This window comes from Cupressus sempervirens, chromosome 5, assembly GCF_028749045.1.
Source record: "Cupressus sempervirens isolate cs-2001-9-10 chromosome 5, ASM2874904v1, whole genome shotgun sequence".
Taxonomy (NCBI): Eukaryota; Viridiplantae; Streptophyta; class Pinopsida; order Cupressales; family Cupressaceae; genus Cupressus; species Cupressus sempervirens.
Genome location: NC_143122.1, coordinates 68,693,378 through 68,765,466, shown reverse-complemented (window position 1 = coordinate 68,765,466; position 72,089 = coordinate 68,693,378). Strand labels below are relative to the sequence as shown.

General features: G+C 35.0%; 1 protein-coding gene across 1 annotated transcript; it reads left to right on the top strand.

Annotated features, from left to right (window-relative positions):
• Window positions 1-52,013: 52,013 nt before the first annotated feature.
• LOC149554587 (lysine histidine transporter-like 8) lies at window positions 52,014-57,350 on the top strand. Its single transcript, XM_089828646.1, has 5 exons — window positions 52,014-52,645; window positions 54,212-54,345; window positions 54,626-55,053; window positions 55,975-56,106; window positions 56,214-57,350. Exons 1-5 carry the CDS (start codon window positions 52,032-52,034, stop codon window positions 56,697-56,699), a joined length of 1,794 nt encoding a protein of 597 aa, XP_089684772.1. The 5' UTR covers window positions 52,014-52,031; the 3' UTR covers window positions 56,700-57,350.
• The last annotated feature ends 14,739 nt before the right edge of the window (window positions 57,351-72,089 follow it).

Sequence of the window (72,089 nt, the reverse complement as noted above, 5' to 3'; positions counted from 1 at the left end):
TCAATAATGCATAGTTAAGTGTTTTTGATACTCATGTCAAAGGGGGAGATTGTTGGTCTTAGAATAGTTTTGACATTTGAGTGTCAACACACTTAACCACTTCTTACATTGAAACCGACTATACTATGTATGCCATGTCATAGTGTGTGCCGAGCTAGTATTCTAATAGGTGTCAAGCATTATATAAGTGTCAAGTGATATATAGGTTCCGAGTCATAGTTGATGTCGAGCAAGATAGGATGCAATAGGTGCTGAAAAAAGTAGGATGGTATATGTGTTGAACATTAGTAGTCCAGTATGTGCCGAGTAACACAAAATCAACATATGAGTTTGTGCCCTCACAAACTCATATGTAAATCATTTTTGGAGTAGACATAGAAGGATTTCAAAGGTGAACAAGGATAATATTGAATCTTTTGCATTTCCTATGCAATCAACATGCAACCAATTAGAAAAATGGAGAAGGCATGCAACCAATGAGAAAAATGCAAAGAATGAGTGGGAACTTAAGATTCATTATGGATCATAGATCATACCTAACCCTAAGTCTTCACAATCTTTAAAAGGAGGATGAAAACCCCATTGTAAGTGTGGAAGAGAGAAGTGTATGGGAAAACTATGGCAAAATTCAAAGTGAAGTGTGAAAGACTTAGAGGAATAGAGTAGCAATTACATATCCAATTAATTAGAACAAAGCAAGGGATATGAATAGATATCACATCAACCAAGGATCACACCAGAGTGAGCAGATCAAGAGACTGAAATCAGCAATTGAAGATTGTAAGCAATCAGGTCAAAGGTTTTTAATACTCTCTAGCCATTGTATTAGATAGTGGAAATCCTATGTTGATAGGTTAGCCTAATAATTATTTTGTAGATCCTTTGAAGAGGTGACTAAATCCTTTAACAGGGTGACACTTCATGTAAAGTGTTTGTAAATCCTCTAACCAGGTCACTATTGACACAGTGTAAAGCCTTTAACAGGGCAGACCTTTCATAGGGTAGACCATCAGAAGTGGGCAAACAATTATTGTTGTAGTGATATCATCCCCACCCCAGTTTTACCTTCTTATTCCTAGAGGGTTTCTACGTTATCAAATCTGGTGTTATGTGTGTTATTGCATGTGTTTTCTCTATATTCACTTAATATGTTTACATGCATGCATCTTGTTTTCAATTGTTTGATTTAAAGGATTAAAAAAGGTTAAAAGTGTGGTACTTCTAATTCCCCCTCCCCCTCTCAGAAGTACTCTTCCCATTTTGAACATTCCAACATCTTTAATTTTATCGAGCTCAATACAGTTCAAACAAGAACCCATGTTAAATTCTCCAAGCTTAATTATCAAACTCTAAATTTCCACCAACATACCTCTCTTGTAGGATGAAGCCTAAAAATGAAGGAATTTTAAGATTATATCACTAAGAATCAACTCTTTGAAATAATTGATTCTCGTATTATGATCATAAGGTGTCATGCTTTCAAATGTTCATCCTGTCTTTGCACATATGAAGGGCACCTTTCTGATCATGCTTAGGGAATTTCAGATGTAACCCCATCCTATAATTTGATACATAAGGGGATTTCCATTATTATCTTTGAATACACCCATCCTCAGTGACTATAATACTCTAACAAGATCCCCACAGATCGTCCTCTCACTTTCATCGTACATATTATTGGTGGGAATGCCACAAAGGGAAATAATTTCAAAACCCTTTCTTCCTTTAAATTTATTAAAACACTTAAACCAAAGAGTGTCCTTCCCTCTTGGGTCAATGAAATTATGTAACCTATTGTACCTCTTCATACCATGTCACAATGACTTCTTTTTCTATCTATGAGACATTGGGTGGATAGTGGGATCTAGTTGACATCATCCCAATTCTTCCTCCCATCAAAGCTATGTTCCATTTTTGCTAGGTCATCTTCCACAATGTTGCCTTCTTGGTAAATATGGTCTATGTGGATCTCTTGAAGTCCACTCATCAAGGTACACATTTCTTGAATGATTGATTTAATCTTCAAATTGTTACTTCCATCCCCCTTAACATCTTTGATAATTAACAAAGAATCCCCCTTGACAATCAACTTTTCAATTCTCCCAGTTTCCACTATTCTCGTAATCCACAAAATGGCTAAGGCTCCCACTTCATTATTTGATCCCCTTCCAAAATTTATGGCATAATCCACCACCAGCTTTCCTATTTCATCTTGGATAAGCTTGGAAACTGCAATCCTTCCACCAATGATAGAGACATCAAAGTTAAGTTTCATCCATGAAGAAGGGGGAGGTTGCCACACCATTTTGTGTCTAGCATCAATTTTAGACATGTCAAATCTTTCCACCTTCTAACCAAGGTCCAACAAATTAGGCCATTTAGCATCATAGTCACCCAAGGGGTTCTAGGGGGTTTCCAATGCTAGATATCACCACATTCCTTTAAGAGCTTCATCATTTGTATCACAACCACCGAAGGGGGGATGGGGGGCTGATTTATCCCAAAAGATATAGTTATTCCATTCCTTCCAAATTTTCCAACACATGAAAGGGGTGTGATTTTCCTAAATGATCTAAAGAAAAGACGGTTAGATGGGCCTTTCTAGTTAACATACTATTGAAGATCCCTGTTAAAGCACCACTGAACCTCCCATTTAGAGAGAATCTCCCTCCATATTTCTTGAGCATAGAGGCAATGTATGAGGATGTGTTGGATGGATTCAACAACATTATAACATAGAACACAATAATTAGCTAGTTGGAAGCCTTTCTTTTATAGTTTATTAATGGTGAGGATGCTCCCATGCAAGATTGTCCACCAAAAGAAAATGATCTTTAGCAGGATCCACAAAAGCCAAACATGCTTCCAATCACTTAAAGCATCACTATCCCCAATACAATAAGTGTAAGAAGATTTAATAGTGAAGTCTCTTGAGGTGGTCAGACTCCAAACTAAGGAATATTCCATAGGGATAGTGGGGATCCAAGATCTATCGATCATTTCTTGTAGTGCAATGAGAAATATTCTCACCCTAAGATTATCTTGATCTGGAAGTCTTTTCCATCAGCTATTAGGTGTAATCTAGTTCCTTATCAGACCACCAAAATAGCTAAAGCAATATTCTCTAACTAGATGGAACCTATAATAGGTGAGGGGACCTTCCTCAAGCCAATGATCCTCCCAAAAGTCCATGGTTGCCCCATCCCCTAACACCAATTTATGCCCTTCTTCAAAAATTTCTATTGTGTAATATATTATTCCACATTCTGGATCTTGAGGGAAGAAAAATACAATAAACATGACGGTGAAATGAGTCCCCTGTCAAGTACTTAGCATGAATAATATTACACTGATTATTCGAGGAGTTTTCTAGTCTACACCCTACCTTAGAAAGGAGGGTCTTATTTATGTTACTGATCCTTTTGATGTTATATCCACCTAGAGACTTGGGCATGTTGACCTTGTCCCAACTGACCAAGCTTATCCTAGTCTTTCCCTCAATCCCTGACAAAAGAAAGTTTTTTTGTATTTTCTCAATAGATTCCTTGTATCTACTTGGGAGTTTAAAGAGGGAGAGAAAGTACATTGATATAACATGTAAGGAGGTTGAGAGGAGTTGGAGTTCCCCTATGTTTCTCAAGATCTTTCCCTTCCATCCCACAAGCTTTCTCTATATACGTTCCACCAATCCATTCTAGCACTGAGGAGTCACCTCCTTAACTGTAAGTGGGAGGTGTTTGGTAAATCCACCTCCTGGCATTCCATAATTCTAATCACTTTTCACCTTAGGTCCCTCTTTGTGTTAAAAAAATACATCTTACTTTTTTTTTATAGTTCATTCATTTCCCTGAGACTTCCTCATACTACTTAAGAAGGCTTTTCTATGACCTCACTTCATGGATTAAGGAGATACCAAAAAGGATGATATCATCAACAAATTGTTGATGCACCTATGAAGGAATAGAGGAGGCATGTCTTATGCCTTTTATTTTTCCCTAATGCCCTAAATCCTTTAAGTTTCTTCCCATAATCTCTACCACAGTGATGAATAAGTAAGGAGATAGGGGATCACCTTGCCGAAGACCTTGGTAGGAGGTAAACAATCTCCTTGGGGCCCCATTCAACATAATTGAAAACTAGAGCATGTTAATAGTAGCCTGGATTATCTTTAAAAAAATTTCTTTAAATCCTAAATTTTTGAAAACATAAGTCAAAAATTCCATCCTTACCTTATCATAGGCCTTAGAAATATCAAGTTTCCAAGCCATACCTGGCTTCTTGCATTTCTCAATGAAGTGGATCACTTCATGAGTGGTAATAACCGCATCCATAATCTATCTTCTTGGGACAAACCCATTTTGATAAGGGCCAATGAATTTTTATAACATGGGTTTGATATGTTTTACCATCACCTTAGACAAGATCTTGTAAACCATTTTGCAAAGGCTTATAGGCCTAAATCCTCCAGATGTACAAGTTCATCAGTTTTAGATATTAGAACAACAAAGGTCTGGTTAAGTTCCTTGAGAAACTTGTTGGTTCTAACAAAGCAACATGGGAAACATCATACTTAACAATTTCCTAAAACTCCTAGAAAATTGTAGGGGGGAACCCATTAGATCTTGGGGATTTATACAAGCTCATAGAAAAAATAGATTTTCTCGTTTCCTCTTCCATGACCTTTTCAACTAGTTCTTTATTCATTTTGATCATCAATAATAGGGTTCACAATTTGTAAAATAGTATCCTAGGTGTTGGTCTCAGTGTGGGTTGGGGGGGTTTGTAGATATCCTAAAAATATTTAGAAACTCATTCCTCCAATTTATCCTTATTCAAAATCTCATGTCCAATATTCTCTAACAATTTTCTTATGGTGTTCCTCATTTTTCTTTTTGAAGCCGATCTATGAAAGAAATATGTATTTCTATCACCCTTTGCTAGCCACTGAACCCTTGACTATTGTTTCTAAATTTTTTTGTCCCTTTCTAATATCAATTTCCAGTGGGCATGACAAGCCATTTCCTCCTGTTGAGCCTCTTTAGATCAATTCTCATAGGCCAATTATTTTGGAGGGTTTCAAGCTTCTTCTTAGTCTCCTTCTTTTCCTTAAAAATATTTAAAAAAATAATAATTGCTCCATCCTTTGACCTCCTTTCAAATCCTTTCTAACTTCGTAGAAATGCAAAAAAAAAATTAGCTCTGAATGGGGATGTTCCACCATTGAGAGATACAATCTTTGAATTCTGGATGTGAATGCCACATTATTTTGTACCTAAAAGGTCTTCTTTTACAATTTTTATTTTTCCTCCATGTAAAAAAAAGCAACAATGGTCAAAGATGGTCCTCGAATATGCTATCAGGGAGGTATATGGTAGAATTTCCCAATTAGTAGAGATTAAAGCATAGTCAAGTTTAACCTGGATTAGGTTGCTTCCCAATTTGTTGTTTGACCAGGTAAAGGGGGTTCCCTGGAGATCAATATCAAGAAGGTCATTCCCCCCTTTCGATCACACATACATATTTGAATGGTTTGGTGTCTCATAAAGTAGAGGCCTACATCTTATTAGAGTGCTTTCATTATACCCTCGAACACCACTAACCATAGGTGTCATTATAGCATATTAAGTGTTATTATAATACTAATTATAATCCTAACAATTACCCTATCATAACTATGCTCCTAACCATAACTCTACATCTATCCCTAAATCAATGAGTAATCCTTGTCCTAACACTAATCCTACATCTAAACCTATTGTGGCCTCACAATGCATTGCCCATTTTGAGTCACAAAATGGGGACCCCCTAGCTTAAAAATTCCTATGAGGCATCTATTAGATTATGGTGACTGATTAGGAAAGTACCATACATACTTCACGACATATTATGACTGACATGTTGTAACCCTAAAATGGCATAAAATACTTGTATAAAAGGGTTTAGGGTTAGGTATTTTCGTTATGTTGTGATGCAAAATTGCTTCTTGTGGTGGTATTGAGTTGTAAGGGATTATAGATTGTAATTAGGTTGTAATCACTATATTGTAATAATATTGGACTTGCAGTTTGGTGGACGTAGCCCAGGGATTGGGTGAACCACGTGAAATCTTGGTGCCTTGTGTTCATTTCTGTGTGATCTATTTTTTTTTTTATTGGTTATATTTGCATGTAGTTTTTATTTCTGTCCGTGGTTTATCCTAACAAGTGGTATCAAAGCCTAGTTATTTTTAGTTATCCTCTGCAGGAAAGTTTCACAGTTGAGTGGGAGTCTCATGGTTGAGTGGGAGCAATGGAAGATGAGGGTAAACTGAGGGTTGATAGGTTTAATGGGTAGAACTTCCAATTATGGAAGATGCAAATGGAATACTATATGTATTAGAAGGATTTATGAAAATTGTTGGAAGGCAAAGCCAAGAATTAGGGATCTATGTATGTGGCTAAATGGGATCTTTTGGACAAAAAGGCACTGGGAAGCATTCGATTATGCTTGGCACCATCGGTGGCATTTAATATTACAAAAGCAAAGATGACAGAAGAGTTGATGAAAACCCTAGCGACACTATATGAAAAGCCCTCCGATTCAAACAAGGTATTTCTCATGAAATATTTATTTAATATGAAAATGGCAGAAGGTGGATCTGTTGTAGATCATTTAAATGAATTTAATACTATTACTAGTCAGTTATCTTCTATGGGTATAAATTTTGATGAAGAAATTAGGGCTCTCTTGATTTTGTGTTCTTTGCCTGAAAGCTGGAATGGCTTGGTAATGGTGGTGAGTAATTCTGTTCCTAGATCTAGTACCCTAAAATATGATGATGTGATCGGTGTTGTTTTGAGTGAGGAAACTCGTAGGAAATCCTCTGGTGGATCTACATCATGAAGTGCTTTGAATGCACAAAGCAGGGGCAGAACAACTGAGAGAGGAAGTAACTCTGGAAATCATGGGAAATCAAGAGGAAAGTCAAAGCGGAAGAGGTCTCAATCAAGAGGACCAAACGATTGTTGGTATTGTGGGAAACTAGGGCACAAAAGGAAAGATTGTTGGAATCAAAAGAAAAATGAAGGAGATAAATTAGATGGAGACAATGAGGCAAATGTGGGAAGTAAAAAATTTGAAGAGAATGCTTTGCTTCTGTCTTTAGAAAGTGTTGATGATTCATGAGTTTTAGATTCTGGTGCTTCATTTCATGCTACACCTCATAAAGGTTATTTCATTGATTATGTCCAAGGGGATTTTGGGCTTGTTTATTTGGGGGATAATGAACCCTGTCAGATTGTTGGAAAGGGAAAAATTAAGATTAAGTTGCAGAATGGGAATCATTGGCTACTACATGAGGTAAGACATGTTCCAAGGCTAAGTAGGAATTTAATTTCAGCAAGGCAACTCGGTGATGAGGGTTGTGTAGTTACTTTTAATGATAAAAATTGGAAGGTTTCAAAATGTTCCCTTGTAGTAGCAAAAGGTGTGAAAGTAGGCACCTTATATCTTTGTACAGGTCATATTATTCCTTCTACTTTGATTGTTTCAGAGAAAAATGAATGTTCAGGAACAATTGCTGCAGTTGAGCAGGGACAACAAATAGTTGTTGTAGATTCTGATACAACATTGCGGCACAATAGACTTGGGCATATGAGTGAGAAAGATATGAAAGTACTTCATTCAAAGAAAGTTTTACCATGTCTGAAATGTGTTAATATGGATTTCTGTGAAAGTTGTGTGTATGGAAAAGAAAAGTGAGTGAGTTTTGTAAAGATTGGGAAGGAAAACAAAAAGGAGAAATTAGAGCTTGTGCATATAGATGTATGAGGACCAGCTCAGGTATCTTTCCTAGTGGCTCTCATTATTATGTTACATTTATTGATGACGCGACTAGAAAAGTATGGGTTTATTTCCTTAAACAAAAATATGATGTATTTCAAACTTTTAAGAAATGGAAATGCTTGTTTGAAAATGAGACTGGTAAGAAATTAAAATTTCTCAAATTTGATAATGGTGGTGAGTATTGCAGTCATGAATTTGAAGATTATTGCTCCACTAATGGTAATTGTAGACAGAAAACTATTCCAAGGACTCCGCAGGAAAATGGAGTGGTTGAACGCATGAACAGGACTATAATCGAGTGCACAAGGAGCATGAGGTTGCATGCTGGGTTGCCCTTACACATGTGGGCAGAGGATGTCAATACTACAGTATATTTGATTAATAGAGGTCCCTCTACTCCTTTGGGTTGTGGTATTCTAGAGGAGGCATGGACTAGTAAGAAGGTGAGTTATTCTTTTCTCAAGACCTTCGGTTGTGAAGCTTTTGCTCATATAGACTCTGAAAAATAGAACCAAGCTAGAAGCTAAATCAAAGAAATGTTTCTTTGTTGGATATGGCATTAATGAATTTGGTTATAGGCTTTGGGATTTTGAAAATCTTAAAATTGTTAAAAGTCAGGATGTCATATTCAATGAGAAAGTGTTGTACAAAGATCTATTGTAGCAACATGAGAAGAAAGAAGATGATTATGTAGTGCTGGATGATACTCCAAAAGCTGATGTTCCAGCCATTCCTCATGATGTGCAACAACTGCAACAAAAAATACCACACACACCGGTGAATGTTAGATGGTCAACGAGGCAAATTAGACCTCCACAAAGATTTTCTCCCTCTTTGTATTCTATTTTACTTACTAATGCTGGTGAACCTGAAAGCTATGATGAAGTTGTGCAGGTGAATACTATGATTTAGTGGGAGTCTGCAATGAAAGATGAAATGAACTCTTTGCTGAAGAATAAGACATGGGATCTATGCAAGTTGCTTGTAGGTAAAAAGACTTTACAAAATAAGTGGGTTTATAAGTTGAAAGAAGAGGAAGGAGGTCAGAAAAGATTTAAGGCTAGGTTAGTTGTAAAAGGATTTGCACAGAAAAAGGGAATTGATTTTGATGAGATATTTTCTCCTATTGTTAAAATGACTTCTATTTGTACTATTTTAAGTCTTGTGGCTATTGAAGATTTGCATTTAGAGTAGTTGGATGTTAAAACAACCTTTCTTCATGGTGATTTGGATGAAAAAATATATATGGCTCAGCCACAGGGTTTTGAGGTCAAAGGTAAGGAGAACTTAGTGTGCAAATTGAAGAAAAGTTTATATGGCTTGAAGCAAGCACCTCAGCAATGGTATCTGAAATTTGATAGTTTTATGCATGAGCATGGATATAATAGGTGTCATTTAGATTACTGTGTTTATTTTAAGAGGTTGGATGATGATAGCTACATTATTTTATGTTTATATGTTGATGATATGCTTGTAGCTGGGTCTAACATGGATCATATTAAGGGGCTAAAATGCCAGTTAGCACATGCATTTGCTATGAAGGATTTGGGGGCAGCAAAACAAATCCTTGGTATGCAGATTTTTAGAGATAGGAAGAAAAAAACATTAACGCTATCTCAGGATGATTATGTTGAGAAGGTGTTGCAATGTTTCTCTATGGAGAATGCTAAAGCTGTCAGCACACCTTTACCTGGTCATTTGAAGTTGACTAAGGAGATGTGTCCTAAGACATAGGAAGAGGAGGATACGATAACCAAGGTACCCTATGCTTCAGTTGTAGTAAGCTTGATGTATGCTATGGTATGCACTAGGCCCGATATTGCACATGCAGTGGGAGTCGTTAGCAAGTATATGAGTCACCCAGTTTTTGAGCATTGGAATGTTGTCAAGTGGATTCTTAGATATTTGAGACAAACATCTAATAAGTTTTTACACTTTGGGGGCTCTACTACTGATTTACAGGGCTATGTTGACTTGGATTTGGTAGGGGATATTAATACCAGGTGGAGTACTACAAGTTATGTCTTTACTATTGGTGGGGCAGCTGTGAGCTGGGTTTCTAGGTTACAGAAGATTAATGCTCTATCCACTACAAAGGCAGAGTATGTTGCTACTACAGAGGCAACCAAGGAGATGATATGGCTTCAGTTCTTCTTTGAAGAATTAGGACATCCTTAGAAGGATAATTATTTGTTCATAGATAGTCAGAGTGCCATTCATCTTGCAAAGAATTCAGCTCTGCATTCTAAGACCAAACACATACAGTTGCGGTACCATTTCATTCGGTCATTTTTGGAGGATGGATAGTTAAAGCTGGAGAAGATCCATACAAATGACAATCCAATAGATATGTTGACAAAGGTTGTAACAAGGGAGAAGTTGAACTCCTCTTCAACTTCGGTTGGTCTTTTAGACTAAACTTGAATCAAAGAACAATAGAGTCTAGGGTGGTTTGATCCAGTGGGAGCCCCATGTGGTAGTGGTATTGCTACAAGATTAGTCTCCAAGTGGGAGATTGTTTTTTAGTGTGGAGCCTGATCAGTCCCCAAGTGGGAGATTGTTAGATTATAAAATACTTGTATAAAAGGGTATAGGGTTAGGTATTTTCATTATGTTGTGATGTGAAATTGCTTCTTGCGGCGGTATTGAGCTGTAAGGGATTTTGAATTGTAATCAAGTTGTAATCATTGGATTGTAATAATATTCGACTTGCAGTTTGGTGGACATAGCCCAGGGATTGGGTGAACCACGTTAAATCTTGGTGCCTTGTGTTCATTTCTATGTGATCTATTATTTTTTGTTATTGGTTATATTTGCATGTAGTTTTTATTTCTGTCTGTGGTTTATCCTAACAACATCTAGGTCAAGCTTCCACTTTTAGAGCTCCCAAAGCCTCCTAGATCATCTCATGGATTCTATCTTCTTATCTTCTCATTATTTTATTATTTTAAGTCATTTAAAGGCTCATATACCCATCAAATGAATATAAACAAGCGTAGATACCTACTTAGCACCATTTAGAGAGTCAGTTTGTATATAATTAGATTTGTTTTATTAGTTTTTTAGCATGAGTTACATTTTAAGAACTTTCTCTCCTAACATAAAAGGAGGAGATGATTTCTTATAAATACATGGATGTAATATATACTCCAGGCCATTATTTTGATACAATAATATATGTTATTGGTGCTCTCATTCTAAGTGTAGTTATTCTTGTTGGAGTGTGCTATTTTTGTGAATGTGTGTTCATGAATAATAATGGAACCAATAGTTTTATTGTGTTTTAATGATTATGCAACCTTTTAGTTCTGATGTTTACCTCGTTTTAATGAATTTCGTTGACATAATGGATTGGAGAAAAGATCAACTATTGTTCTTGCATAGCATCTTGTCTTGCATGAGCACACTTTTTGTGGCCTTGTGATTTGATGAAATATAAAACATCTTTCAGTTATTATTGAGTTCCCATCAATAATTGCATCAGTGGAGTTGAGGAAGAACTGCTCCTAATTTCATTGGTTTCTTACCTAATCTTTTTGATGATTTAATTCATAGACGTGTTGTTACCATGGTTTGTGTTAGGAATTTTTCTTTCAAGTTATTTTCTTTAATCTCTCATTACCTTATCTTTGTTATTTTCTTTTCTAACACTTGGTTAAAAATAGGAATTTATATAGTTGCATTGATAAATTGCATTCATCATAAAACAAAAAATACCAAAAATATCTCTTTTGTGATTACTTTTTCAAACAACAACAAATCAAACAAACTATCCAAAAAAATTTAGAACTAGCAAAGGCCTCCTCGTGAACACACACATTTATCTTCAACTTGAGAAGATTTTAGTAGGTCGCAAGATCGCCCAAAACCTTGGAGTTGATCCTCAATTAACTTTTCAAGAGAGGAGTTCAAAAGAATTCTTATCATTCAGCATCATGCAAAATGACAGCTCAACAAAACCTTCACGTATCCTATGTCTAACCATAATCCTAACACTAACCCTAACCCTAATCCTAATCATAAGTTTAATTCGTACTCGAACCATGTACTACTAAATGTAACACTTTTTCCAATCATAATTCTTAAGCCTTAAATCTAACCCTAAGTCTTCTCCTAATCATAAGTTTAACTCTAGCCCTAACACTAATAGTAAATGTAACCTTTTCCACTATTGTAACTCCTAAGTCTTAAATCTTACCCTAACTCAATTAGTATTTCTTAGTCCTAATCCTAATCTTATGCCTAACCCTTCACTTATCCTAAGTCTCAAACCCTAACCCTACGTCTACTCTTTAGTGTAACACCAATTAAAATCCTAACAATAACCTCATTGTAAGTGTGGCCCTAACCATAACTCTATATTTAACCCCAACTCAATGAGTAATGTTGGTCCTAATCCTAATCCTATGGCTAACTATTTACTTATCATATTTCTGACTCTAATCCTAATCTTAACCCTAACCCTACTCCTAATCATAAGTCTAACTCTAGCCCTAACCATACTAATAAATATAACCCTTCCCCAACTATAATTTCTAAGCCTTAAAACTAACCCTAACCCTGACCTTACTCCTTAAATTAACCCTACTTGTAAGTCTAACTCCTTCTTTATTATTACTTTGCCACTAACTCTACTATGAACCCTTATCGCAAACCTAACTATAACTTTGTACCTAATTGTAACCCTAACTATAACTATACCCATAACTCTAACCCTAAATGTAAGCATGCCTTTAACCTTAACAATAATTGTAACCATAGGTGTACTCCTATCCATTGCAATACTCTTAATCCTAAGCCTTTTCCTATGTCTTATAGAAATCTTAACTACAATAATAAATAGAATTTAAAACCCTAACCCTAACTCTAGTCCTATCTATAACTGTAATTATAATCCTAAACACCTATATGTCTAACCCTTATCCTAATTATAATGCTAACTCTCAACCTACTCCTAATGGTGAATATAAACCCTAACCCTACTCTAAACATAGCCCTTTCCCCAATCATAATTCCTTAGCCTTAAATATAACCCTAACTATATTGATAATCCTAGTCCTATTCCTAACCCTAATCATATTCCTTACCATTCAATTTTCCTAAGTCTAAAACCCTAACCCTAACTTTTCTTTTAAGCATCAAACTAATTTTAATCCTAATAAATTCTCTATCATAAGTCAAACCTTCACTTATCCTAAGTCTAAAGCCCTAACCCTAAGTCTACAACTAAGTGTAACATTGATTATAATCCTAATAGTTTCTTTATTGTGAATGTGCCCCTAACCAGTACTCTATATCTAATCCTAATTTAATGAGTAATCATGATCCTAACCCTAATACTTTGTCTAGACTTTCACTTATCATATGTTCCACCCTAATCATAACCATAACCCTAATCCTAACCGTAGTCCTAATTTTATTTTTAATGTTGCCTCTAATTGTAACCCTATCTATAACCCTACTTCCAACCCTAAGAGAAATCCCAACCCTTAATATAAGCCTACATATCACCTTAAGAATCACCTTATTATATCCCCGACTCTAAGCATAACCCTAACCCTACCCATGTTCATAAATCTAACTCTAAATGTAACCCTAATAATATTTTTGATGCTATGTCTAACTATAATCCATTCCATAACTCTATTGCTAACACTAACATTTTTCGTAATAATATCCTTAAATTTTTTTTAAAAATCATGTTACAAAAATTAAACACAACATATAGAATTATAAATAAATTTATGAAGACTATTTTTATACTAACTTTAACAAAATATGCAACGATAATTATAATAATTTGATACAAACCTTATCAATATTTTAAAAAAAATAAAAAAATTATATTTTTCTTATTGCACCATGATTGACACTACACACACACACACACACACACACACACACACACACACACACAGGGTAATCATTCTTGAGATGCCTATTTTCATCAATCCCAACTTTAAAAAAATAATCTTGAAATTTAATGAAAATAAGTACCTCAATAATGATTATAGTTTACATATTTTATATGTGTGTATGAATACATATACATATATACATCTAGATACATAAACATACATATATATACATATATCTATATATTTATACACAAACACACACACACACACACACACACACACACACACACACACACACACACATAAATATGTATGTATATATGTATATATGTGTGTATATATATATGTATGTATGCATATATGTATGTATTTGTGTATGTATGTATGTATGTATGTATGTATGTATATATGTATATGTGTGTATATATGTATGCATGTGTATGTATGTATATATGTATGTGTGTATATATGTATATATATAGATATATACATATATGTAGGTGTGTGTGTGTGTGTGTGTGTGTGTGTGTGTGTGTGTGTGTGAGAGAGAGAGAGAGTATAATATATTGAAGATACTTTACAATTTTTAAGTTATGACAACATATGGAGTCTAGTTAAAGACAACTATCACTAGTTACATTTGAGATAAATGCAATAATATAAAATTTAACATAAAACAAATCCACCACCCCAAACAAGGGATAAATATTTTTATTGTAATTGAATTTATTGGATGATTTATGTAGCATACATAATTGAGGCATTACTAATACACACCTAATGCATAAATCAAAATGGATGTTCCTAATATAGAACTATGCTGTGTTGCAAGGTCTTGTCTACCTAACTTTGTTTTTAAATCTCTTATTTTTATTCAAACCTTTAACAAGACTAGCAATCACACCAACTAATTTACATGGCAAATGCATTGACTTGAGTAGCTTGGACAGATAGTCCTAGATCATTATGCCATAGCTAACCATTATGTCATAGTTTAACAAGAAAACCTACAAAGTTGCATGAGAGATGCTTGACTTGAGTGACTTGGATAGATAGTCCTCGGTCATTATATTATAGTTGGAATCATATGAAAAACACACTAAAACATGTAAAATAAATGCACATAGAGTTTTGATTTTATTTCAATTTTCATTACCTCAACAACTTTAGTCATTGCATTGATTGATTAGTGTTTCTATTAACTTTATAGACCAATAAAAATATTTGATTCTTAGGAAGGAACTCTTAAAGTATTTTCTTTACACTAATGATATTAAAATAATAATATTAAAACAAATTGCATTATCAAAATGAGACTATTTGGTGAAATCTAATTAATGAACTCGAATCATCACAAATAGGAAAAAAAAAAAAAGCAAAACATCAATCTCAAATTAATAACCAAATCTAAATTATCAATTACAACGAGGAACCATCAAAATGTCAACTCCACAAAACAACCAAGCAATCTCATCCTTTCTCATTGCTGGCAAACTCAATTAAATTAATATAATTCCAATTCCTTTATTTCACCCAAGTACATCTATATTGCGTAGTGAGGTAGGGTAAATGAACTGGTTTATTTTCCCCACCCACTTCGCATCAGATAAAATCAACCAAATAATGTCTACTTCATCATATTCGACCAATAAACTTTATTTTCATCATAGAATGAGATAAGTTACATAGATATCCCATCTTATGTTTTGTCCATAGCGTAGAAAAAGTTTGAAATTGGAAGGCAATAATACTTAATTCTTAGCCAAAACGGATCTTTTTTACACCACATTAGTCAATTGAAAAATATACGGTCCCATATTTTCAAACTTCTAGACCTAAAACGGATTACAATTCAATCATGGCCTACCAAAAAATTAATCATAGTGTGCATCTAGAAACAACATAGGCTTGAAATTTTGTACTTTTAACTTCCTCTAAGGCTTTCATCATCCTTACATAAGAATGATAAATTGGAATATATGTATATATTATATTTGATTAAAGTGGGTATTCTTTGTTTTATTTTCATTAACAAATTTCCTAATTAAGGATATATTTATTTTTAAACAATATATTGTGTGATCTAATTATGAAGGCCTGTCTATTCTAAAATTAATCTTTTGACTTGAAAGGTCAAGGGTGTAAATGATGGAAAATAGAATGAAAGACTATTGAAACACTTTCCATTGATTTCGCTATCTTTTAAATCCTTATTGTAAAAAAACATGTTGACAGAAGTCTAAGTATTTTTGCTTCAATATTAGATTATCAATTTTAAATCAATTAAAAAATTTAAATTAATTTTCTAACTTGGCTATTCATTAAATTATATCAAATCTTTAAAAGTTGTTTGCAATAATTTAGAAATATGTTTAATTTTAGATAAATATATTAAAATATTAATCTATGAATTCTATTTTTGATAGAAATAAGTACATTATAAAATGTTGAAATTTTTTATTACTCTAAAATTAGGGAAAACCTTATCTAGCATAAATGTACAAAATTGTTTAAATTTTAAAATAAAATAATAATATTAAATTTAATGTTCAATTAAATTAATGAGTGCATTTTTTGTTCAGATATAATTATATACAAATCAATAAATAAGGATTCTTATTATCAAATATCAAATGCATACAAATAAATAGACATTATAAAATAATTAGAAGCACTTGTAATTCCATTCATGTTTTCCCTATCAAGATCCATATTCTATCATCTATTATAGAGCCTAACTACTATTATAGCTAGGATCATGGCTAGTGTTAAGATTTATATTATCATTAGTGATGTAGTGCAAGCTAGGAGAATCCCCAAAGGGGATGTCCTAGCCCCTAGAAAATAACCACACAATAGAAGATAAACAAAAATGCAAGATTTGAAGCCAAATCACAATAATTTACTCATAAATATAATTGATTACATGCAATATGTCAAGCTGTAAGGCCTTCCCAGTTATGACCAAATACAAAGCAAGTAATAGTACTGCAAGATCTCTCAAGATCCAATCCAAACCCTAGCCAATCTAGATCCACACTCTGGTAGAAACCTCCAAGGAAGATCCAACTAGTAGTCACAAACCCACCAAGAAATCTCCATGTTTCCCAAACCTCAGTTACTAGCCCTTCTCAAAATTCTCTCCTCTACCAACTCATCTTCACAAAGATGGATGAATAATCACAATCCTACTATAAACTACCTCACATTTGGCACTCTATCCATAGACTTGGAAAAAACTCGCTCTCTAGCTACTCTCCACACTCACTCCTCTAAATGAATGAATAATGCCTAAAGACTTCACAATACCCCCCTACTTATACCCAACTAAGCCACAAGTCAGCTTCCAATAGAAATTAAATACCAAATTCTTTTAAAGGCTTATGATACTTATTATATACATCAAAATTAATTACCCAAGACCTGAATAGGTCCACTCAATTCCACAAAAATCCCGTAATCATGCAGGATAGCCAACTACCCCAGGATTCTCCTGCATCAAACTCCTGAGGTGCGAAAAGGAAAGTGTGTCCCACACTTTGGTGCCTAATTAAAAAAAATTCACAATTGTCTTCATCTTCACCAAAGACTTCTACTCCAATAGGGACAAGAAAACCAACATGCAAATCATCCACATCTACATCACTCTATCAAATACTAGAATCTCAACCATCTAATCAACATGCTCACTCCTAGAAACAAACTAAACATAATGCTTCATCAACAAACCCTCATCCACATCAGCAACTAGTGAATCCACACCAATAGCAACAAATTCCATATCAGTAGCAATAAGTAGATCTCCATCAACACATTCCAAACTCACAACACTAGTGGTCTCATTGCTCACAACAAGATGCTCTGCAACATACAAGTCACCACCAACAGCAACTAGATCATCCACGGCCAAGTCCTTTGCAAGCTCCTGTCAGACTCAACTAACTGATCATGAAAACCAATCTCCATCCCAACATCAACAAGGTTAGGAATATCCTCAACAACAACCTCTAGTTGCTCTGCAGGTTGTGTCAGACTCCTCAAACTGATCAACAAAACCAACCTCTTCCACCTCAACCTTGCCATGCCATCTTCTCTCTCAAACAAGTCTTCTAACTAGCCAGACAACTCTCTTTTAGATCGGTAGACTCCAACTCCATAAATCTCTACGAAATTCAACCATCCCTTAACTCGATCAACCAAGCTAGCTTCAAACCAAGCAGGGATCTCAAAAACCCTCCTCTTCACCCAATCATAGAGATTCACAATCACCTCAGGGTCCAATCCTCTCAGAGCCATCTTCTAAGATCTTTGCAAACCATCTACAATAAATTGGCAATAGATCAATCTTCCTAAACAAGATCAACCGTCTATCTTTGTAACCATAGATCCATCTGCATGTCCTCCCAAGATCCTTGTGCAAACTGCCTCAACTTCGACGATTTATCTACACGCTCAAGAACAACCTTCGCTCTAATACTACTTGAAGCAATACAAGGTAGGAGAATCGCCAAAGAGGATGTCCTATCCCCCTAGTGAAAGATAAACAACAATGCAAGATTTGAAGCCAAATCACAACAATTTATTCATAGATATAACTTATTACATGCAATGTGTTGGGTTGTGAGGCCTTCCTAGTTACAGCCAAATACAAAGCAAGTAATAGTTTTGCAAGATCCCTCAAGATCCAATCCAAACCCTAGCTAGTTCATATCCACACTTTGATAGAAACCCCCAAGGAAGATCCAACTAGTACTCACAAGCCCACCAAGCAATCTCCTTGTTTCCCAAGCCTCAACTACTAGCCCTTCTCAAAATTCAATCCTCTACCAACTCCTCTTCTCTAAGATGGATGAATAATTACAATAATGTTGTAAATTACCTCACATTTGGTGTTCTATCCACAGACTCAAGAAAAAATCACTCTCCAGCTACTCTCTACACTCACTCCTCCTCCTCTGAATGAATAATGCCTAGAGACTTCACAATACCCCCTACTTATACCTAACTAAGCCTCAAGTCAACCCAACATGATACAAATTAAATATCTTGTGCATTAAATACTTGAAGAGCCACAAGTCAGCCTCCAATAGAAATTAAATACCAAATGCCTTTAAAGGCTTACAATACTTATTAAATACATCAAAATTAATTACCCAAGACCCAAATAGGTCCACTCAACTCCACAAAAATCCCTTAATCATGCAGGATAGCCAACTACCCCAATATTCTCCTGCATTAGTCAGTGTTATCATTAGGGTTAAGATTTGATGCATGGGCATCTAGTGGTGTATGACTAATCCTCTATCACCAAAAAAATATTCTTAGTGTTAGTTTATGTTTAATGTGTTTGTATTTGTGGATATCCCCTTGGGCCAAATAGTGATTCCAATTCTCATATTCCCATTATTACATTTTCGGGTTAGTGCTTTTGAGCCCCTTGGTATATGCCTCAATGTAGAAAGTAGGTTATTTTTTAATAGGGCCATAATTATGAGAATTTAGAGGGTGTAAATTGGCAAGAAGGTTGTAATTATAGTTTTAATCACTTTGGAAAAAGAATCAAGTCAAAAGGTTTTACGGTTGAAAAGTTATTACATTTTTAAGTTGTTTGGAGACCTCCTAAGAATGCTTTGAAACCCAGTTTGAGGCACTAAACAACCTCATATGACATATAGAGCACTTAGAGAGCTTTCCAAAAATGTAAATGGTTTTTCAATCAGAGTCCCGGATCAAAAGTTATGCTTCCCAAAATTTGAACTACCATTTCTGGAACCTTCTAATTTTGCACCAACTTCTAATGTGACTTCTAGAACCTTTTGTTTTGGAGGTGGTCACCAAATGGAACACTGTAAAATGTATTCCTAACACTAAACCTAATTTAGGCTACTTAAGGCCAATTCTTGTGATGAGACAGTCTTTGTGGACTTTGGGAGAAGGTACTATGAGAAGGGTTTTTCTCTAGAAATTGATAATATTGTAAGTCCATAAGGCATGTAGTTGAGTTTGTTTTTTATGTAATGAATGTAATAGCATATCATTTATGATAATAAAAATCTCCTTTCCTATTGTGTTCATTTTGTCTTGGGTTGTTCCCTCGTCAAGATTAAGTTTAGGGTTGCTATTATTATTAGATTTTAGGTTTATATCATGGTTGTAATTATGATTAGGATTAGGGTTTTGATTTAGCTTAAAATTTAGGATTAGAGTTAGGAAAAGAGTTAAGGTTAATTCCATGGTTAGATTTATGGTTTGGTTTAAAGTTTGGGTTATGATCTCAAGTTTAAGATTAAAGTTTAATGTTTGGGTTAGGTTTATAGTTAGAGCTAGGGTTGGGAATAGGGTTTTAAGTTATATTTAGGGTTAAGGTAAGGGGTTACATCATGGTTAGTATTATTTCTAGGGTTATTATTTTCAAATAAGGATAAGGTTAAGTTTAAGATTTAGATTTGGTGTAAGAATATGGTTAGTTTTAGAGTAAAGTTATAATTTTTATTATAATTCGGGTAAAGATAATTATTTAGGTTTATGTCATGATTAGAATTGTGTTTAATGTTTAAAGTTTAAGGTTAAGGTTTATGGTAATAAAGCATGAATATCTTCCTAATTGATAGGTTTGTTTGATTTATTTATGTTTGGACAAATTAAGTGGATGTATAGTTATTTCATAATTATCACTTTTTATATTCAAACCTTTATAGGACAAACGTTATTGACTAAATAGTGTACCAATTGACCTTATTAGTTGCACAATTATATGCTAAGAAAATAAACTATTTGTCCCTAATTGACCTTAAATACATCTTCAACATATTTGTTGCACCCTAAGACACAATTGCTAGTTAAGTGGTAATTGAAATATTTTTCAATGGTCTTTATTTTATGTTTATTTTGATTTCTATTTGTCTTTAAAGTAACAATTAGTGTGTCTAAATTATGTATTTTGTGAGGAAGTTGGTAAATAGTCCAATTTTAACTTGATTTCATTTATGCATTTTAAAGGTTTAGAATCAATCCTTAATGTATTCATCTATCACCTTTATTCACATAATAAATTTTCAAATTCTTGTTGGCTAAGTTTGCATAGTTGTTGATTGATCCTACTTGGAATGATGCAATGTGAACTCCAAGTTGTTGGGCTACTCCTACCAATTCCTCCATTAATTTTTTTGTGAATAGTCCAATTTTAACTTGATTTCATTTATTCACTTTATAGGTCTAGAACCAATCCTTAATGTATTCACTTGTCACCTTTATTCACATAATAATTTTTTTAAATTCTCATTGGCTAAGTTTACAAAGTTGTTGATTGATCCTACTAGGAATGATGCAAGGTGAACTCTGAGTAAAGCTCCAAGATGTTGGGCTAACCTACCAATTCCTCCATAATAAAAATTGTGAAATTGTGGGGCAAGACCCAAACACTATTTAAGCATTGGGAAAGAAGGGGTTTAATATTTTTTTATGTTTCATAGATTTTTTCATCATTGTGTGGATCTTTAAAGAAAATCATCAAATTGTAACTCAAGAATGTGTTTCTCAACTCTCTGTAAGTTTGGCTCTTTAAAGTTGTCTTAATTTTGAAGGTAAAAAATGGTCTTTTACTTTTATTTTTTGTTGTGTATGCATTTTACATTATTCTCTTCTTTTAAAAAAAAATTCAACAAAATTGCAAAAATATTTGGAAACTCCAAACCTTTAACAATTGACAAATTTATTATATGTCTACATTGTATAAGATTTTCATTACTATGTTTCAAAAATTTTACATGTAAATTCTTCAAAGACTACACTTCAATAAAATTCCACGATATGGACATATTAAATGGTTTTACGATTGTCATGAAAAAATACTTAAATGACTAATTATTAGAAAGGTGCACAAATATTAGCACACATAACAATATAAATGTGACTTATAATTACTCACATTGCATTCCCTCTGATGTACCCTTTGTAGCTCCATATGTAAGTGCTAATTGAAATAAATGATACTTTAATTATTGCTTTTACTTTCATATTTTGTTTTCGATAAAAAATGTTAATAAAAAATCTTACCAAAGAAAATTATTGTCATTAACAAAAGGGGTAATTTATGTTTTGTTGCTACATTTGTCAAAGATTCCATGTTAAACTTTTTCCACTAATATCCATTTTAAGAAACTGCAATATACATGCCTTTCTAATTTATCTTCTAATTATTTATGGTTATTGAAACATCTTATTATGAATAAATTAGCTAAGTTCTAAAATTATCTCTTATTCAAGAGTTTATTTTTGTATTGAAAACTATTAACCTTGTTTTTCACTTTTATCAATTTTAAGTTGATAGTATTATTTTAAATAATATTTTTTAATTGATAAACAACTAAAGCTTTGATTATTAATGAAAAGAGAATTTTAAAAGTACATCTTCACTCATGATAGGCACCAGAAGGGAACGACAAAGTAAAAGACCCCTAGTTTTGCCTAGGATTGTCACAATTCAACAATTAAAATTATAACAACGTATAGAAGAATAAGGTACTTGACTCATGCAAAAGAAGAATTTTCTCCTTAATTCATACAAATCTAGATACTAGAATAAAATGAAATAAAGAACTTGTAACCTTGCTTCAAGTCTTTAAGTCTTCAATAGATGTGAGTAGGATTTTTGTATAATGTTTTTTAATTTTCCAATTTTTTTGTTATAATTATTTACCATTAATAAATTATTTCTTATTGAGCATATTAGTTTCAAACAATATTTAAATAAGAGGGTAATTTATAGCTACAACTAAGAAGGGAAATGGTATGTGGTAAATTAGTTATCTAGAGGAGTCCAACACATTCCTAGTTATAATTTGTTCAAGTATTATGAGTTATCCTAAAATATTTGACTTGATGAGAACCATTATTGATTTCTTTAATTAGCACACATTACTATCGATTCTAGTGTACAATGTTATACCATCTCTATGTATGCACTTCTTTTATGGTTTTCATACCATATCTTTGCATGCACACAGTTGCATCCTTTGGTAGTGGTGTAGGATTCCCCACTTTCAAGGTTAAAATATCGAGGACCCGTCAATTCTATATGATTCATAGTTACCTTATTTTTCTTTGGGACTTGTTGAGTTTCCTTGCATCCCATATTTTGGGTTGCACTCACTTCTATTATTATCAATTTGCTCCATTTTTTAACTCCATTAAATTTATCTTATATTTGAAAGACAAAACTTTTTTACACTTATAATCCTTCGAAAAAATTATTGTATAGCATGTCACTAATATCATTTTCTCATTTGTACCCCTTGTTAATGTAAGATCTGTCTCAACAAATAGTCAATAAAGATCATATTGCTAATCCTCTCAAAATGTTCATTAAAATCTCTTATTTCCTTGATGGTTCCTCTCTTTTAGTATATGAGTGTAGACATGATCGACAATCAAATTGAATGTTTATTTAGTGTTTGAGTCATATTTTATACTGAATTATGGGTTACTCTCTCTCACTTTCTCTCATATATCTTTACAAGATACTATTATGATGATGAGTTTGTTTGCTTCATTTCTTAGGATCATGTGTCATGCAAGTTGTGGATTGGCCACCTATTCATTTATAGGGGGGTGACTCATTAATGGACTATCTATATCCATGTGATTGATGCAAACTTCATTAGTTAGCCTTGACCAATTGTCATTTATGCATTAGATGTTTATTTTGAGATGCAAGCATTGATGATGTCTATGGTACATAGAACATATGGTTTTCTCTTTATATCATGCTAGTCTGACTAAAGTTAAAGTCAAATTCCCATCTCACTCATTAATATTATTTTCTGGTTCCAAAAATTCATTAAAGATGAATTATTTATGATGCAAATTATGAGTTTATTTTTAAAGGTTATACAAATTTATTTCTAGGGTAGATCCTAGTAATGCGCAATATACTTGTAGATTTTGTTATGTATTTTTTTTATTTAGGTGACACGTCATGGAAAATTTAGAAAGAGCAATTCACTTCTCTTGGTTCTATGGTTAAAGAAGACTATAAGTGAAGACATATATTTAGCTCAAGTTAATGTCAATCAAATTTCTCATTTTTTTTATAAAGATGAAGAGAAATATGTAAATTTTGTATTGTGGCATTTCTTACCAAATTTTGGGTTGATACCCATTGATGTAAACTCCCCAAGTAAAGATTAAGTTGGGGTATTATAAAATTAATATTTTCTTGGATGTAAACTAAAGGGATATTCCAAGGATCCCTACAACTAATTTTCCCTCTTGTGAGGACATCTCATGTTTTGTAATTCCTTTAATAAAGAAATTAGCTAATCTTCCTAATGAGTCGAATATTTCCACTTTTCACACACCTATTATAAATAGTGGCATTCAAAGAATTGTGAGTTACACATACAACTCCTCTCCTCATCTCTATTTAGGAGACACCTCTCTATCATTCTTTTCTACATCAGAATTGATGTTATTGTAGCAACTCTCTCTCTCTCTCTCTCTCTCTCTCTCTCTCTCTCTCTCTCTCTCTCTCTCTCTCTCTCTCTCTCTCTCTCTCTTCCTTTTAGTTCTCATACTTTTCATTTACCATCATGAGCAAGTTTCTAGTTCTTTGATTTATAGCTTGATCTCATGAATGTAATATTTTGATCAACCCCTTAGCCTAGAGATTTATCCCTTTTAGCAAAAAATAATATTTAACTAGCACTTGCACCTAAGAGAGGTTCAATGGTTATGCCGATTAAATATATACCTATTTCTTTGAGTTTTACATCATCTTTTTCTTTTTCTTCAACTCATCTTGTGTTTCTTTCTTTCCTTTTCCTCCTCCTCTTTTCCATCTTGATCTTATCCTTTTACATCTCCTCCTCATCCTCATCTTTTTTTTCTTCTCCAATTCTTTTTTCATTTTCTCATGTTCCTTCTTCCTCTTTGAATTCTTATCTTCCTTTTCTTCTTAAGCATTTTCATCTCAAAATCCTCCTTTGTCTCCTTCTTATTCTCCTTCTCCCTTTCCTTATTATCTTCCTTCTCTTTCTTTCCCTCTTCTTCTTCTTGATCCTCCCTTTCTCCATATTTTCTCCCATTCTTCTTCTTTTCCTTATACTTAATCTTTCTCTTCTCCTTCTTCTTAGTCCTCCTCCTCTTCCTTCTTATTTTGTACCTTCTTCATCTACATCTCTTCCTCCTCCTTCTCTTATCCTCTTTATTCTTCTCCTTCTTCTACATCTCTTATTTGTGTTCCTCTTTGACTATCTTGTACCATATAGCTTATACTTATTTTTCTTTATTGAAAAACCTTTAAATATTCTAAAAGCTAATTATATTCAAAAATAATATTATAAAATTATAGAAATATATTCAAATATGAATGCTTATATTTTAACCTTTTTTTTTCTTTGGACAAGAGGAAAATCCTATGTATATTTTAATATGATAAAAGTTCTTACATTTGGAAAGTGGTATGAAGCCATAGCTAATAGTAGAGAAATTATTACCTAAAACTAAGACTTAATACTTGCATTCTACAATACAAGTTATTAATAGAAAAAATAGACTTATGCATTTTGAACATGTTGACAAAATCAGAAGAAGTCCCAAAACTCAGGAGCGAAGACCATAACATACATAAATCATAATCATAGTCTACTGGCTTGAATGAAAATTCTAAATAGGAACCCAAAAAACAAAGTCAGCAGAATACTCTATTCATCCATAACATCTTGATCCTGATGACAAGAAGAGAATGAAAGATTGTGAACATGACCAACATGAACATGTTGTCCATAACATCAAGAGGTATTGGTGGCATGGGACCCATAGCCATTTTGACATTGTGCTCATGTTCAATCAGAGTAAATAAAGCGCAAACATCTAAATAGGAACCCAAAAAACAAAGTCAGCAGAATACTCTATTCATCCATAACATCTTGATCCTGATGACAAGAAGAGAATGAAAGATTGTGAACATGACCAACATGAAAATGTTGTCCATAACATCAAGAGGTATTGGTGGCATGGGACCCATAGCTATTTTGACATTGTGCTCATGTTCAATCAGAGTAAATAAAGCACAAACATCATCCCATCTCATTGCCATGAATTGCATAAGTACCTAAAATACAACATTGCATCATACATAGAATCAAAAGGAGGACCTTTCCCATGTTTATTGGGTGATAGGTAGCCCCCAATATGAGACTTTCAAGACCAAAGGAAGGATTCTTTTGGAGGACCTTTCCCATGTTTATTGGGTGATAGGTAGCCCCCAATATGAGACTTTCAAGACCAAAGGAAGGATTCTTTTGAAATTGCAATCAAAAGAAAAATAGACACAATGTGATGAGGATAGATAAGTTGACAACCTCTTCACCAATGAACAACAAGTGTATGGGAAGTCCATGCGAAAGAAAGAGTTAAGGATTTCATCAATTACCTTACCAGAATAAGCATTTTATGAGTGACAAAGATGATTTACCATTTTATATGCATAAATTATGTCAATGATTTATCATACTAAAAAAAATGTTTATTTCTAATTATATAAATTTTTCTTACAAATATAAATACATTATTAGATTATAAGTGATTGATCATAATATAGTTTAGGATAACACAAAGGATGTTGGCATAAGTAAAAATGAGAAATATCAAAAAAAAAAAAAATTGGTATTTCAAATTTTTGAAGGTCTTTAGAGTGTTTCAAAGCTTTGTCACCTTGGGAAGGTGCAATGCTACGCTTGATCCTTTTGGATTTAAATGTAAAACACTTGAAGTTCTTCAAAAATGAAAAATACTAGAACATATAAAATGAAATGAAAATATGTTTTGATGTTTTATCATTTTTACTTGTGTCAACTTCCTCTATATCATCTTGAATTGTATTATGATCAATGATATTAAATTACAAATTCAAGTAAATAAACTAAAACTATTGATTTTTATTTATACACATATTAAGAATTATAAATAGAAAAATAATAAGAAATGTTCCTAATATATATATTATTATTTAAATTTTAAATTTATTATTATTAATAATACTAACATATATAAAGGAAGTTATTTATCTTACTTGATTTCCATGGAGATTTGTTGTGAATTAGTCAAACCAATTGCCATTCAAGAACTTTCTTAATGGAAAAGAAATGGGCCCAAGAATGTAAAATAGATTATACATATAATATCAATACAATTAACTGAATCCTAGGAGCCCTTACTTGATGGAAACAAAATATAAAACCTCATGGAACATATTCAACAAAAGGATACCTTTACATCTTAAGATATTTGTAAGTGGGTACCTTATCAACATTAAAAGTATCACTAATGTAATATGATAGTGATATAGGTATATGTATATAAAAAATATAACATGAACGAAAATGAAAACCATATACAAATGATTTTATGATCATTAAAGAATCAATACTATGTGTTATTGAACATATTCATACTTTGGAAATATTGACGCAATGATTTTCTATGCCCAGATTGAAGCATGTGTGTCACAATTGGATAAGTTATCATTGAATTGATAACCTTCCTCTGAATTGTGAGGTACATCTCCCTCTTACAATGTCAATGAATGGAAAGAACAACAAAATATGTTTTTCATCAAAAATAATAGAAAAGCTCTAACATCTACTCATAGGCATGCAAGTAGATGTAAAGGATTATTACATTGAAGATGAGTGCAAGAAAAAATAACACAAAGATTACTTAAATTGTGTCTACGAATAATGACTAAAGGTAAGGAATGTAGTTCCTCTCCATTAAATAATCTGACTGAAATCAAAGTGTTAGCATAAAACACATACATAGTTTTGATAAGAAGAAAATGACACTGAAAAAAACCACATTGAGTCACAACTCATGATTATTGGAAGAAAATATATATGTATTCAAAGATCCATTAAAATTATTTCTTCATTTCTTCAACATCCAAATGAAAGCTCAAAAGACTCTCAATCCTACATATTACAACTGTATTAAAAGAAAAATCCCGCACTCCACATTACCATATTTGAATCTGAGAACTCCCCTTTCCTAAAGCACCAAAGACCTTCCTGAAAAGAGAAACCCCTCCCTTATTTAATATTTTATCTTTTATAATAAGATAGTCACCGAGCCCATATTCAATTTTAGTAACTGAATCTTTAATTACAATTTACCTTTTTTCTTGATCTTACTTTCAAATGATTTCACATTAGAATTATGTGCTTTCATAAACATTCAGTTAGAAGTGTATATCAATAGAAATTCCAAATGTGGTTATATTGTGGACAGGTGTCATTTAAATGGATTAACCCAAAATGAAAATTACTTTTATGTTGGGTGGATTGAAAAATTTATGACAAATAAATTGGGTCTTAATACGGAGGGCATAACATTGAAACCTTTTGATGATTTATTAGGGAAGAAATGGAGCATCAAGGGTGAACTGGTGCATTAAGGACCTGCAGTGTGACTCTGATTGAAAATGTGTGATGTTGATTATTATTTCATAATTCTAAATGAAATTGAAAAGGGTGTCCATATTCATAACTTGTTCTTCAAATTGAGATCTAAACCCTAAAAAACAAAGGGTTTTATTTTATTATTATTGGGGAGTAATTACCTCAATCAAACCCTAGCTAAGGAATTAACATTGAATTGAAATAATTGAAATGGAATGCTAGCAAGTTCTAGTGATATATCTAACATGAAGAAATATAAATCTATGAATATGCTCTTGAATTTGGAATCCAATCAAATATGTAGATGTAATAGCTTTGACTTGACTTCAAAAACCCTGAAAAGGAAATCAAAGTGAACTATAAACCTTCTTGCATGTATGTTCTTGAAATATATCTTTGTAGATCATGTAGAAGATGCAACAAACTTGAATGTACGAAGGGAGATCTTGAATGTTGAAAATATAATAGAAGATCTAGCATAAACTCCTTCAAAGGCTTAAATGCATAAATCCTTTACCTTTAAAGGAGGAAAGCTTGAAGAGAACTTGAGAACTTGGATTCTTGAATGCTTGAACTTGTGGATGCTTGGATATGAAAAATGGAGAAAATGAAAAGGTTTATATAGAGCTCAGAATTAACTAACTCCTAAAGGCCAATGACCCTAGAAGTTATTACATGAACATCTTGGAACACAAGACCTAAAGAAAAGGGTCCAAAATAGGGCTTGTTAGGGGCACATTATGCCTAATTAACTAAGGATGCATTGTGCCCCTGATGATTAGGTGCACAAACCATCAGGGTTGTCTCAAGGCTCCAAAATAGGTCTCAAGATCTAAAAATTAGGTCCAAGTTTTGAGGAAATCTTGTTTTGTTGCAAGAAGTAGATTCCATGTGGATATATGGATGAAAAGGAGGGACCTAGGGGAAATAGATCCTGCCTTAAGCTTAACACCATTAAAATTGGAGCTTTAAAGAGGATTTATTAGGTTTTACCCCAACTCCACCTAGGAGGAAGGATGAAAGAAGGAAGAAGAGATGAAAGAGAGAAGGAGATTGATGATCTCACATTAAATAGGGGCTAAACCTTCATTAAATTGGAGTGCTTCCAATTGAAGATAGTACACTAATATAACCTCTAACTCTTCTTGTTCAGTTTCTTCAACTAAGAGACTTTCAAGACATTTGTTGTATCTAGAAGTGCTCTCCACTTCTTTTCCCTTTATGGGTGCAACAACTACAATAGAGCCTTTCAATGCAACCTCTCTTTTATAAATAATGTTTTCATAGTTACTTAGTTCAAGTGTAGTTAACTTTCCTTTCAAGGAGTTGAGTGAGACTTCACCTTTCTTGAATAATCTCAACTTCTGAATTGTTGAGACCCTTATAACATATTGAGGTTGCATAGTCCTCAGTATTTTTCTCACTAGATCATCCTCTTCAAGTCCATCTCCAACTCCTTTTATCCCAACCACTACATCTTTTATCCTTTTTCTATGCTACTCAATATTTTCTCCTTCTTTCACCATCATGAAGTCATATTTCCTTAGTCTATTAACCTTTTCCTTTTGGACATGTTTGTCTCCTCTAGAGACAGTTTTCATCTTTTTCCATATTTCATATGTTGTTTCAAGATCTTCTATGTCACCATACTCCACATATGATAAAGTACTTACTAGTGTGTCCATGGTAGAAACATGGATCTCCTTCTCCTTCATTTAATTTGCATCAAGTGGGAGTGCAAGTTGGATGTGCTTTGTTTCAACATGCTTCTAGTATGCATATCCTAAGATTCTAAGATGGAGTTTCATCTCTTTACACCATAGGACATAGTGTTGAGATTATGGGTGTTGCACACATTGCATGATAATGTTATATTGTATTATTTTATTTTATTATGTAATGTTGCACCTAGATGGACGTGCAACATGTAAAGATTCTCATGGGATATACTTGATGAGTTGTATTGTAACATTTTGATAATATTTCATGTAATTATTTAATAATGGAGAAAAAATTAAATTTTCAATATTAAATGTGAGGTGAATGGGTTAGGTAGCACATGGTTTTAGCACATAATTTATGTATTACCACTTGGTGGTTTTGTGGGAGTTGCTTCCATATAAGTAGCCACAAGGGTAGTTTTTGGTGTAAGAAGAAAAAAGACAAAGGGCAAAAAGGAAAGAGTTGAGCAAGACAAGACTTAACAGGTTAGCCAAGGGAGCATTTGTGAAGGTTGGAAGCATGGCATGGGATGTGTGGATTCATTCTTGTTCACATACATTGCTTGGTTGTGGCTATGGATTTGAAGGCTTCCATGGTTGTATTGCAATATTACTTTGGCTGAATAATATATGGTGATGGATGCTTTTGGAGGTTGGGTTTCTTTCCCTCAATGAGGGTTTCCCAAGGTATATCTTGTGTCACATTTTTGTGGGTATGTTGTTTATTCTCTTATATGTGAATTTTAATTGCATATTTATTTTAGATCTATTATGGATTATATGGAAATAGTTATATTCTTTCTTACAAGTTTTCCTACAAGTGGTATCAGAGCCATGTTTTATTATTGTAACCTTGGATTGAATCCATGGGAATGCATGAGAGGATAAAAGAAATGGCAAGATATATGAGTGGTTTATTGCAGATTTGAGGGCTTTGGGTTTGCTATTATGATGGGATGTTGGTAGATTTTGAGCATGTGAAATTGTTAGAAAAATGAATTTTTTTGGATGTTTTTGTTAAATGAGGGTTTTCAGGGGGAGCTTGTAGAAATAACCTCATGGGTAAAAACAGACCTCAGCATTGGATCTAGCTCAATGTTTCCATAAATTTTGATATATAATATACCCTAGTTTGACCATGTTCAAAGGAAATGAAAGAGATTTTTAGTTTCAGCCCATGATGGTCATCAAATTTAATCCCGTTAGAATTTTTGTCATAAAAAATAAAAATAAAAATAAAATCATAGTGAAAATGGTAAAAGGATTGTCATAGTAAAATAGCCATAACTTTCTCTCAGGATATTCAATTTCATGCTTCTTATAGGCGTTGGAAAGCTAATTCAGAGCACTACAACTTGGTGTAGGTTTAGTTTTATGATTTTGACATTTTGTCATGTTTTAAGATCCCTAAAGTTAGATGTTATTTATTTTGAGCACAAATTAGGGCATAACTTGGGCATACAGAGTTCGATTTTGGACTTCGATTAGTCAACAAAAAGCTCTTCGAGAGCTCTACACATTGATTTAGATTTTCTATAGGTTTGGCATGATTTATTTGGTGATATATTAATTTGAATAATTTATGGTATATATTAACTATGGTAACATTGTCAGTTTATGACATTGTATATTTTGGAGATTTAAGATTTGATGTCATTGTATAAAAAACACTCAGTTCATTTTTCAAATTGATCTCATGATGATATGGCTATCAATATTTTGTTTGGATATGTATGATGACTTATTGGGTCTACAATTTGTGCAGTGTTGTAACTAGTCTATACTTACAAGTTGAATTTATAGCTTGGTTATGGGTTGTCTTTGCCCTTTGATCTTTCAATATTGATGCATATTCAAATTGGTGGCTTGGATTTGGGTTGTCTATGCCATAAGTTACATGATTTACTAATTTTTTTCTTCATGTAGAAGGGATGAGATGTTGTTACTAGGTACAGTCATGGTGGAGGATTGTGGTTGACTATTTTATGCTGACAGGTTGGACATAGAGTTAGTTCATCAATTCATGGATATGATCATGGTGCCATGGATTTTGGAATGACATGATTGGATATATAGATACATCCTTGATGCTCATCGGTTTGGATTCCTAATTTGGTTATGGTGGTACATCTTCTTGGTTGAGGATCATAGTTATTTGGTTTCTTTTGAGGAGCTCATAATGTGCACCTTGAGTTCTTTGATTGTTTGATGCCTTGGTTGATTCTCATGGTTAGAGGATGGTTTTTCATCATGATATCATGGATAGCTTGGACACACAATTTAGTGGGAGCTTGTACAATGTAGAATTGGTTCTTGGTTTGGTTTATATCTTCTTGGGTTTGGAGATCTTGGTTTCAATTGGTACTGACACTTTGGTTGTGTGAGTGTAAACCTAGAGGATTTTCATGTAGGAGATGGATGTTATGATGCCATAGGTGACTTGGTACTATGGTTGAGTGGGATTTATTAACATTGATATATTTATTGAGTTTCTAGAGATATTGGAGGTTTGTCTTAGATCCTATTGTTGTAGAAGCATCTTTGACATTTGCATGGTGTAGTTGGTTTTCTTCATGGTGTGTGGGGATAATTTCATCTTGAGGACTCATGAGGTTCTTAGTCATCTTCATGGTGTGTGGAGATGGTTCTTCATGGTATGGTTCTTCATGGTATGTGGAGATGGTTGCATCTTGAGGACTCATGAGGTTCTTGGTAAAGGTGTGGTTTATGCTTTCATTTGACATGTTATCCTTGGTGTGAGGATGGTTCCATTATTATGTCATGGTATACTCTTGATACACATTTAGAGTTTTGACATGTTATAGAATGTTCATATGAAGCATGTTATCTCTTTGGTTGAGATGGTTAGATCATGTTGTCATGTTTATGTTCCTAAGGCCATGGTTGAAACTTTGACATTGATCTTGGTTTAGTTTCTTGGTATTGAGTACATTGATCATTTGTTGGATACTTCATGATATTGCGATGTTGCATTTGGAGTTGGCATGGATTGATTGGTTACAAGTGCTCATGGATACTTAGAGATGATGGTGATGTTTATTTCTCTTGGATTAGAGATGTGTTTGTTGGGACAGTTGTTTGGTTTCAACAAGAAGACTATGGGGTATTCACTTGATATGGACTTGAGAGGATATTTTTCTTAGATGGATCTTGGTTGGAGACTTGGATATCTTGATGAGAATTCTTATTCCCCACTCTTGGTCTACTCAATAGTTTTCTACTTGAGAGGTATATCCATCATTTCTCTCAGGTGGATTATGTTTATGCTTGTCTTTCATGGCTATGGATCTTGAGCTATGGTACATGAGTTAGTTTTGGAGGTTTCTTTTGAGAGATGGTTTAGCACTAGTTATTTCCATGTGCATATTTTATTGTTATGATGGTTAAGTTTAGGAGATGGTTTTATATTGGGCATATTTCTTGGATTAGGAATGGTTTATGAGTTAGATCTTCTTATGAGAGGCTTACATCAATTATTAGTTATATGCTATGGTTTGGGTGTTATCCAAGCTTGTTTTTGGGGTTTTGTGGAGGAGATCATAATTGCATAGATTACATCTAGAGGTGTGTGTAGGACATGATACAGGTTATGATTTGCATGGTTTCTCTTTGGTCTTGGTTATCTTCCTAGATGTTCAATTTTTCTTACATTGGATTTGAGATACTATGACATTGGAATCACTTGCAAGTGTCTTTGAGAGTTTATAGTCCAAATATCAAATATTTATAAGAGTGTTTCAAGTATTGGCATATTCTCCCTGTGATAATCCCAAGTATCAAATTCTTATAAGAGTATTTCAAGGTTGGGACCACTTCAACATCCTTTGCATGGTTTAGAGGTAATGTCATTATGGTAGAGGCTTCTACAAGGGAATAAGCCTCATGATTTTGGCATTTACACAGAAGCAGAACTTGTTTCTTCAATTCCTTACACTCAACTCTTCACTAAAGTTATTTTTCAATTCCTTGCATATGCAATTTTATCACCTTGGAAAACTGTATTTGATCTTGCTAGTTGGGAACATATCATTGTTCATTTTATTGTACCTAATTTGATGATAGTTCTAAAGGAATTTGCATTCAACCCAACTAATTAGCAACTAGATCCATTTAATTGGTTATGGCTGGTTTCTTTCTAAAAATATATGCTATGATATGTTATTGTAAAATTTCTTGCAAACTTAGCCCATTTTTCCTAGTCTATATTATTTTTATGGAGGATCTTGAGGTAAGTCATTTAACACAGGTTGAGTGATTTTTTTTTTTTTTTTGGATTCTAGAATATGTATGCAGTTGGATCAATTTTTTTGTTATGTAGCTAAGATGTAATAAGCACCTTAAAAAAGATCTCTAAATCTACATGTTAAAAGGGAGATATAAAGAGATACATGTTTAGAAGGAAAAGAAACAAACATTTACATACCCTTGAAGAAAATTGTAGACCTATGGCATGGAAACAAAATTAAAGAGCAAGGGCACAACATGGAAATGAAATTACAAAGCAAGGACACGACATGGCAACAAAATTGTGGAGAAACGACACAACACTAAAATCACAAAGCAAGGGCACAACAATAAAACATAGAGATCACAAGGGTATGGTAACCAAATTGTAGAGCAAGGGCATGACAACAAAATGTAGAGATATATCACAGGAATGAAATGAACCAAGCACATATGCATAATCACAAGGCTCATTCCCTTGTAGAATTCATAACCCAGTCAAATATATGTATATATCAACCCAGCTAATTAGCAACTAGACCCATTTAACTGGTTAGGGCTTGTTTCTTTCTAAAAATATCTATTATGATATGTTTTTGTAAAATTTATTATGAATTCGACCCATTTTTCATGGTCTATGTTATTTTTGTGCAGGATCTTGAGGTAAGTCACTTAGCATGGGTTGAGTTTTTTTTATTGTTTTAGTATTTGGATTCTAGAATATGTATGTAGCTGGATCATATGTGTAATAAGCACCTTGAAAAAGATCTCTCTGAATATATAAAGAGATATATGTTTAGAAGGAAATATAAAGACATACATGTGTACAAGGAAAAGGAAAAAACATTTACATATGTACCTCTTCTTCCCTTGAAGAAAATTGCAGAGTTAGGGCATGTAGATCACAAGGGTGTGACATGACAATGAAATCATAGAGCAAGGGCATGGAAATGAAATGAATAGATCTTGAGGGCACAATAACCAAATACACTAATCACAAGGGCCATGACAACATTCATAACTCTCCACCCTCATTTGGAGCTCTCTACCTCTTCCACGCGTAGCTCTCCAAAATCAAAACAAATGGAAAATGACTATCTTGTTTTCTTTACATTTTTGTTTTATTCTTGTGAAGGCATCACAATTACGACTCAAACATTGGTATTGCAATGACATTGGGGACAATTACAAAAAAAAAAAAAATGACCATAAATTACATTGTCATCGTAAATTGTTGTTAGAATTTGACCCCAAATGTTGTAGTGTGAGCATCTAAATTGGCTTATGGTCGAAATTGCCTCTGGTGAGAATCTCCTTTTAGGGCATCCTTGTAATTCTTGGCATAGCCTCATTGTGAAGGTATTGTTGATAGCTACATACTCCTCATAGCTTCTTTGTTGTTTCAAATGTGGTTAAAACTCATTGACATTGGTGTGCAATTCATAATTTGGGATGCTAGGGAGACCAGGCCACAAGTGGTGTGTTGCCAAAGCATACATCAAATAAGAGGACATGTAGAATTTCTTGAATCCTCTGGTATAATTTAACCATGGAGCATGCTCATCATATATGATCTATGCCTAGTTGATTTACATATCCTCAGCATAGATTTCTTGTACTGGGAAGAAGTGGTGCTCAATGAACTCCAAAATCTCCTCTTTTTCTTTTAGTCTAAGAAGTGTGAAGATTTCCACAATCTCTCACTTCATATTTGTACCAAATAGAGTCTTTGACATTTTTTTCTTCTTTGAGCAAGTAGTCTGAAACTAGGTCCTCTACATGTCTTCCTATCTGAGGGTCTTCTTTTCATTGAACATAGACATGGAAGACCCAAAATCTACATCACAATAATACTCCTTCATGGGGATTCCAAATGCGGATTGCACCAGTGCCTTGTTAATTGATATGAGAATGGACAAATCAAGAAACAAAAACTACTTTGTTTCTAGGTTGTATCTCTCTAAGCACTCCTTCATTAACTCAAGTGCATGAACTGTCATTGGAAAATTGGATGCTTCTGCCAATCTACTTTCTTTGAGTTTCTAAGTGATTGAGTGAATGGGTTGAGAATTAAGTCTCCTATGAGGGTCACTGAAATTGTATAATTTGAAAGATGTGTCTATAAAATATTTTAACTCACTCTCCAAGACAATTAATTTATCATGGCCAATAGCTCTGATTGTCATTTGCTATGATTGCACAGGATGTAGTTCTTGATAAATAGTCATTTGAATATACTTGAAGAAACTAGTTACATGCAATTATAATGAAATAGCTTTAGAAATTATAATGTTAGTGCCACACGAATAAAATTTAGTTCGGCCAATGATTATAATGAAAGGATTTGCATTTAATTTCATGAGTAACGACTATTTAAACTTTCCATTCACTTGCACATAAAATACTAAGTTCCTAAAAGCACTCTTACTAAAGTGATATGACTAAGAGTCACTAAACAACACAAATGCTTAGCTTTACGAGAAGTGCCTTACTTTGCTTTAGAATCTAGAATTTAGATATGCTTAATAATGTTAACATATGTGGGAGAGAGAGAGAAACACTTAGCTTTTCTACAAACCCATTTTCCTTCTATCTAGAATCATAGCATGGGAAGTTATCCTTAAACATCTTGTGCAATCCATTCTTTCACTTTTCCGCTTAAAGCTTTTAACACTACATTTCCTTCATAATGGGTTTGCATCTCCAACACTGTCATGTCCCCTTTTCAAATAATTAAAAATAATAATCTTTGCTAAGGCAGGCAGGCCCAAAAAGGTGAAGTTTCGGAAAAAGGGGATAATCTTTGGAAGCTAATGGACTAAAAAATGAAAATTATTATTAAAATATGTTTTATTAAACCCTCTTGGACGTGAGTTAGGGTTATGCCCTATTTTAAGGGGTTTGGAGGCATTTTAGGCTGATTCCAAAACTTGATTTTTGCGCATTGCTTTGTTGTTCTTTAGAGGCTACCAAACCTGTGAAGAAGGAGACCCAAGAACAGGAGTTTGCAGGTTTCTAGGAAGGCTAAGGATGGGGGTTTGAAGCCACTCCATGTGCATGCTCATGCAGAGTTTGCCTTTGTGCTGAACAGTGCAGATTTGTGGGTTTTCGGGTGTATTTTTTGTAAGAGTTTGGTGTTTCTGATTGAGTATTTCATATCAGTTTGGGTTGCTGGTGTATATCAGAATTTTAAATGTTAAAATAGATCTAAATATATTTATTTGGATATGATTATACTTCTGTGATAGATTATTAAGTTTTTGTGGTGATTCTGGGCTATTTTGTGCTATTTTCGGGAGCCCGATGAGCATTGTTTTTGTCCTCCATTTGGGAGCTATTGTGTGCATGTTATACAGATCTAGAAATTTCATTTTATAGGTTTTTATTCTGCTCAATTTTCTGTAAAAATTTCCACTTTTAGATTTATTAATAATAGGTGAAGCTGCGAAGCTTTTGGCACTATTTCTGACATACCCGATTTAGGGTTTATTGAGAAATTGGTGGATCTTTGAAATATTGGTTGTTTGATTTTAAAGATCTGATTTGAGGCTTGAAATATCATATAAAATCAGAGAAAGGGACATTTTAGTGGTATCAGAGCTATGATCTTGCCAGCTTGAGGGTTTGTAGAAGTTTGCATGTCAGTTTTGACAACTATCCAAGTCTTGCATGTCAAAATCTATGGTTGCATGCTACTTCTAATCATTTGCATGTTAGTTCTTGGTGAATTTGGTGGTTGCATGTTGCTTCTAATCAGCTGCATGTCAAAATCTATGGTTGCATGCTACTTCTAATCATTTGCATGTTAGTTCTTGGTGAATTTGGTGGTTGCATGTTGCTTCTAATCAGTTGCATGTCAAAATCTATGGTTGCATGCTACTTCTAATCATTTGCATGTTAGTTCTTGGTGTTTGAAGAAGCTATAACCTATTGGGGTTACACTCTACTTTATCCAAAATGGACAGTTATAGTACAGAGTCTCAAAGGACACGATCTTGGACAATTGATATCCAGAGTCAAAACAGTAGAAAGGATGGTTATTTAGACATTCGAGATAAACTTAGAAAAATAAGCCATGACATGTCTGAACAGTTGGTTGAGCACCACCATATGATGAATGACATGTTGTCTGACCCAACTAAGGTGGATAAGTTAACTGAATTTCTATTTGGTAGATTTTCTCATAGGGCAGATGACACAATTACCAAGAACTTGCATGAGGAGTTTGAGAAACTAGCTTATAGCCAGGTAGAGGTCTTAGATTCTACTCTGCTACAGGAGGTAGTGAGAAAGGACATTATGCAGATTGATAGTAATGGTCAACTTGATACTCAAATTGAGACAATTGTATACAGGTCATCAAAGGGTGATGTCACAGATATTCAGGATGGTATAGTTACAACAGGAAGTGACTACATCGTAGTGGGTTCAGATGATGATTATGAGGATGTTGTTGTGCATGATGGTGAGATACTTGGTAGAGATGAGAAGACATTGAGCATTCATGACTTTGCTAAGAAAGAGTACCGGGCACAGTTAGATGCTTCATCGCATGAGGTTGAGGCTGGCAGTACTTCACACATTTTGTCCAGCCAGCTGAAAGTGAACAAAGATAGTATTGCGACTTCATTATCTCATCATGATAGGTATGTGGAGTTAGTTGGTATTGGTCATATTACTCAAGTGAGGATTTTTCTTGAGTTACTAGCTGATTCTAGTTTACAGATATGGACTCGAGATTGTTATATTGGCATTTGGGATTCAGTTGACTGGAGATCTTTAACACTTTTTGGTAGCAGTGTTTGTTTGGGTGCTATCATGGATTTCATTAGCAGATTGCACAGTGTTGTCTTTTCTTGTGCTAGCAGCTTGTTTGATGTTGGTATTAGTTTTTATACACCGGTGTTGGGCTTTGTTCATATATCCAGTCGACCATTTTTGCTGGAATGTGTTGATGATCTTTCATATTTGGCAGTGTGTATAGATAAGTCTCAGGATCATATTGGCATTGATGACATCCAGGAGGATGCAGTGGGTAGTTTTGAAGACTTAGTTTCCTTGGTGGTTTCTTTTGGTACAGAGGAGTTGGATAGCAGTGCTATAGTTTTTGATACTTCATATGTTGATATGAGCTTTGGAGTTGATTCGCATGTTATGGATGGCAATACTCTAGAGACCAGTAACCTTGAGGATACTCCTTTAGATAGTGCGTCAGAGGAGGTTTGTAGGATACAGTCTAGCCAGTGCCATCATGTGTCTAGTCAGTTGAGAGTTAGTGAGCAAGACATTGGTATTGCTTGTCAACATTTTGATGTTGTTCGTCAATTGTTAGTAGTTTATGGATGGGGTTCTCCTACTAGTGATGAGCAGGGAGGTAGTTATCTTTCCTTGATAGAGTTCCACTCTTTATGGGAGGCTATCCAGATTTTGAGACAGGATTATATGCAGTTGGTAGCCGATAGAGATTATCTTATGGAGTGGGGCAGTACAACATATGATGCATTGTTGGCCAAGGAAGATGAGGTGAGTGAGCTTACTCAGCATCTTGAGGTGACTTCTAAGATTCTTGAGAGTACACAGTTGGCTTTCCAGGAGTCACAGTTTCATTTGGCTAAGGCGACCATGGAGTTAGAGCAACTACAGTCTTTACCAGATTCTATACAATCACAAGCTATGGTGTCTGGTGATCCGAGGATGTCCATGGTCGAGATTTTCAAAGACAGTGGAGATGGGGATGCATCCATCCTTGATACTAACATTGGCATATCGGGTTTGTCCCCACTAGAGTCAGGTTCAGTTGAGTTGGGTGCTGCAACAGATTGTTGTGGTATGCCTGACATGGTGGTGACCTCTAGTACTAATGGCACGAAGACTAGAGATGATGTATCAAAGACCATGTGTGATGTTGGTGAGCCGACAGTTGGCATGGTTCCTGCTAGTAATACTACTCCCTTGGTGATGTCGTCAGAGGTAGTAGTCAGTTCCAACTTGGTTAGTGATCAATTGCAGTTAGTTGCATTTGGATTGCAGTCTGAGCCACTGACTAAGATTAGCGCATTCTATCGACATTACATTGTGAGGTATGCTCATCAATTCACCTTTGATGACCATGTTGATGAGATGATGATACAAAGATGTATTTGGTTCCTAGTGCTTATCATCAGTTATGGGATAGTTTGATGCCTCGGGATGAGAGTTGTGATGGGCACAACATGGTGATAGGTCTTGCAGTTGATAGCTTGATAATACATGACTTAGAGAAAGATTTTTGGAGTGATGCTTCAGCGGGTGTTGTTATTGATTCTACACCTTTGGCTATGACATCTCCTGACTTAGCTGGTGATCAGTCATAGTGGGTTGTATCACTTGTTCATGGTGAGCTGTTGACTGAGGTTGGTTTTTTTTATCAACATTATATTGTAGGGTATGTACATCAGTTAGCATTTGATCCTTGTGTCGAGGAGTTGATGGCAGACAAACTTGGTTTGGGTTCCATTTCTTGTTGTTTATCTTGTGATGGCTTTTCACTATCAGGGGTGCATGGGAGTTATGGTTATGAGATAGTGGTCGGTGATCTGTAGAGTTGTGTTGACTGCAGGATTTGTACAGTGTGTGGATTCTCCATACTTGGTATAGTTTCATTTGGGAGCATTCACCATTGTTGCAGAGTTGGATTGTGCATTCCGTATAGGCTAGTGGGATGCGTTGATGGTATTTACTATGTTGGCAATTTGATTTGTCCACTTTACTTGAGTTTTGATGTTCTAAGAGTTTGTGTCTTGTGGGTTTCTAACTGTGGAAGTTGTGACTTTGGAGTTTGGTTGAGCAGTAATTGTCAGTTTGATTATGGATTCCTCTTGGTTATATTGCAGAGGATATTGCAGGAGCTTGTGTTAATTGACAATAGTATAGTTCATGACTAGATTTGGGATCTAGGTGGATTGATTGGTCTATTTTTCAGCCATTTCTTGAGGACAAGCAATATTTGGAAGGGGAGGACTTGTCATGTCCCCTTTTCAAATAATTAAAAATAATAATCTTTGCTAAGGCAGACAGGCCCAAAAAGGTGAAGTTTCAGAAAAAGGGGATAATCTTTGGAAGCTAATGGACTAAAAAATGAAAATTATTATTAAAACATGTTTTATTAACCCCTCTTGGATGTGAGTTAGGGTTATGCCCTCTTTTAAGGGGTTTGGAGGCATTTTGGGCTGATTCCAGAACATGATTTTTGCGCATTGCTTTGTTGTTCTTCAGAGGCTGCCAAACCTATGAAGAAGGAGACCCAAGAACGGGATTTTGTAGGTTTCTAGGAAGACTAAGGATGGGAGTTTGAAGCCATTCCATGTGCATGCTCATGCAGAGTTTGCCTTTGTGCTTAACAGTGCAGATTTGTGAGTTTTCGGGTGTATTTTTTGTAAGAGTTTGGTGTTTTCGATTGAGTATTTCATATCAGTTTGGGTTGCTGCTGTATATCAGAATTTTAAATGTTAAAATAGATCTAAATATATTTATTTGGATATGATTATACTTCTGTGATAGATTATTAAGTTTTTGTGGTGATTCTGGGCTATTTTGTGCTATTTTCGGGAGCCCGATGAGCATTGTTTTTGTCCTCCCTTTGGGAGCTATTGTGTGCATGTTATACAGATCTAGAAATTTCATTTTATAGGTTTTTATTCTACTCAATTTTCTGTAAAAATGTCCACTTTCAGATTTATTAATAATAGGTGAAGCTGCGAAGCTTTTGGCACTATTTCTGACATACCCGATTTGGGGTTTATTGAGAAATTGGTGGATCTTTGAAATATTGGTTGTTTGATTTTAAAGATCTGATTTGAGGCTTGAAATATCATATAAAATCAGAGAAAGGGACATTTCAAACACTAACTTCTCCAAAAGTATCTTTCAGGAATCTCTAAAGGATATTTGTATCTTAGGACAACTTGACTTTCTATTCTCAAAGCCCCTGGAGAGATGAAATTTTTTATTGCCTTAGGATAGAAACCCCTCTCTCAACAATGTTTTCAAGACTAAAGTAAAAAAAACAACATTCAACCTTTCACTTTAATCTAATGGCCCTAATGCTAAAACTAGAACATGCCTTATTGGTTATGAGCCTTTAAATGATTCATTCATCATTGTGTCCACAATATTTGATCATTAGAATTGAGACTTGGATCAAGTTCACACAGCCTCAGAAATATAACAAAATAGCTTCATCTCCATGAATATGTAGTAGAAAAACCACAAACCCGTATTCCCTTGTAGTGCTTGATCTTATCTCCACAAATTTGAATGAGACACATCCTAACTTTGATTCATATTTTTGTAGGCCTTTGGGGATGACATAATCATATGCATAGCCTATTAATCATTGTTATAGCTACATGCTTCAGATACGCACCTGATGTAGTTCTCTCAAAGGGAAAAATAGCTTGAAAGCTCACAATCTAAAGGATGTGAAATGTTAGGGAAAGATAGCAGAGAATGAAATGTAGAAAACTTACTTCTCATTGGGAAGATGCCAAAACAAACCCTGACCATGCCTAGATCACCTAAACCCTATGCGCACCAAAAAAATAGGAAACCCACTTAGATGATGGGTAAAGGTAATGCAAAGGGAGACCCAGAAAATAATGTAAGTAGAGTACTTCGAGAAAGATGAGAAGTAAGTGACCTAGAAGACACTCAAACAAAAATCTTGAAAACATACTCACATCTACCAATGACTTCAAGCTTTTAAAGGGTAAGACTAAAACTTGGCAAAAAGTTTCTCTAATGAAGATTTATTAATCTCAATAATAATGTTCCCATTAGATTTCATATGATCAATGAGTTCCTTCCTCTTAGATCTTGATTTTGCAAATGATCTCTAAGAGTCTTAATAAAAACATCAGCATCCATAAGTTTTTATTTGAACTTAATGTAATCTTCTTTCTGCATATCAATATCCTCAAGTGAAATCAAGAGATCCTTCTTAATGCTACTTGGTGCAGAAGCACCTAGGGAAAGGTCAAACCCTAAGTTTAGTTTTGGTTTTTGGATGGTCTAACCAACCATGGGGTTAATAAAGGAATTCAAATAAGGTCCCAAGGTGTGCTTAGGAGGTGTTGAGTTAGTAGATTTTGGTTTAGGAGACTATTTTGGTCAATTTGGTCATAATAGTTGAAACTTGCAAAAGTTGCTCTAGAGGAAAAAATGAATTGAAATATTAGAAAAGGGAAAAGGAATGTGTAAATATGGCTCTTAGGTGTTCTAAACTCATCCTATGAGGTTTGGGAACATTCTTTGCAAGTTTGAAGAATCTAGAAGCAAAATTGCAAAAGTTGTCAAAAGTTGCATCGACAACTTTGCAATTTGGAAAAATTGCATGACAACTTTTCAATCAGTTTTGAAAATCAACAATTTGGGGTAGTTGTGGATCAAACTATAGGATAGGAGGATATAGGAATTCTATTTAATACTTTTCCAACTCAATTCCAGTTGTTGGATAAGTGGGTGCATGGACAACACTACTAACAAGATAGGTCTTGAGCAATATGAGCGTAGTTTGGAGTTTTTGGTTGGATTTTTAGATTAAATAGAGGATTTTTTTTGATGAATTATGATCTTTTTTACATTTTTTAATTCTATGTGCAATATTTTTGGTTTCAAGTAAGCATTCAATAAGGTTTACAAAATTATTTGTTTTTGTTGATCCTCTTGTCTAGTTTTGAGTAGTAAAGATGAAAAGGGCTATAGCTTGAGTGTCCTTGGTGTAATCACCATGGATCTTGGAGACCAAGAAATATCCTCTATACATATTTTAAATATGGTTTTTGGAGTTTTTGGAATGCCTTTTTCTATTTTTACAAGCGTGCCTTAGGCAAGCATACAAGCTTGGCAAGGTGCAAAGACAAGCTTGTAAAGCAATTTGTGAGGAACAATAGATATATATGGATAAATCTTGACTTGTAAATGTAGGATTAGTGTATGAAGGTAGTAGAACTCAAAGGAGGAGGTTGGACAAGGATTTTTGACACCTGTGGAGGAAGAACCACTAACATTGCCCTTAAAACTCTTAAAAGTAGGGTTTTTTAAATTTGTATTGTATGGCCATTATTGGAGGCCAAGACCTACAAAATATTCAAGGGTTGGTCATGTCAAACAAAATTATAGTATATACCAAGGTGCCTTGTTAAGGGGTTTTGTGAATTATAGCACTTTCCTTGTTTCTAGGAGGGTTAAAAGGGGCTCTTAGGGCTACAAGGCTTAATTAGTTAGTTTGAAGGGTTATGAGAGAAAACCTTGGAAAGAGGGTGTAGAATGATGGGAAATGAGCCAAGAACCATAGTGGGAGGGTTCAAACTTATTTTTGGAGCACTTGGTGCATTAGAGTGCATACTGGGAGAACTTGGGGAATGACATTGAGATTTGGATTGTTGGGAGAGTTTCATAGGTAAGGGGATAATAGAAGGATCCTCTAGGTTAGGGTTGGAATAGAAAACCATACAATGGCCTAAGGGTATCTTTAGAAGAGAAAGAAAGCTCTTAGTCGAAGAAGCTCCCCATCACTACTAGTTCCCATTAGGATTCTCCTCAAGTTGTTTGAATTCTTTCAAGGCACAAAGCTCTCACACCAATTGTTAGGATTGAATAATTTTGAGGAGAGGGGGAGGGAGTGAATTAGTATTCTAGCTTTTTTATTAACTTTAAATTGATTGCACAAATACCACATAAAGCATATATAAATTTAATTGTAACAGAACACAAAAAAATCAAAGAACTCATAACACCATATTTATTTTTTAGGAAAATCCAGTTAAGGAAAAAACCCCTAGTGAGTATGGTACCTACAAATAATCTCACTAATGTGGTAATAAGTGCCCTGTCAAAGGCATAAGTAGAAAATATTTAGATGCACTTGCATTGAAGAACTCTCTTGGAGCTCACTTCTCAATTATAAAAATAGATTCTACCCTCAAGTGGGTTCACCGACCAAATCACATAAACAAAATTGGAATTATTGTCCTTTACGAACTCATTTGTAGCATCAATAGTGCTTATGGGGTTCTGAGAAGCTAAGAAAAGTCGTTGTATCAAAAATAATCTTTGATCTCATAGTTCACATTTGCACATCAAATAGATGCTATGGACACATGCATTCTCTTTACAATCAAAACTCGATTTCATATATGAAGTCATAACTCAAAAACGTAATTTTGTCAGTTCCCAAAATGAAATGTGTAAAATCCTTAACCAAATCAACAAAATAATGCTTGCTAACCAATATTAATCAACTTTGATGTATTCTCAACCAAAATATATCATTAATAAAAAATTATCTTCAATCAATCTATCATACTGATAAATCTTTACTAAACAACTATGTTCTTCATAGAACATTGCCAACTTGGTATTCGAAAGTGAATATCTCTTGCATGCAATCACTTCAAATTTTGTGATGATTGAATTAGACATAATCATATATCTCCAGTCATGTTCTTCAATCAACTCCTTTAACTCTTCAAAATTGATGCAGGAGCATCTTGCATGGGAAAATTATTGGAAAAAAAAAAAAAAAAAATTGTGGAGGAGAGAGAGAGTGACGAAAATTAGAGGAGAATTTTTTTTTTTTTTTTTTTTAAAGGGGAAAAAGGAGAAAAGAAAGGAAAAGAGGATTTTTATTTTCGAGGTGCATAGGTGGCATAATAGAAAAAATAAAAAATAAATGGTTGTCATTCCATTTATCGAGGTGTGTGGGAAGAATTCTAGAAAGTTATGAATATTGTAGAAAGTTTTGGAAGTTGTAGAAGGTTGTGGAAGTTATAGAAGGTTGTGGAGGAATTCTAGAAGGTTGTGGAAAAGTCATGTATGGGGTGGTAAGTGCCTATTTAAGCAAGGCATATGAGCATTTCTAAATCAAGCTCAAGGGGAAGCTTGAGGAGTAGAAGCTCAAGGAGAAGCTTGAGAAGTGGAAGCTCGAGGAGTAGAAGCTCGAGAAGGAGAAGCTTAAGAAGGAGTAGCTTGGGAAGGTGAAGCTAGAAAGTGTGAAAGAGAAAGAGGGATTGAAGAGTGAGTTTTCCTGAGTCTGTGGATAGAGCGCCGAATGTGAGGCAATTTACAGCAAGATTGTGATGGAGTTGTGAGTGTAGACAGAGCATCGAATGTGAGGCAATTTACACTTGGATCTTGGATTAGGTTTGTGAGAAGAGCTAGTGACTGTGGTTTAGAAACAAGGAGGTTGCTTGGTGGCTTGCGAGCAAAAGTTGAGATCTTAGAGGTTTCTACCAGAGTGTGGATCTGGACTAGCTTGGGTTTGGATTGGATCTTGAGAGATCTTGCAAAAATGTTATTGTAAATGCTATTGGATTTTCAAGTATAATAAAATTGTCTTCATATTGTTGCATTCTTGGTTGTGAGTTGGTAAGGGTGGTGTGGCCCTTCATCATTGGTATCAGAGCTGGTACTTCATTAAGTGGTATCAGAACATACCTTCATCAAGTGGTATCAGAGAGGCTCGTCATCAGTGGTATCAGAGCGTACCTTCGTCAGTGGTATCAGAGCGTATCTTCATTAAGTGGTATCAGAGAAGGAGTTCTTGAGTGTACAAGCAGATCACCGAAGTGTGAGGCAGTTTGTACTAGGACCTTAGTTGGGTGAAGTTTATTAGAGTGGGAGTTCCTGAGCGTGTAAACAGATCGTCGAAGCTGAGACAGTTTGCACTAGGAGCTTGGGAGGACGTGTAGATTGATTGATGGATGTGGAGATGGAAGATTGAACTTGTTGAGGCATGATCATAGAGAGCTTGTGGATTGCAGATCTGTTGTCCTAGACTTGTGATGTGGTTCTTGATTGTTCATGCGAGGTGGCAGGTTGTGATCTGACTTGCAAACGATTCAAGGTTGTCACAAGGAGTGTGGGAAGGATTTGTTGCAGAGGGTTTACGAAGATCTTAGAAGATGGCTCCAAGAGGATTGGACCCTAAGATGATTGCGAAAATCCATGATATAGTGGAGAGGAATTTTTTTAAGATGTTTGCTTGGTTGGATGCTAGATTGGCTAATCAAGCTAAGAAGGAAGAGGATGGTTTTGCTGATCAGTTTGTGGAGTTTGATGTAGAACCTGCAGAGTAACTAGAGGTTGTTGCTTAAGATATTCCTAATGTTGTTGATGTTGGGATGGAGATTGGTTTTCATGATCAGTTGGTTGAGTTTGACACGGAGACTGTAGAGCATTTGGTCATGGATGATCTAGTTGATGTTGGTGGTGACTTGAATGTTGCAGAGCACTTGGTCATGGATGATCTAGTTGTTGGAGGTGAGTTATGTATTGTAGAGCATCTTGTTGTGAGCAATGAGGTTGCTAGTGTTGAGAGTTTGGCATGTGTTGATGGAAATGTACATATGGATGCTGATGTGGAGTTTGTTATTACTAGTATGGACGCACTAGTTGTTGATGTGAATAGGAGTTTTCTAATGAAGCATTACATTCAGTTTGTTCTTGGGCATGAGCTTGTTGATTGGATGGTTGAGATGTTGGTGTGGAAGATTTGCATGGTGGTTTTGTTGTCCCTGTTGAGGTGGAAGCCTTTGGTGAAGATGAAGATGGTGGTACATCTTTCTTTTGGCGTCAAAGTGTGGGACACACTTTTCTATCTACCAGGGGAGTTTGATGCAGGAGCATCTTGCATGGGAAAATTATTGAAAAAAAAAAATTTTGAAAAAAAAAAAAAAAAAAATTGTGGAGGAGAGAGAAAGTGACGAAAATTATAGGAGAAATATTTTTTTTTTAAAAAAAAAGGGGAAAAAGGAGAAAAGAAAGGAAAAGAGGATTTTTATTTTCGAGGTGCATAGCTGACATAATAGAAAAAATAAAAAATAAATGGTTGTCATTCCATTTATCGAGGTGTTTGGGAAGAATTCTAGAAAGTTATGAATATTGTAGAAAGTTTTGGAAGTTGTAGAAGGTTGTGGAAGTTGTAGAAGGTTGTGGAGGAATTCTAGAAGGTTGTGGAAAAGTCATGTATGGGGTGGTAAGTGCCTATTTAAGCAAGGCATATGAGCATTTCTAAATCAAGCTCAAGGGGAAGCTTGAGGAGTAGAAGCTCAAGGAGAAGCTTGAGAAGTGGAAGCTCGAGGAGTAGAAGCTCGAGAAGGAGAAGCTTAAGAAGGAATAGCTTGGGAAGGTGAAGCTGGAAAGTGTGAAAGAGAAGGAGGGATTGAAGAGTGAGTTTTCCTGAGTCTGTGGACAGAGCGCCGAATGTGAGGCAGTTTACAGCAAGATTGTGATGGAGTTGTGAGTGTAGACAGAGCGTCGAATGTGAGGCAGTTTACACTTGGATCTTGGATTAGGTTTGTGAGAAGAGCTAGTGACTGTGGTTTAGAAACAAGGAGGTTGCTTGGTGGCTTGCGAGCACAAGTTGAGATCTTAGAGGTTTCTACCAGAGTGTGGATCTAGACTAGCTTGGGTTTGGATTGGATCTTGAGAGATCTTGCAAAAATGTTATTGTAAATGCTATTGGATTTTCAAGTATAATAAAATTCTCTTCATATTGTTGCATTCTTGGTTGTGAGTTGGTAAGGGTGGTGTGGCCCTTCATCAGCGGTATTAGAGCTGGTACTTCATTAAAAATCTTCTCAATCAAAATTGATCTAACTGATTGTCCTGAACTCTTCTTCTAACAAACTAATAAATCATAAGTATCAAAATCTTTTGTAAAGTGTCCAACCTGCAATATGACCAAGAGTAGATGAAAACTAGTTTCTATCAATGAAAACCAACTATACATATAACCTATCATTCTTTCCAACACATTCAACACAAGTAGTCAAACTTATAGGCCCAAAGTCAACTAGATAAATTGTAAGTGAAAGAGTTCCTAACCAATTCCTTCATTTAATAGAGGGTGACATATTTTTTTTAATGAAATAAAACACAACAAAAATGGATCTAACCATGTAAGACTCCTAGAAAAAACCTCATTAAAATTATGACAAGTGGCTTATCTCAAGATTGTGCAAGAATTATGTTGTACTACCAAAAATGTTGATAAGGAAAATTATTATGAAATTGCTAATAGTTTTTTGGCATGGAACAAGATATTTCTAGCCTTTTAAATGAAAATAATGAATGGTAGTACAAAAGATTTATATGTTAGAAAATAATATTAATTTTTGTTTGTATATATCTTAATATGTAGATTGAGTATTCAAAGAGAATACTTTTTAAAGAAATTTTTAATGTGTAATTTTACTAAAAACTAATATTAAAATATATTTGTGTGTATCTAATGTGTAGATTAGGTGTTCAAAGAAATAATAGTTTAATTAACATGTCATTTTTAAATTAATTTACAATGTCACCTCATAGTAGAAAATGATTATTATGATATAGGATAATGTTAGTTCAAGTCACTAATAGAGTTGAAATTTGATGTAAACAATTTATCTTCTTTTCTTTAAAAAAGACTTAATAATTTGACTTTTGCGTGATTATTTATGTTAAAAATCAACAGACAAAAGAGAAATGATACTATTAGAGGGATTTAAATTAGAAAATTAATTGTCCTCTATAACATAGCTTTGTTCTTCTTAAATGTTCATCACCCAAACTAATAAAAAAATATAAAGACTTGGGTATTCTTAGCTTTATCACACTAAGAACCCGTTTGGTGAGCGGAATAGGAATACGTATTCCAAAAATTTTGAATTTCTTGTTTAGATGCACCAAAACGAGATTGGAATACGAAGTAAAAATGGAATACATATTCCATTTTTGGCCCAAAAATGGGGTTTTGCAATTCCAAAAAAATAGGTGTTATTGGAGTACGTATTCCTATTCCATTTTTTTAATTTTGGAAAACATAAATTATCGGGTTTGCGAATTCCCATCAAATATTGTCTGAACCAAACGGATAATAGAAATACGTTCTATTCCAGAATACGTATTCCTATTCCGCTCACCAAACGGACCCTAAATGATAAGAAATGCAATATCCACATTATACTTTGTACAATTGTTTAATTAGCTTTCTTCAATAAAAAAAATTGTAACTCAACAATTCTCGCTAGAGCTTAGGCATAATTTTTAAAAAGCTCAATTTTTTTTGAAATGAGACCAATCCCCTAGAAATTACCCATAGACCTAAATTATTCTTATTAGTAAGATAGTCTGCCAAAATAAATAATAAACACAAACACAAACATACCCATCTCACCGTTTGGAAGACAGATATCATTGGACTAGGATATCAATGTATCTCGTTTGAAAGCAGGCCAAATCATTCGAGTCAAACGCATGATGGTGGCTCTCACGACTTTCCCTTTCCCATTCAACCACACATTGTTTCAACCATAACTGAAAAATTCAACGCTAAATTTAATATTGCGAAGGAAATTTTTGACTGCAAAATATCCTCCTTTCTTGTCCCATGCCAAAGTGCATTCATGTTTTGGTGGGTGAAGAGTGGACAAAAGTTCCCTTCCAGTTGAAGCCACAAACTTCCTCATTTTCCCCCATACTAATCCAATTAGATCTTGGCATTATTTCAATATACATTGATGACAAGATGGCAATATATATATGCTGACACACCATATAGTTAAGTCATTAGTGAGCCCCAGGAAACAAATTCAATAATGAATGAGTAATCATGTGCATTATTTCCCACTTTTGAATATGATTTAAAATTTAGTCCCCACATTCCAGCATCCGTTTTCTTCTTTCTTTTATATAAAATATCTGGTTTTTCTGTCAGATGATTCCTCTCAAGGAGTTTAACCCACAAAGGAAGAACGGATGTTTCAAAAAGAGCACACCATTTTAGAAAAAAATGCATAAACTTCAGAACAAAATTATTTTTTAAAATGTTTTATGAATAAGTTCATTTCTTAACAAATTTTATAGCCAATAAGATAGAACGGGAAAAGATCATGTTTAAAAGGAGCCCACACTTTTTTAATAGAAAAAATTAAGAACAGCGATCCAGTGTGGCCTAGATGAATCCCCCACCTACCAGCCTGTTATTGAAGAGTATAATAATGTCACATGTATATCCCTTTAAAACTATATATCCACAAGTTGATTATTCTAAAAGAAACAAGCCCCACTGTACAAATTGTCTGAATTTGAACTTGATTTATATATACAATTAGGGAAAGAGATGTATTAGCCGTTAGGCACTCCAATTATGTTTTGTTATAGATATTTATTCAAATACCATTTTAAAAAAGTTTCAAGAAAATATGACACTTGCTAATAGATCATAACATATGTATTAATAATAACCTCTCATACATATAGTTGGACATCTTTTAACTTCCTTGGTTGTCGATTGATTCATTTGTGTCAAAAGTATTGTTATTTTTGGTGAGACCTATTAGGGTGAACATAACAGATATAGGGTGAGACACTTTTCAACCATTACACTGAAGAGATCTGTAAATGCCTAAATACTTAAACCTTAGCTTTAAGCTTTTGAATGACTTACAAAAGTACACCGAAAAAAATGACATTAAGAATACAAAGTTAGCTAAAGGACTACTAGATTTCTTCCCCTTATCACTTCAAAATTATATATATCCACAAGTTAGATTATTCAAATTGAGAGCAAGCCCCACTTTACAAATTGTCTGAATTTGAACTTGATTGATATATACAAGTAGTGTACCCATAGTAAAAAGTAGATTTCCGGGGCCGAATAGTATAGGACTTGCTTTGTAGGTACACCTGATTTCTATAAAGTCAATGTAGGAGCCAGCAAGTTGTCATCCGGTCCCTAGAGTAGATCAAGATGGTCTGAACGAAGCACCCACGTACCAACCACCTCTGAAAGCACTGTGATTCAAGTAGATAAATTATGTGTAGTTGTACGCCCACATTTTCATCATAGATCTATATATATATATAAATGAAGTATACCCACAATTGTATCACGGTTGAGCGCCATGGCTGGATCAAGAGATATCCAGGAAGCCAGCTTTAGACACCATGTTGTGAGGGAGCAGCAATCGGAAATGGAGGAGGGGAACGGAGCAGACCAAGTAATAAGAGAGGTTGTGTCAATTCCACAGACTCCAAGGGGAGGTGGGACACCCAGTGGCACAAGATCCCCGTATCACAGCAATCAGATGTCTAATGCACACTCACATGCAATTACACCCTCTGGAGCAAGGTCCCCCCAGATGTCTCATGCACACTCACATGCAATTACACCTTCTGGAACAAGGCCTCCTTCTGGTCTTGCATCTCCTTCCATGTCAAGGTCTCCCCTTCTAAAGACCCCCAAAACTCCAAGGACTCCCAAGACCCCCAAGACCCCAAGGACTCCATGGACCCCTTCTCTCAGCCCAATTGGGGCTCCTATGAAGAGGGTTCTGGTCAACATGAAGACATACTTAGAGGATGTTGGGCATCTCACAAAGTTGAATCCTCAAGATGCTTGGCTCCCCATTACAGAATCCAGAAGTGGAAATGCCTACTATTCAGCCTTCCATAATCTCAATGCAGGGATTGGGTTCCAGGCTCTGGTTCTGCCCGTCTCCTTTACAGTTCTGGGATGGTATGTGGTTTTTGTTTTGTTGTTATCGCTTTTGACCATTAGTTACAGTGGCCAGACTCTGGGAATTTCAGTGGTAATGTCTCTGGGAATGATAAAATATGCCTCCTTGTGTTTGTAATGGTCAATACATTTTAGGCTGGGCAAGCATGAATTGTTTGTCTGAGTAATGCCATGCCAAATAATTTGAAGCATAAGGACAATATGGGATAATTAAGCTAGATTGTGAAGAATATTTTGTTGAATTGAAGGGTTATGTCCACTGAATTTCAGGGTCAGATATCTGTGAGTGATCAAAGAAAACCATCGCTTTTCTTTTGTTTTGTTTTGTTTGGGCAAATAGATTGAACGATCAGACCCCTTGGAAGTCATCAAGGTTTCCTCTCAGGAAGAACGTTCAGCTTCTTCAAATTTTAAGGAGAATCATGTTCGTCACTGACCAAGGGAGGGCCTCTCTCTCATTTGTCTGAATAATTTTATTTTCCACTTTTGGGGATGGTTGTGCCCTTGGAATTTCAATATCGGCAGGTTATCGATTAAGGCTGATCTTGTTTTGTTTTACTTCAATAGCTTGACGGATTAGGTTTCGGACCATGTTATACATTTACGTAATCATGGCCGATGTCCTAAATTTTCTCTTCACTGGGTGGAATGCCCGATCCATCAGAGTTTTAAGAACACCATGTAGAATTTTGCCAAAGGTGGCCTCTTTTAATTTTCAATCTCTCTTGGAATGGATAGGCAATTTAAACTGTACTTAGGGTTATAACTGTCACAGGTTACAGGACACCCACTACTTTTTTTTCTTTGTTTCCAGTCTTGCAACTTATCAAATGGTCAGGCACTTGGAAGTTTAACAAAGTTTGGGGTGATCTATTTTAAATGTCTTTTGAGTCCTTATTTCGAACACTTCTTAGTTACCGATCTGGGATAATCAGGATTTTTCTGTTCTTCAGCAGATGTATTGATGATCCAGTGAGGTTGAATGGCTAAGCCCTTTAAACGCTACAGAGAATGAAGTTCGTGGCTGACCAAGTCAAGTGTTATTTATTTCTTCTTTTCTGTTTTCCCAGTTTGAATAATAAGGCCCTACAAATTCCCCAAGTGATATGTGTTACGGTGTTACCAAATAATCTGTGATATTTGCCTGTTTCATTTTGACTAGCTAGAAAGGTTATGCCATTCAAGGATTTCTTTGCCTGTGTTTTGTTTTTCCATTTTTATTTTGCAATGCTAGTTGGATGGTCTGAACTTCGGAATTTTACAATTGATAACTGGGAGGGAACAAGATTGTTCTTATATTTGATTTTGATAAATAGTTGGAAAGGATAGGTTCTTTTAATTTCCTGGGACTGATGTATGTGACTCTGCAAGGTTGGTTTTGATTCTAACCCTTTTCTTGGTGCAACAAGTTCAAATTACTGGGTGTTATGAAGTAAAAAAGGCTATATTAATGACCTTAAGTCTTAAGGATTTTGTAGATGGTTTTCTACTCTTTCTTGTCTTTGAATGGCATTCTTATGCATATTTTGGGAGCTATTTTGATTTTGTGCCGTTGAATGAATTCAGGACGTGGGGAATTCTCTCTCTATTGGTTGCTTATATCTGGCAACTATACACACTGTGGCTTCTTGTAAGATTGCATGAATCTGTACCTGGAAAACGCTACAATCGATATGGGGAACTTGCTAAAGCTGCTTTTGGTAATGACAAATATCTTTTTGATTTTTAACAAAATCAAATTGCTCAGGACCCCTCCTATTCTTTCTTGACATACAGATGAATAATTTTAGAGGACTCTAAATAGACGTGGGTACTCAATTAGTTCTAGTCTTATGAGAAGATTGAAGAGAACCAAATATTCTTGATGTATTGGCACTTTTGAAAAGTAATGGGATCATTCTGTGTTCCTTTTAGTAAATTTATATGGTCTGTTAAAGAGGGAGGGAGGCTTGACCAGTGTAAACTTTGCTAATTGTGCAGGTGAGAAATTGGGTGGATGGCTCTCCACTTTTCCTATCCTGTATCTATCAGGTGGCACTGCAATGGGACTGATTATTGTCGCAGGGGGCTCACTGAAATTGTTTTTCCAAATTGTTTGTGGCCCAACTTGTGAATCCAATCCATTAACTTCAGTTGAGTGGTATTTGGTGTTCACCTGCCTTGCTGTGGTTGTTGCACAGCTTCCCAATCTCAACTCCATCGCATGGTTTTCTTTGATTGGAGCAGCGACTTCAGTCACATACTGCACAATGATTTGGGCTTTGTCCGTAAGCCAGCCCAGGCCTCCAAACGTATCTTATGATCCTGTCAGGGCTAAATCTGATGTTGCCTCAGCTTTCACAATCTTGAATGCATTGGGTGCCATAACTTTTGCCTTCAGGGGCCACAATCTTGCTCTTGAGATTCAGGTGAATACTTAGACACCCTCTTTTTAATACATATTGTTTAATGATATTTGTTAAGGTATGAAATCTTGCATTTCTTCAATATCTTGTGTCAAGTATACCCCTTCCATTTGAAAAAAAGAGAACCAGGGCATGTCATTTCTACGTTCTTCTACAGATTTGCACCAAATTTCCTATCGGCTTCTATCTCCTCCTATTTATTTGCAAATGTAATCAGGGTGGTTACATCTTCAGTATCTTGAATTATAATAGTACTTCGAGAAAAGAGTTGGCATTCACTTGCATGCCTCATTTGTGCAAATATGCTGTAGTCATAATCCTTTCTCGTTCTAAGGGACTAAGAGCATGTGCTATAATGATTACCATACTCCTACTGTAGCATGGCAAGCAAGTCTCATTTTTCATTCCCCCACATCCTCACATTTAGTACAATTAGGAGTTCACCTCAATCATATTCATGTTCTTAACAAGGGGTAATTCCAAAAATAGGATCTACAGCAATTGGAGCCTCGCCTTTTTCAGTTCAAAACTAGCTGTAGCACTAACTAAGTAGAATCTTGTACAAGTTCGATGTGCATCTGGAAAACAATGTATTATCTCTTGGCTGGATTGTATAATACTTTGGGATACAAGCTTTGGAAGGTCCCATAATGTTGGCTATGTTTGGATTGATCTTTAAGACAATTAACAATATTAGATTTCCACCATCCATTTCTAATGCTATTTTTGTTTCTGAATTTGATTGTGTATGTTTGTTTGGCATCAACAATTCAGATCACACTCTGTGATCCATAATCAGGATGAGAGAGAAGGATATAAGATAGATATGTTTTTAAAGATGATATTTAGGTTTTTTGAAATTTAGGATGGATGTTTCATGTATGATTTCACCTGATCAGGTTTTTTTTCCCTGTGAGGATGTAGTCAACAATGCCATCAAGTCTTAAGCATCCAGCCCATGTACCAATGTGGAGAGGAGCTAAGGTAGCTTATACACTGATTGCCTTTTGCTTCTTCCCTATTGCAATTGGAGGATATTGGGCCTATGGAAACCTTGTGAGTTTATATTTCTTGGTTTACATTATGATCAATAAAAAAAAATTGAATTACAAGTTTTGCAAATCAAATACTAGTATCTGAATGCAGTGCCGGTGTCAATGCAGATGCCACAAGGAGGGATTCTGAATGCTTTATATGGATTTCATAATCAGGATATCTCAAGGGGACTTTTGGGCCTAACATTCCTTCTAGTTGTTATTAATTGCCTAACCAGCTTCCCAATTTATGCTATGCCAATTTTTGATGATTTTGAAGCTTCATACATCAGCTGGGCCAACAAGCCATGTCCTCTATGGATTCGAAGTGGATTCCGGGTGGTTTTTACATTCATGGGATTCTTTTTTGGGGTCGCATTTCCTTTCCTCAACAGCTTAGCTGGTTTGCTTGGAGGGATCACATTGACTGTAACCTTTGCATACCCTTGTTTGATGTGGTGCATGATAAAGAAGCCTGAGAAATACAGCGCTACCTGGTATTTGAACTGGGGACTTGGTATATTTGGTGTCATACTCAGCATAGCAGTCTCGGTAGGAGGTATTTGGAGCATTGTTGACAGTGGCCTAAAGCTCCAGTTTTTCAAGCCAAGCTAAGCATCAAGAGGGTTCCATCTCGAATTCATTGAAACGCCAAATTTTAAAATCCAACATCATATCATGTTGTGGTTTACTTTTGATTGGTTAAAATCCATAGGATGTTGTAGATCATTGGGCATAAGTTATATGCACTTCAATGCCTGGTCATGCAGGTAGTGGGCACCATCTAGGAAAGATGTAATTTGTCCAAAGTGGTGCTAATCTGGAAGTAAATTTTGACATGGTAACATCAGTACTCTCTCGGGTATAAAGACTGCTTCCATGATCCTTCATGTCAAGCAGATTTATTCTGCTTTGTGGTCGATTTACTTACATATTAGCGTATGGGGTGTCCAATATTTGATTTTCTTGTTGTCACCGAGGTATTATCCATACATGCTGTTTGAAAACTCTCAAGGGTTTTCTAGCAATCTGTTCTGCTTCGTAAAGATGTACTTATTCTATTTCCGATGCAAAACCAAGAAGGGTCGATTTTAATTTGACCTCCAGCTCTAAACTATGTATCATGTCATCTTAATCTCCTAGAAGCTTGCTATTTTATCTGTATTATAAAGCAGAAGATTATGAACTCTGACTGTAAATTTGTACTCGAAGGATGGTGGAACTTAATGTCTTCATAATAGTTGGAAGAATCCTTCGATTTAAAAATGTGTGTACTTGTGTAATCAGCACCATATTTGCCTATTAAATGTGTGCAATAGTTGTATCAGTTATCAGTCTAGCCAAAAAGGCTCAAGATTATATGCAGCCTCTGCTGTTGAAATTTGTGTGTTTTTTTTTGGGAAACGGGAATTTTTCTGTGATTTTTTATGGCGACTATGCAGTTGGCCTTTTATTAAGACAAAAAGAGAAATAAAAAGGAGAGCTCAACAAGGAGCTCCATACTGAGCAAGAAGGACAGACCCTAGAGAAGTACAAAAGAGAAGAGTTTGATTAAAAACTGAAGCCAATTGTCAACTAACGTCCTCAAGCAATGCAAAGTAAGCAAATTCACCACCACTTGAGAGTCAGATTCACATATAAGCTTGTGCCATCTCCTCAAACAACATTGCTCCACATCATATAAGACTGTTAAATTTTGTTATTTTTGAAAGCTATGTAGGTTCTTATAAATGATCTCCCATAAATATAAGGGCATGCACAAGTATTCCGTAAACTGTAGTTATGAATATGATTGGAAACGGGTGAAGGGAAGTGGAAACTGTAATGTTGTCTTGCGGTGTGAATAAACAAGTTTTAAATGTGAATAAAAAATGTTGAAATTGAACTCGGAAAAATTAGAAAATTCCTTATATTGTTGAAAATGCTAACTATTTTCACATTAAATTCCTGCAAAATGTTCATCATGCTTTTTGCCTTTCATTTCTTGTGTGGATTTCTACTTGACTTTCATCCATCTAATTCCTCACAACATCACTGCCACAGTTTTTGTCTGGTTTTTTCTACGACATGCCTTTTTGTCAATTTTATTGAATTTCAGGACATTTGTTCTCAACGTAAAAAGGTTGGATAAAAACATCAAGTTTGAGGTTTGTTGTAGAGAAATTTTAGAGTGTCATGTGGAATAATAATATTGGTAGAAAAAGCTTACTACATTCAAGGATTCAACCCAATCGGGAAATATGGTGAGAAAATGTATCTAAGGGTTGCTATTAAAGGAAGAGCAAGGTTGTTAGTAACACAATTGAAGACGGGGTCTCATCATCTCAAATACGAGACGGGTAGATGGAAGAGGCCCAAGAGGCTTGAGAGGAGAGGAATTGCATGTTTTGTAGGATGAGAGCAATTAAAATGGAATGACATTTTCTCTCAAAATGTACATGATGTCATCTAGAAAGTAGACATCATGCATAGTTTATTTGAACTAGATAAGCTCAACCAAATTATTATTTGTTTGGTTACGATCAATAGCATGACATAAAAAATGTAAAGAAATATGGAAATTGGTTAGTGATACGGTATTTTAGTCCCTTAGACTACTTGGTCTCGTGAATGTCATTAAAAAATTCATTTTATTTCTCCATCAAATTTTGAACTCTGACCCTAGCTTGAAATCTTTCAAGTCTTTTTTCACATCCTATTCAACGTGTAAGTTTGACATTTCTTCTAAATTGCTCTGTGCACTAATCAGATCCCAAGACAACATTAATGGCCCAACTTGATCTTGAAATCACCTCAACAAGCATTTTTTGACCCAAAAACTATTATTTATTGTGGAGAAGGCAAATTGCTACTGTAAAGATAGATAAAATTTGTATGTGCCACCTAAGTTTTATTAGCATTTTGGATAGCTAGGGTGATCAAAACAACTTAATTGAATTTAAGACTCAAATGAAATGAAATGTGAAATAAAATAGTTGAATAATTTAAGTTATGCTATTGTACACAAGTATTTTGATTACTGGAAACTAAAGGGTTCGTTATCAAGATTAGATATTTGGCTTCATTATTGTCCTAGATGTCAACGTGAGTTTAGGATTATAACATAGATACATGGTGAGTGCAATGTGCATACATCTTGTGTAGACGTAGCACAAGGGGAAAGACATAAAACCCAAACAATAACTTAACATAAAATAAACTATACTAGTAAATGTAAATATTGAATGCAACTACATGATGAGGAAAATAACAAGTTCGCAATGAAGGAGGTAGAAGAATCCCAAGAGCTTCTCTTCTTAGCTCCTTATCCAAAACCTACACACATGAAAGAAAAGGAAAAATGTTGAGGTTGTTTTAATCAAGTCTCAGGGTTTGGTGTTTCTGCCTCCACAATTGTTAGATAGATAGAAGAAAGTCAATTATAGATAACAAAGAGACAATAGACAAACGATAACAAAAATATTATAACACTATGATAAAGGAAAAATGATATGCTCAATGAAACATGAAATGGAGTGTTCTAAGAAACTCCCCTTTCAAGCTACAAAGATGGAGCTTGATAGAGTGATGAAGTTCAAGTGCCATGAAGACTAAGATGTGGAGTTGTCCACTAACGCAAGGAAAGATGAAGACTAGGGCCAAAAGGCACGCCTAGCAATCAACCAACCCTACAGAGTTAACACAACGGAAGCAAATCATGAAGAGACAATGCCAAAAAGGAGAGAGAATTAGTAATCTTTGTTGATTCATCAATTTTTCATCATACATGCTCGGTTGTGAGACCTTCTGGGTTACGACCAATACAAAGATTCAAATACAAAGGAAAATAACCTCTAGCATGCGAGATCTATGATCTCCATATTCTAACTCCTCACTGCCGACTAACTACTAGACCTAGATGATGACCCTATCTTTATACTTGCCAAAACGACTTACAGAAGATTTTAGATCATCATAAGGAGAAGGTCGACCACATAATAGTCTACACACATCCCAACAATCAATCCAATACATTAAATTATGGCCTCAAATTAAATACACAAGTTGGCTTACAAATGAGAACCAAACAGACAACTGTTAGTCTAAAAATGGTTTTGACACTTGAGTGCCAACACACTTAACCACTTTCCACATTGAAGCCGAGTACACTATGTATGCCGAGCCACAGCATGTGCCAAGTCAAGAAATCCATCAGGTGCCGAGTGATCTTCAGGTACCGAAGCAGCCTTCAGGTGCCGAGTGAAGATCAAGTACCGAGTGACTACAGGTACTAAGCATGATCCAAGTGCCGAGCAAGATAGGAGCATATATAGGAGCCGAGTTACAAAAGGTGTCGAGCATCAGGAAGTAGTAAGTGCCGAGTAACTCAGAATCAGCATATGAGTTTGAAACTTCACAAACTCATATGTAAACCGTTTTCATAGCCGACATATGACGAATCTCAAAAGATTTAAGTGATAAGATCAAACCATTTATATTTCCTATGCAATCTTCATGCAGCCAATAAGAAAAATGGAGAAGGCATGCAACCAATGACAAAAGTGCAAAGAATAAATGAAAATAAGAGATTCAATATGGATCGTAGATCCATACCTAACCCTAAGTCTTCAAGTGTCTTTATAAGGAAGACAAAATCTCATTGTATCATAGTGGATGGACGATGGTGTAAAAGGAAAACTAATTTTCAGATAAAAGAGTATCAGATCACAAAGGATCAAGCCCAGAGAGAGTAGATCAAGTGCATGTATTCAACAATCAAAGGATTGTAAGCTATCAGGTTTATTATACCTAATACTCTTCAGCAATTGTATTAGAAAGAAAATCCTATGGTGATAGGTTAGCTTAGCAACTATTTTGTAGATCCTATAAATAGGTGATTAAATCCTTTGACAGGGTAACACTTCATGTAAAGTGTTTGTAAATCCTTTAACCAGGTCACTATTGATACAGTGTAAAGCCTTTAACAGGGCAGACCTTTAACAGGGCAGGGCATCAGAAGTGGTTAAATATTATTACTACAGTGATTTTGTGGGTATCATCCCCACCCCAGTTTTACCTTCTTATTTTTGGAGGGTTTCTGGGTTACCAAATCTTAAGTGTTATGTGGTGATGCATATTTGTTTCTCATGATTGCTTAATGTTTGTATGCATGCAATCTATTCTCAGTTGAAAGTTTTAATGGTCAAAGTACAATACTTTTGATTGACACACACCCCCCCCCTCCCCAGAAGCATTATTTCCAATAAGATATTCCAACAATTGGTATCAGAGCCTAGTTTCTCTCAAAGGAGAAACCTAACCGCTTGGAGGAAAAGATCTAAAGATGGAAGTTTTCAAACTTGGAAAGATCATTGAAAACCAGGTGATAGATGTGCATCTTGCTCTACAAAAGGTAGAGGAAGCTAGAATGGAATTAAGAAAATATTTGAAAAGAAGAAAGGAGATAGCTATAGCTAAAAATGATATACACTACAAGGAGATTGATACGACACAAGTGTTTGCCAATGGAGACACTAAAGAATTTGATGCAACAATAGCAGAACTGATGGAGAAAAACAAAGCTCAAGCAAATGAGATAAGATCTCTCAAGATGGAACATGAATCACAGGCCATAATGTTATGTGAAATCACTGAACAAAAGAAAAGAGCAGTTGAGGATAGAGTCATGATGGAAGATGACAAAAGAAATCTTGCAAACAGACTAGAAGAAAAATGCACTGAATTAACAAGGATCTCAAACATGCAGATGGATACACATGCTCAAATGATGAACCTTCATCATGAACTTAATATGAAAGATATTGAGATCTCTACTCTGAGGATGCAGAATGAACAATTGCAGAATGAATTGAACAAAGAAAAAGAGATAGCAGAGAATCTCAACAAGTCAAGCGAAGCCATAAAGTACTTTGAATAGTTGCTGAAATTCCCAAGATCAACCCATGATACATCAGGACTTGGATACAACAGCACTGAAGTTGGTGAATCATCAAAGAGTGTTGAGCAAAGAAGTGACAAAGGTAAGGATTCTAAACCCACTTGTCATTACTGTAATAAAAAGGGACATACTGCTAATATTTGCAGGAGTAGAAGAATCAATTAGCCAAACACATAAAAGCAAGAGTTACTGTCACAAGTGCAACATGCAAGGACATATGACACAAGACTGCAGATCCAAAATCCCAAGAACACAAAGATTTGATGGACATTGTCATAATTGCAAGAAATATGGACATAGGGCCTTTAAATGCAGATCAAAGCCTATGTGGACATCAAATCAACCAGCAAAAGGGAATGAAAGTCACTATCATTGGGATTATAACACCAGGTACAGTTGTCACTATTATCAAGAATATGGATATATACCCCAGAATTGTATAACACATTTCAAGGGGAACTATAAAAGATGGTTGAGCCAAACCACATGTTTCAATTGCTTGAAAACTGGTCATACCAGCAAAAACTGTCCTACAAGGTCCAAATCACCAAATACTGAAGCCAACAAAGGAAAAGAAAAGATTGATGTCATAAGAGGACAAATGAATAAGACTTGGAAGAAAAAAGATAAGTGCAGTACATCAAGCAAAGGGATCACTTCACCTAACGGGTCAAGTGATCACACTTCATCAAACTAAGCATAAGGGAGATATATGGGACTGATATACAAAGTTATATCATACATCAGTCCCAAGACAAAGAAGCACTGAAAAGAAGAAATAAGCATAAGATAAGATGCTAAGACTAAACTTGAACAATGATGCCGAGTTGTCCTTAGATGCCGAGTGAAACTGCTTTAGATGCCGGGTTATCAACAAAGTAAGTAGATGTCGAGTAAGTATAGCTGCCAAGTGGATGCTGAGTTGAAAAACATTTGGAAGCCGAGTGACAGGTGTAGGTACTAAAATGCATTAAACGAAAAAGTTTCTTTTGTCGCTTAAAATTAAAAATCGTTTCATTCTTGAGCCATTAAAACGAAGAGCAATTTCTTTGAGCACATTTGAGCGATTTTTAAGCTTTCAACCAGTGATTTGTAGCAATTCAGCATCTACCCAAGTGATCTAAGTATCTATCCAAGTATTTCCTTCAAGTGTCGAGTTTTACAGTTTGAGAAGTTTGCTTTAAATCGTTAAAACCCTAGTTCGGATATAAATGGCGTCAAGTTAAAAAACAACCCAAGGGAAAATAAGCCATTAGATTCAACTTGTCAGCAATGAAGTTAAGCAGCCTGAGTTTAGACCTATACCAGAGGTTACATACAAAAACGATCCCGCTGGTGCCCTATCAGCCATCCTTGAAAAAGTTGTTATGGTTCAAGATGTGCGAAAATGCTATAATTGTAAAATAGGAGCCATAGGAGATTTGGAAATCTTTAATGCCTATGACAAACTCTGTGAAAATGGTATTCTAAAGGATGAGCTTTCTGTCATAGAAAAGAAGGGTTTAACCAAAGCCCTAGTTTTTCCAATCATATTAAAAAATGAGTGGATACACATTATACTCAGCAGAATCCATGATGGATCATTCTGGTTAGAATAAGGACAAGTCAAGATTACTAAGAAAATGGTTCATAGGGTTACAGGTTTTCCAACCCTAGATCGACCAAAGACATTGAGGAGCGAAAAGAAAGAAACAATTGAGAAGAACACAGGTGCAAAGTGGAACAATAGAGGCATGACTATATACACCATAACTGATCCCCTTTTAGATTTTGCTGTAAGGATCATATCACATAAGTTTTACCAATCCAACAGGTTAAATAGTGTACCCTGCATAGCAGTAGATGTGGCACATAAACTTGTAAAGAAAGACCACACTCATGATCTTGTAGATCTCTTGTTGCAACAGATCAATGAAAATCTTGGAGCTATTAGAAAGTCCAAGGGAGCATAGTGCAAATTTGGTTTAGTGTTGGTTTGTATGTTCTTCTATGTAATGAAGGAATTCCCTTCATTTGGAAAAGTCAATTGGAGTCAAAATAAAACCATTGTTGATCAATTAATGATTTCATTGCACAAATGGGAGATAGCTTTGATGATCAAATGTCTATCTATTTTGAGGATTTCAAAAATGCAATGAAGAACAGAATGAGAATACCAGTTTCACTGGTAGAAAAGCATATAAATGACATATGTTTTCTTGTTGATATTGATTACACTTACATTCAAGCAGTCCTTCCAAGAACAAGATGGCTTAGACCATTGGGATACAAGCTTGATGTTGACCAAGCTTCTGCAGCCATCACAACATTGCTTGCAGAGGAAATGGACAAATCTACCAAGGCATTTGGAACATATGACATTGTAAAATCAAGAGTTGTTACAGAACTCAAGATAGCCTCAATAGTAAAGAAAAAAGACAAGCTGGTAAAGCATATAAAGAAGAAATTTGGTGTTGGAGAATCAAGTGCAGCAGGTGAAGCATAAGAGATTAGTGAAGGAGAAGAAGAAGGTGAGCCAGAACAAGAGCCACTTGGATTGCCTCAAAGTCAAGGTGAAGATAAAGATGAGAGTGCTGAGGAAACAAAAACCAAGGAAGCACCCATCAGAGGCAGAGTCATCAAAAGGAAAACAAAGACACCTCCTACTTCTTAGCTCTCACCAAAGAAAGTTGTCGTGCAAACGCCAAAGAAGCCAACAACCAGAGCTACAACAAGGGCCTCTACCCAAAAGGCTAAAGAGGAAGCCACAAAGAAGAAAAACACAAGGCATAGGAAGAGCTAAAGAAAAGGAAAAGATATGTGGCCCAACCTAATATTGATGAAGAAGATCAGACTGAAAAGGTAAGTCCTCCTAAATCTTCAATTGATATATTATGTAAGAAGATTAGGAATGGAGACTTAAATGAAATGAAAAAGATTGATTTCTATAAGTTTAGTAAAGAGGAACAAAATAACATAGAAGAATCAGTCTATGCATTAATGGCATAGTTCAAGTATACACCTCTTGAACTAGATGGACAATTGCCAAAGGAATTGTCTAAAACTATAGAAGATAGATGGCATTTCTATCTAACGATGGAGAAAGAGATGAGGGAATCAACCCTAGCAAACCTACTGCCTAATTTAACAAAAGAACAGGTAACTCAAGCATTCAAAAGGCATAGCAAAAGGTTTACACCTAAATATAGGGCATTCTCCATTCTGCAAAACAAAATTGAAGAAATTGTGCAGAGAACAACAAGAGTTTGGAAAAACTTGTACAAGACATTTGAAGATGTTCTTGAAGAGGTATACAAAGAGGAATCTACTACTAAACCTAAAGAAAGAAGGAAGAGGAGAGAAGAGAAAAAAGAAGAAGAGAAAAAGGTTGAAGAAGAGGAAAATAAGAAAGAAAGGGAGGAGGAAGGAAAAGATGAAGACAAAAGAACTGACGAACAACAAAGTTTGCAAGACACACATCTTTCACCTCCTAGCCCGCCTCACTCACCTACCACACCTATAGAAATCATAAAGATTAAGGATGTTGCTGGCACCACATGTCAAAACATCAATCCATTAACTGCAACGGATCTTACTATGATCCTTGACCAAACAACACTACAAGCACAATTGTGTACAAATCCCATTTTGGTCAGTGTGGATAATTTTCAAAAGTTAGTAGACAAACTCAAAGAAGTCAAGGTGCCACCACAAGAACCACCTCAAACCATTCAAACTACTAGGCTTACATTTCTACCACCTCCGTCACCACCAAGATTAGCCACTCAAACTCATTAGGAGCCGAGTGCAACAATAGAGGTAGTCACAGGGACAACAGTTCAGATAGCGAGTACACCTCCAGAAGCAGTGACACAAGAAGAAGAAGACAAGCAAGAAGAAGAGGACAAAGAAGGAACACAAGATAAAGAGGAGTTTGCAATACAAACTTTGGTTGAATTACCAAAAACAGGAACTCCCACCAAACCCATTCATAAGTTGAGTACTGAAACAATGACCATTCATGTCAGTACACCAAGTTCAAGTTCTACTAGGGTAGCCAAGACCATCCATTATGGTATTCCTAAGCTTGATGAAGAAATCAAAATACCCTATTATGATTCAGGCACTCTAAATGAGGAAAATATGAATGAAATACAGAGTGCATTGGATAAGAGAAGGAGACAAGAGGCAATGAGGAAAGACTACAAATACAAGTAGGTAATGAATGAAATAAAAGATATATTCATGGATGCTTTTAGTCTTCAACCTCCAGATGCAAACAGGACAATACTTGAGCAACTATCTGATATAGTTGACCAAGTAAATAATGAAGACCATGATACTAATGTAAAACTAATGGAATGGTCAGAAAAGAAGTTTGTAGGAAAAGTCAACCAGAAAATAGCTAATAACATAATTTTAGGACATGTTGACCTAGCCAAGAAATTGGAAAATGTAAAGAGTGTATTAGGGAACATATTTTCCCTTTATAGCAAATTGTGTGATTTTTCCAGGTTCACAAATGAAATAAATCAAAAAAATTTGAACCTTGAGAGTAAATTAAAACTCTCCAGCACACAACTACCCTCAGATCCTACACAAAGTGAAAAGCAATTTGCTCAAACATTACACACTCAGAGGGAATTAGCTGCATTATCAGCAGAAGAGGGCACTATCAAAGAAAAGCTGATGCAAATTCAAGCCTCCATCACTCCTCACTTAGAAGTATTGCACAAAGAGAAAATGTATGTAGAAACAGTCCTGAAGAAGGATCCCAATATTTCTACACATGAAGGACTTGTTGATCTCATAGCAGAGCTTGCAATCCAACAAAAGTCATTAGATATTGCCTTAAATAATTGGGATGCAGCTCTCCACATACTCCTTGAGGTAAACAAGACATTTTTGGCCAAGCATGGCATTACTATTTAGGACCCTTTGACATCAGTATCAAAAAGGGGGAGATAATATTCTAAGGGGGAGATAATATTGTGAAGATATATTAAAGAGAACAGTAGGCATAACGGCACAAGACATTGGCATGATCAACTCAAGGGGAGTTATAAGAGTTATAATAATTTTGAGGTATATATATTGTAAGTTACAATTTTTTTAATAAACCTCTGTATATATACCATATATACCAAGAAAATCAGAAAACATACTCATAAGATCAGATAAATATTGCTTAGTTAAGTGTTTTTGACACTCATGTCAAAGGGGGAGACTGTTAGTCTAAAAATGGTTTTGACACTTGAGTGCCAACACACTTAACCACTTTCCACATTAAAGTCGAGTACACTATGTATGCCGAGCCACAACATGTGCCAAGTCAAGAAATCCATTAGGTGCCGAGTGATCTTCAGGTACCGAAGCAGCCTTCAAGTGTCGAGTGACTACAGGTACCGAGCATGATCCAAGTGCCGAGCAATATTCAAGTGCCGAGCCATAAACGATGCCAAGCAAGATAGGAGCATATACAAGAGCCAAGTTATAGAAGGTGCCGAGCATCAGGAAGCAGTAAGTGTCGAGTAACTCAGAATCAACATATGAGTTTGAAACTTCACAAACTCAGATGTAAACCATTTTCACAGCCAACATATGACGAATCTCAGAAGATTTAAGTGATAAGATCAAATCATTTATATTTCCTATGCAATCTTCATGCAGCCAATAAGAAAAATGGAGAAGGCATGCAACCAATGACAAAAGTGCAAGGAATAAGCGAAAATTAGAGATTCAATATGGATTGTAGATCCATACCTAACATTAAGTCTTCGAGTGTCTTTATAAGGAAGACAAAATCTCATTATATCATAGTGGATGGATGATGGTGTGAAAGGAAAACTAATTTTCAGAGAAAAGAGTATCAGATCACAAAGGATCAAGATCAGAGAGAGCATATCAAGTGCCTGTATTCAACAATCGAAGGATTGTAAGCTATCGGGTTTATTATACCTAATACTCTCTAGCAATTGTATTAGAAAGAAAATCCTATGGTGATAGGTTAGCTTAGTAGCTATTTTGTAGATCCTATAAATAGGTGATTAAATCCTTTGACAGGGTAACACTTCATGTAAAGTATTTGTAAATCCTTTAACCAGGTCACTATTGATACAATGTGAAGCCTTTAATAGGACAGACCATCAGAAGTGGTTAAATATTATTACTGCAGTGATTTTGTGGGTATCATCCCCACCCCAGTTTTACCTTCTTATTTTTGGAGGGTTTCTGGGTTACCAAATCTTAAGTGTTATGTGGTGATGCATATTTGTTTCTCATGATTGCTTAATGTTTGTATGCATGCAATCTACTTTCAGTTGAAAGTTTTAATGGTCAAGGTATAGTACTTTTGATTCACCCCCCCACCCCACCTCTCAGAAGCATTCTTTCCAATAAGATATTCCAACAACAACTTGGTAAAAGACATCACCGAACAACAAGAACAAAGGTCACTAAGGCACTCAGCAAACACTCGACGAAAGAAGTCGAGCCACTTGGAAAACAAAGGTAGAATCACCTCCATCAAGCCAATCAACAATGAAGTCATCGAGCAGGTCCACACGTATAACCGAGAACACATCTACCAAACGAGGTAGAAGGTACAACCTTGGATGCTCCTACATTAGACAACCGAGATTGAAAAGAAATGATTCTCCTGAGTAATGAAGGTGCCACAACCTAAGATGAATCCAACTCAAATTGAGAGATCCACACAACATCTTCAACTAGCCTACCCTTTCACTTTACCAAATACTCAAAGTAATCATTTCCCCTTGTAGTCTTACCAAATCTCTAATCCAAAATATGTTCTACCTCATCAGTCTTCTTCTTATGATAATCCCTCAACACAATCATCTCATCATTAGATTAATGATATGTGTACAAATTAAGAACATTGAACATATGAACATAGGAGATATATACATGTCATCAAGTAACTTAACTTCATAAGCATTACCACTATTAAACTTCCTCGAAATTCTACAAGGACCAAATTTCATCATCTCCAACTTACTATATGCACCAATAGGAAATCTAGGCTTTTTCAAATGAACCATCACCTCGTCACCAAATTCAAGAATCATATGTTTCCTTGACTTATTTGCATTCTCCTTGTATTTTTGATTGCTCTGTTCCAACTTATGTTTAACTTCCTCATGCAAAGGCTTCATGAATTCAACAAATTCATCACCTTAAACACTTCTCTTCTCTTCTCCAACAATATCCCTCAAATCCAATATACCCCTAGGTTGCATCCCAGTAATAATCTTAAAAGATGTATTTCTAGTACTCATGTTCACAAAATTAATGTATGAAAACTTTGCATGTGCCAACACCAAATCTTAGTTACTCAGTTCATCTCCAACTAAGAATCTCAACAAATTACCCAAGCTCATGTTCACAACTTTTTTTTTTGTCCATCAGTTTGTGGATGAAATGTACAACTGAACTTCAACTTGATATCCAACTTCTTCCACAAAGTCTTCCAGGAATAACCAACAAACTTATGGTCTTTGTCAGATATAATACTCCTCGGTAATCCATCCAATCTAACAACCTCTTTGAAGAAAAGCTTAACAAGAAACACTTAGCATCATGCACTGCATCTAATGTCTTCTCACATGGTATGAAATGTGTCATCTTAGAAAATCTATCAACAACAATGAACACAAAATCATGCCCTCTAGTAGTCCTCAGAAATCCAAGTGTAAAATCCATATTGATATCACACCAAGATTTATCAGGTTTGAAATAGTTGCATACAATCTAATATTCAGACTTACTCCTTTTGCAACTTGACAAACTCCACAACTCCTTACAAACTTTTAACCATCCTTATATAATTGTGGCCAATAATATGACCCCTTCAACAAAATCAATGTCTTATCAATACCAAAATATCTAGCTAATCCACCACTACATTTGTCTTTAATCAAATTAACTCTCATAGATACTCTCAATATACATAATTGAATTCCTTAAATCAGCATTCCTTCTTGAATGAAATAATCTTCATACTTACTCGGTTAAACCGATAGATTTTGTGATCTGCACTCTCTCCATGCCTCAAAAATATCGGGATCAATGTCATACAAATCCTTCATCTCATCAAAGCCAAGAACTTCAACTTTCATCTTAGTTAATAAAGATCTTCTTCTGCTTAATGCATCTACAACTTGGTTAGATACTCCACTCTTATCTCCACTCTTATCCTTAATCATAAATATGAAATTTTGCAAGTACTCAACCCACTTCATATGTCTCTAATTCAACTTATGTTGACTTCCCAAATACTATAAAGCCTTATGACTAGTATACAACAAAAACTCTTTATTAATAAAAAAATGTCTCCACTTTTTCAAAACTTGAACAATAGCATAAAACTCTTGATCATATGCATAATACTTCCTTTTAGCATCATTCAATTTCTAAATAAAGAAAGTAGCAGGTTTATCATCTAGACTAAACATGGCTCCAATTGCACTACCACTTGCATCACATTCAACTTGAAATTCTTTATTGAAATCAAGTAAAACCAACACAAGTAATTCAACAACCCTTTGTTTCAAATTCTCAAAACTCTTATCAGCACCATGTATCCACTTGAAATCCTTTTTATCTCCTCTCATTTTCTCAGTCGTAGCATTACAAACTGGACTAAAATTCTTGATGAACTTTATGTAGAAACTAGTTAAACAATGCAATGATCTTACCTCACTCACATTCTCAGGTTTAGGTCATTCAAGAATTGCTTTAACCTTTGTAGGATCTATTCTTAAACCATCAACTGTAATCACAAATGCCAAATACACAATCTCCTCATTCATGAATGAACACTTCTTTAAGTTAATCAAAAACTTCTCCAATTTTAATCTTTTTAACACTTGCCTAATATACTCAAGATGCTCTTCCTTAGTCTTACTGAATATTTGAATATCATCAAGGTATACAATCACAAACCTACCCAAGAATTGTTAACCTCATAATGGTTTTTGACACTTGAGTGCCAATACACTTACCCACTCTATATTGGTGCCGAGTACACCATGCATGCCGAGTTAGGAAAGACTTTAGGTGCCGAGTAGTTTTCAAATGCCGAGTGAAGATCAGATGCTGAGTGTTAACAAGTGCCGAGCAACATAAGGTGTCGAGTGTTAACAAGTGCCGAGCAACATAAGGTGCTAAGTGTTAACAAGTACCGAGCAACATAAGGTGCCGAGTGATACAGTTTTGTTTAGGTGCCGAGCTATCCAGGAAACAACATGTGTCAAGTATCAACAATACTTCAGGAGCCAAGTGACTTAGAATATCAGCATAAGAGTTTGTAATTGCACAAACTATGATGCAAACAGTTTTGCAACCGACATAAGGTAAATCTCGAAGGATTTAATAATGAGATCAAATCTTTTATTTTTCCTATGCAATCTACATGCAGCCAATAAAAAAAATGATGAAGGCATGCAACCAATAGAAGAAGTGCAAATAATAAGCGAAAAATGAAGATTGAATATGGATCGTAGATCCATACCTAACCCTAAATTCTCAAATGTCTTTATAAGGAAGACAAAATTTCATTGTAAAAAGAAGAGTGGACATACAAGGGTGCACAAGGAAATCTATTTTCAGAAGTGAGGGTTATCAGATCACAAAAGGATCAAGATAAGAGGAAACGGAATAGGTGCCTGCATTCAACAATCAAGGATTGTAATCTATCAGGTTCATTATACCTAATACTTTCTAGCAATTATATTAGAATGAAAATCCTATGGTGATAGGTTAGCTTAACAGCTACTTTATAGATCCTTTAATTAGGTGATTAAATCCTTTAACAGGGTGACACTTCATGTAAAGTGTTTGTAAAGCCTCTAACCAGGTCACTGTTAATATAGTGTAAAGCCTTTAACAGGGCAGGACTTTAACAGGGTAGACCATCAGAAGTTGTTGAACAATATTGTTGCAGTAATTTTTGTGAGTATCATCCCCACCCCAATTTTACCTTCTTATTCCTAGAGGGTTTCTGGGTTACCAAATTCCAGTGTTATGAGTTGTTGATGCATGTGTTTAGTTTCATGTTTACTTGATGT

What these genes read in the sequence shown, in the direction of transcription:
- LOC149554587 (XM_089828646.1), top strand. Translation starts at nt 52,032, where the DNA reads ATGGCTGGATCAAGAGATATCCAGGAAGCCAGCTTTAGACACCATGTT. An exon ending in ACTTGCTAAAGCTGCTTTTG is followed by an intron (nt 54,346 to 54,625) that starts GTAATGACAAAT and finishes CTAATTGTGCAG; the next exon opens with GTGAGAAATTGGGTGGATGG. An exon ending in ATCTTGCTCTTGAGATTCAG is followed by an intron (nt 55,054 to 55,974) that starts GTGAATACTTAG and finishes GTGAGGATGTAG; the next exon opens with TCAACAATGCCATCAAGTCT.